This window comes from Triturus cristatus, chromosome 4_2 (genome assembly GCF_964204655.1).
Source record: "Triturus cristatus chromosome 4_2, aTriCri1.1, whole genome shotgun sequence".
Lineage (NCBI taxonomy): Eukaryota > Metazoa > Chordata > Amphibia > Caudata > Salamandridae > Triturus > Triturus cristatus.
This window is the reverse complement of record NC_140586.1, coordinates 134903115-134975203: the sequence shown is the minus strand read 5'-3', so window position 1 is coordinate 134975203 and position 72089 is coordinate 134903115.

Below are 72089 nucleotides of genomic sequence, written 5' to 3'. Positions count from 1 at the left end.
ACCGGGAGGAGGGCCACGCGGCCCCCCTCCCAAAATAAAAAAATAAACAAAAACAAAGGCCGGCCCCGGGGGATGGGTCCCCAGGGCCATAGGTGGCCTGAGGAGGGGGGCAATGCAGCCCCCCTCCAAAAGATAAAAAATAAATTAACGGCCTTGCCCCGGGGGATGGGCTCCATGGGGCCGATTAAGGCCTCGGGAGGGGGGCCACGCGGCCCCCTTCTAAATTATTATTTTTTTTTAAATTAGGGGGCAGGCCCTGGGAGATGGGGTCTCCAGGGCCAATAAATTAGAAAAAGAAGGGGGGCCACACAGCCCCCCTTCTTAAAAAAAAAAGAAAAACGGGATCGCGGAGGCTACGCCCCCTTCTTGCTGCACTCTGCAAACTGGGGAACGAATTCCCCTTGACTACTGGGGGTCCCTGGGGGCCAAGTAGCCCACCAGGAACCTCCAGTATGCACCAGGGGACTGCGTTGCAGAGAGGTGTTCTGAGGCCACGCCCCTTTTTACACCTCTCTGCAACGCAGCTCTGTGGCGCTTAATGGAGGAAGCTGGTGGGCTAGTTGCATGCCAGGGACCCTCCGGATTCAAGGGGAGTTAATCCCCCAACTTAAAACGCGCCACGGGGTGCGTTTGCACAGTGGTGAAGGGAGGGGGCGGGGCGTGAGGAGACGTGTGCAAACACGCCCTGTGGCGTGTTTTAAGTTGAGAAATTAATTCCACTTTAATCCTGAGGGTCCCTGGGGGCCAACTAGCCCATCAGCTATCTCCAGTAAGCGCCACGGAGCTGCGTTGCTGAATGTTGTAAAAAGGGGCACGGCCTCTGAACACCTCTCTGCAACGCAGCTCCCTGGTGCATACTGGAGGTACCTGGTGGGCTAGTTGGTCCCCAGGGACCCTCAGGATTGAAGAGGAATTAATTCCCTAACTTAAAAAGCGCCACAGGGCGTGTTTGCTCACATGTCACCTCAGGCCCCGCCCACTTCCTTCACCATTGTGCAAACGCACCCCCTGGCGAGTTGTAAGTTGGGGAATTAATTCCACTTCAATACTGAGGGTCCCAGAGGGCCAACTAGCCCACCAGGTATCTCCAGTATGCGCCAGGGAGCTGCATTGCAGACAGGTGTTCAGAGACCACGCCCCTTTTTACACCTCTCTGCAACGCAGCACTGTGGCGTTACTGGAGGTACCTAGTGGGCTAGTTTGACGCTAGGGACCCTTAGGATTCAAGGGGACTTAATTTCCCAACTTAGAATGGACACAGGGTGCGTTTACTCAGTGGTGAAGGGAGGGAACGGGGCCTGAGATGACGTGTGCAAACATGCTCTGTGGCGCGTTTTAAGATGGGGAAATAATTCCCCTTAAATCCTGAGGGACCCTGGGGGCCAACTAGTCAACCAGGTGCTTCCAGTAAGCGCCACTGCGCTGTGTTTCAGAGAGGTGGCCCAGGCCGTGTACCTTTTTACACCTCTCTGCAACGCAGGTCTGTTCCCCAGTCAGTATACATACACTTCCAGCAAACACCCTGTCACTCCCCTTGCAGTCCTGTAGTGACCCATTCAGCACCATGTACTAATCCATTCGCTGCACCAATACCCAACCACTTATAAATTCACCCAGGCACTCTCCTTGCAGTACTCTAATCATTCAGTCAGTACCCAAGTACTCATGCACTGAGCCAGGCCTTAGCACATGGACTGCTTCAAACGCCTATCCACTATGGATGCAGTCCTCTAACCACCTACACACTTGTCTTTCACACCTTCAATTCCCCAGTCAGTATACATACACTTCCAGCAAACACCCTGTCACTCCCCTTGCACTCCTCTATTGACCCATTCAGCACCATGTACTAATCCATTCACCGCGCGAAAACCCAATCACTTATAAATTCACCCAGGCACTCTCCTTGCAATACTCTAATCATTCAGTCAGTACCCAAGTACTCATCCAGTGACCCAGGCCTTAGCACATGGACTGCTTCAAACCCCTATCCACTATGCATGCAGTCCTCTAACCACCTACACACTTGTCTTTCACCCCTTCAATTCCCCAGTCAGTATCTATACACTCCAGCAAACACCCTGTCACTCTCCTTGCACTCCTCCAGTGACCCATTCAGCACCATGTACTAATCCATTCACTAAGCCAAAACCCAACCACTTATAAATTCACCCAGGCACTCTCCTTGCAGTCCTCTAATCATTCAGTCAGTACCCAAGTACTCATGCACTGAGCCAGGCCTTAGCACATGGACTGCTTCAAACGCCTATCCACTATGCATGCAGTCCTCTAACCACCTACACACTTGTCTTTCACACCTTCAATTCCCCAGTCAGTATACATACACTTCCAGCAAACACACTGTCACTCCCCTTGCAGTCCTGTAATGACCCATTAAGCACCATGTACTAATCCATTCACTGCGCCAAAACCCAAACACTTATAAATTCACCCAGGCACTCTCCTTGCAGTACTCTAATCATTCAGTCACTACTCAAGTACTCATGCACTGAGCCAGGCCTTAGAACATGGACTGCTTCAAACGCCTATCCACTATGCATGCAGTCCTCTAACCACCTACACACTTGTCTTTCACACCTTCAATTCCCCAGTCAGTATCCATACACTTCCAGCAAACACCCTGTCACTCCCCTTGCACACCTCTAGTGACCCATTCAGCACCATCTACTAATCCATTCACTAAGCTAAAACCCAACCACTCATAAATTCACCCAGGCACTCTCCTTGCAGTACTCTAATCATTCAGTCAGTACCCAAGAACTCATGCACTGAGCCAGGCCTTAGCACATGGACTGCTTCAAACGCCTATCCACTATGCATGCAGTCCTGTAACCACCTACACACTTGTCTTTCAAACCTTCAATTACCCAGTCAGTATCCATACACTTCCAGCAAACACCCTGTCACTCCCCTTGCACACCTCTAGTGGCCCATTCAGCACCATCTACTAATCCATTCAGTAAGCCAAAACTCAAACACTTTGAAATTCACCCAGGTACTCTCCTTGCAGTACTCTAATCATTCAGTCACTACTCAAGTACTCATGCACTGAGCCAGGCCTTAGCACATGGACTGCTTCAAATGCCTATCCACTATGCATGCAGTCCTCTTACCACCTACACACTTGTCTTTCACACCTTCAATTCCCCAGCCAGTATACATACACTTCCAGCAAACACCCTGTCACTCCCCTTGCACTCCTCTATTGACCCATTCAGCACCATGTGCTAATCCATTCACTGTGTGAAAACCCAATCACTTATAAATTCACCCAGGCACTCTCCTTGCAATACTCTAATCATTCAGTCAGTACCCAAGTACTCATCCAGTGACCCAGGCCTTAGCACATGGACTGCTTCAAACCCCTATCCACTATGTATGCAGTCCTCTAACCACCTACACACTTGTTTTCACCCCTTCAATTCCCCAGTCAGTATCTATACACTCCAGCAAACACCCTGTCACTCTCATTGCACTCCTCCAGTGACCCATTCAGCACCATGTACTAATCCATTCACTGCTCCAAAACCCAACCACTTATAAATTCACCCAGGCACTCTCCTTACAGTACTCTAATCTTTCAGTCAGTACCCAAGTACTCATGCATTGAGCCAGGCCTTAGCACATGGACTGCTTCAAATGCCTATCCACTATGCATGTAATCCTCTAACCACCTACACACTTGTCTTTCACACCTTCAATTCCCCAGTCAGTATCCATACACTTCCAGCAAACACCCTGTCACTCTCCTTGCACTCCTCTAGTGACCCATTCAACACCATGTACTAATTCATTCACTGTGCCAAAACTCAAACACTTATAAATTCACCCAGGGACTCTCCTTGCAGTACTCTAATCATTCAGTCAGTACCCAAGTTCTCATGCACTGAGCCAGGCCTTAGCACATGGACTGCTTCAAACGCCTATCCACTATGCATTCAGTCCTGTAACCACCTACACACTTGTCTTTCACACCTTCAATTCCCTAGTCAGTATCTACACACTCCAGCAAACACCCTGTCACTCCACTTGCACTCCTCCAGTCACCCATTCAGCACCATGTACTAATCCGTTCACCGCGCCAAAACCCTACCACTTATAAATTCACCCAGGCACTCTCCTTGCAGTACTTTAATCATTCAGTCAGTACCAAGTACTCATGCACTGAGCCAGGCCTTAGCACATGGACTGCTTCAAACGCCTATCCACTATGCATGCAGTCCGCTAACCACCTACACACTTGTCTTTCACACCTTCAATTCCCCAGTCAGTATACATACACTTCCAGCAAACACCCTGTCACTCCATTTGCACTCCTCTAGTGACCCATTCAGCACCATCTACTAATCTATTCACTGCGCCAAAACCCAACCACTTATAAATTCACCCAGGCACTCTCCTTGCAGTACTCTAATCATTCAGTTAGTACCCAAGTCCTCATGCAGTGAGCCAGGCCTTAGCACATGGACTTCTTCAAACGCCTATCCACTATGCATGCAATCCTCTAATCACCTACACACTTGTCTTTCACACCTCCAATTCCCCATTCAGTATCCATACACTTCCAGCAAACACCCTGTCACTCCCCTTGCACACCTCTAGTGACCCATTCAGCACCATGTACTAACCCATTCCCTGCGCCAAAACCCAACCACTTATAAATTCACCAAGACACTCTCATTGCAGTACTCTAATCATTCAGTCAGTACCCCAACGCATAGTGTTTCCTAGTGTATGTAGGTGTTTTAACTGTATTCTAAGTGTCTTTTAGCATAGCACTGGCTCTAGGACTGGTTAGTCAGAGTCAGTTACCACCAGTACCCTTTTCTTCGTCTTTGTGGACTTCCTTTACTTCTTTCTGCATTTCTTTTTCTTCTTTCGGTGTCTTTTTTCTTCTTTCTTCACATGTCCTACCCCTGTAGGCATAGTTAGAAACTAGCATTTAAAACACCTTAGAAATTAACTGGAAAAAAACATAGGTTTCAGGCACGTTATAGTTACAAATTAGCATTTAAAAAACCTTTGAAATTCACTGAAAAAACCATAGGTTTCAGGCACGTTATAGTTAGGAATTCGCATTTAAAAAACCTTAGAAATTCACTGAAAAATACCATAGGTTTCAGGGCTGTTATAGTTAGCTGGACATTTCACTCGTACAAAACCAATGAAATTCCTCCGTTATAGTTAGTTCTGCTAACTATAACTCGCGCCTCCGCAATCCACTGCTGATGATGTCACATATTACATCATTCATGACATGGTCAGTGACATCACTGATGACATCTCAAATGACATCACTGATTACATCATCCACGTGACAATCAGATACACCTCATCATACACTAGTATAACCTTTCATCGCTCACTGTAAAATACAGAGTACCATATTTGAATCCATTGACACACCAATACAAGTTTCTAAAAACCCACTCAGTGATTCCTAGATCTACACACACATCTAATCACTTACCTATAGATTCACTCATACATGATGTCAATCATCAATAGAACACTATCAAATATACTTATACTCCTATATCGACATTACACACCAGCACACATCCTATTCACTTATGCAGTCATCCTACTCACTTATCCAAACAATGGATCATACTTACATTTAGTCAGCTACACACTTATACAAACACCACCTCATTTATTCATATAGATAGTAACTCATACTTAGTGTGTTATAAAATCACTATTACAAGTATACAGTTATCCATACAGTCACTCATACAATCACTGAGTCTTATGTATACTTATTTATATACAACAACTGTCACATACACTGCCTTTTATTTTTCGAGTTTGTTGGACATGTACCATTGAGAGATATATTTGCTCATCACCACACCCATAAAGATATTCACTCACCCAAACAACTGTTATAACATGCAGTCTTAACCTCACATACCTACTGAATTAACTATTCACACATCTTTGGGCAGTCACCCCCCCACCGAACCACACACACGTTCACTCTCCCATACAAATACTCAGTTAACTAATCAATAACTAATATAGACCTTCACGCAGCTAGTACCCAACTGGTGCAGCAGTTTACACAACAGCTGACAAAGTGAGACAGATATTCACACAGTTTGATCACTAGCCAATATATTTAGTGAGACACTATAAATTAGTCAAGTAAACAGTCAATCACACTGCTACGAAATCCTCCATCCAGATATTTATATATCCACTCATTCGTCAATGCAGATAATCCATATTTAAATAACGAACCAAACCACATTCACTGGATGATGTCATCAGTGATGTCATCAGTGATGTCATCAGTGATGTCACTGACCATGTCATGAATGATGTAATATGTGACATCATCAGCAGTGGATTGCGGGCACGCGAGATGTAGTTAGTACAACTAACTATATCGGAGGAATTTCAATGGTTTTGTTCGAGTGAAATGTCCAGCTAACTATAACACCCCTAAAACCTATTGTTTTTTCAGTGAATTTCTGAGGTTTTTTAAATGCGAATTCCTAACTATATCAGGCCTGAAACCTATGTTTTTTTCTGTGAATATATATATATATATATATTCAATGAAAAAACCATAGGTTTCACACACGTTATAGTTAGGAATTAGCATTTAAAAAACCTTGCAAATTCACTGAAAAAACCATAGGTTTCACACACGTTATAGTTAGGAATTAGCATTTAAAAAACCTTGCAAATTCACTGAAAAAACCATAGGTTTCACACATGTTATAGTTAGCTGGACATTTCACTCGTAAAAAACCAATGAAATTCCCCCGTTATAGTTAGTTCAGCTAACTATAACTTGCGCGCCCGCAATCCACTGCTGATGACGTCGCATATTACATCACTCATGACATGGTCAGTGACATCACTCATGACATCACTGATGACATCTCAAATGACATCACTGATGACATCACTGATGATGTCATCCAGTGAATGTGTGTTTCTGACCAATTTTAATATGTTTAATATATATAGGGAAAGGCCTGTTGAAGAATGAGTGGGTGTATAAGTGTGTGAATGGATGATTTTCTAGGTGCGTAACTGACTCTTTAAGTGAGTCATTAAATGTATCTTATTGCAGACTAGTGACTAAACTGTGTGAATGTCTGTATGTGTCTGTTGGTGGTGTATAAGTGGCTGCATGGTTTTGTGAATAGCTATATGAGTGACTATATGGGCTATTGATTGGTTGTCTAAGTATCTGTATGGGTGCCTAAGTGTTTGTGTGGGTAGGGTGTGTGTGACCCTATGCATAAATGTGTGAGTGGGTGATTCTATGGGTGCATGGCTTTAAGAGTGCATCTGTGATGGACTGTATGGTTGAGTGAGTGTATGTATGGGTGTGTTAGGGATTGAATGTATATCTCAGTAGTACATTTGTGACTAACTACATATGTAAAAGGCAGTATATGTGTGTGTAACAGTATATAAATGAGTAGATATGAGAGTGTGTGATTGTGAAAGTGACTGTATGGATGAGTGTGTGCTTGTATGAATGATTCTATAAGAGGGTAAGAATGTGGTCCTTTTTTTATGACTAAGTGAACTTGAGTGTGTATAACCACATAGGTGAGTAAATGGGATTGTGATTATTTGCATGATTGAGTAGGTCTGAGAGTACCTCTATGCATGATTGGTAGTGTGTGAGTGTCTATATAGGTGTATAAATGAATATGATAGTCTTGTATTGAGTGACTGTAAGTATGAGTGACTGTACAGGTGAATGAGTGGAGGTGTATGTAGACCTAAGAGTTAATAAGTGGGTATGTAGCTATTGGTATTGCAGTATGTATGGTTTTGAGAATGGAACTCTTAAATTTTGAGTCGGTGTATCAAAGGTTATATTAGGGTGTGAGAAGTTGTGCTAATTTTTCACATGGATGACATCATCAGTGATGTCATCAGTGATGTTATTTGAGATGTCATCATTGATGTTATGAGTGATGTCACTGACCATGTCATGAGTGATGTAATATGTGACGTCATCAGCAGTGGATTGCAGGCGCGCAAGTTATAGTTAGCTGAACTAACTATAACGGGGGAATTTCATTGGTTTTTTACGAGTGAAATGTCCAGCTAACTATAACATGTGTGAAACCTATGGTTTTTTCAGTGAATTTGCAAGGTTTTTTAAATGCTAATTCCTAACTATAACGTGTGTGAAACCTATGGTTTTTTCAGTGAATTTGCAAGGTTTTTTACATGCTAATTCCTAACTATAACGTGTGTGAAACCTATGGTTTTTTCATTTAATTTCAAAGGTTTTTTAAATGCTAATTTTTTATTTTTTTATTATATTTTTTATATATTTCTTTTTCAAAAATTTCCCTATGTATACATTTATAAATTATCTGTTTCCTTTAATTTTGTGTGGGTCATTTTTTTTTTACTTTGAATTTGGATAAAGTTGAACAGCATAGTTAATATCTTCTATTAAGTTATGTCCACTTTATTTTAAATTTTTTTCTATAAATTCTTAGGGTGCGTGCTCAGAGCGCGCACCTAGTACGTTTGCGTACGTTCTTCATGTATGCAGGCGTACGTTATCTACGTACGCATACATACGTTTTAGTGCGCACTCGCAGCGCGCACCTAGTACGCATGCGTACGTTTTTTGCGTACGTATGCGTATGTTATATACGTACGAATACGTACGTTTTAGTACGCGCTCGCAGCGCGCACCCAGTACGCATGCGTACGTACGCATGCGTGCGTCGTACGTGCTCCACGCGCTACACTCGCGTATACGCGTAGAGTACGCGCGCTGACGTTCGCGCATATGCACGTGCTGCGTATGCGCGTTACGTACGCGCATAATACTTATGCGCATGCACGCATACGCGCATGCGTAATTGCACCGTGTGCGCTCGGAGCTTGCTCCGTGCATGCACCTCGGGTTATGTGAATAATAAAACAACACTGTTAATTGGTTTTCATTACTTTCAGTTTCAGATTGTTTCAACACCACACCCAATCCCCTCATGGCAAGTCATGTGATCAAGAAACATCACTTTTCATTGGTTCAAAGTACTTTCAATTCCAGATTCTTCCAAAACCACACCCACTCCCCTCATTATTAGTTCTGATTCCCTTGGAGAAGGAGCTACTCTGTTTTTGTGAGACAATGGCAGAGCACCAGCCACCTTCTGAGAGTGAGCAGGACACTCTTGAGAGACAGAGGCAGAGGAAGCAGAAAGACTCCTTTATATGGCAGTTTTTCACTTTTCCTGAGGGACAAAAGAAGGTGAATGCACCAAAGGTCACCTGCACACTGTGTCAGCGCACCTTGTCACGTGGGAATGCTAATAAGAAGTACTCTTTTAGTATTCACACTATGATGAGGCACGTTGAGGCAATGCATCCTGTGACTTTTCGTCAAGCTTCTGGAGCAAACCCTCCACCTGCTCAGCCGACGACATCTGCAGCAGCTCAGCCGAGCACATCTTCGGCAGCTCAGGCGAGCACTTCTTCTGCAATGGTGCCTTCACCTTCTAACACACCTCTGGATATTCGTCCTTGTTTTGGGAGGATGAGTACATGGTGCATGGATTGTGCTACTCTTATTACTATGGGTGAGAGCAGTATTGATCTCATTCAGAGGAAATTTGAGGAGCACCCTTGCACTAGGCCATAGTTTTGTTTTTGTTTTTTTTCGTTTTTCTCTTCCTCTGTCCCTACATTAACTCAAGGGCTCTTTTTAGAGCCACCTAAAATCAAAACACAAAAACTTGTTTTTTGAATCTATTTGCCTTTTTTTTGTTCGGGTGCACGCACCCTGCGCGCACCCAATGACATTTAAAAAAAAAAATCATTTTTCTCACCTTTATTAAACCTTCAGGGACTCCCTGACAAAGAGAGGGGAGTGGCAAAGTAATTAAAAAAGAGATGGTGTACATTTCACACATGAAGGGAAGAGAGTCTTCCTATTAAACTTTAAACTCTGCATCAGTACTTACCTATAGGTACCCTAAACCTATCAAAAAAGATAATAGCTCATTTTAGTGCTGCATTTGAATTGGCTGTATTTACAAGGAGAGGAAAAGACACACAGAGTGGCTTATCCTCTCCTTGTAAATATGGAAAAGCACCCTGCGCCACTAGTACGTCAAGAAAAGTGACGTAGTGGTGGTGCAGGTGGCTTGTAAATGTGCCCCAGAGATGTTAAGGAAATTAAGGGTAAAACAGACAAACCGAGAGTGACAGATACAGAGACAGAGAGCAAACAACTGAGAAGGAGTAAGGCAGTTAAAAAGACTAAGACATATGGATACAGAGAAAGAAACATGGATGAAAAATTAGTGATGGAGGTAGTAAAGGTAGGGAGTAGTAGAGAAGGAGTGAGGGAGTTACAAAAGAGTAGTAAAGCAGGAAGAGAGAGTGAGAAGAGAAATGAGAAAAGCAGAGTAAGGAGAGGTGAAGAAAAGGAAGCATGAAACGAAAGCAGTGACACATACAGATATGTTAAACTTACCTGACCATCAAAGTATATTATTTAGAAATAAATGTTTTTATTTAATTGCAAGGAAACTGAATAACATCTTCGAAATTTTCTTTCTAGTTCTGAAAAAAAGAAAAAAAGTATTAATATTCAACAATACACTTTATTAAACAGTACATGTTTTTTATATTTAGCAAAGCAATTTTTTGCCCTTTTTTTTGCTGTTTTCAGAATGTTTGGATTTTCACTGAAAATAGTGAAATCAATTGTATTCATCATTTAACAGCGGGCAAAAAAAAAAACCAATCTGAAAGATTGTTTAAAAAAGCCCCAAACGTATCCTCACTAAAACATACCTTCATAGAAATGTCAAAAACACCTTTTAAGAACAATAACAATTTTCAAGAATTAACGTCTGTAAACCTTGTTGCAAAAGAACATTTTCCAAAATAATATCTGTCAAAGAAGTCCACAATTGTTTGTTTTACCTTTCCTTGAGGCCAAATGGTAAGTTTAAAATCCCTTTTGAGTGAAATATCCAATTTTAATCCTTTTAAATTTTAATAATGCTTTCTTCCGATGCTGATGTTAGTATTTTAAATTTTGGTTCCAGAAAAATTAAGTAACAATTGGGTAAATCATAAGGCAAACGTTGCTTGAAAATCAATTGAGAATCATTACACAGTGTCCATCCTTTTTCACATTTAAGATAAGCTGTGTAATGACCAGAAGTTATAGAAGGACCATCATGAAAAATTATTGCAACTGCTACAAAAGTTTTTCCAGATATAGATAATTGGTTGCCAACAAACTTCTTTAGTAAAGTTTCCAATTTTGTTCCATCAGCTCTACAACGTTGTACCATTAAAATTACATACTGTCCATATTTCTTTAAAAATAACGTTGACAACATTTCAGATTTACATTTAGAACATTCCATGTTGTGATTAGCATCTTTAACTAATTTACTAAAAGTCACTGTTTTACTTTCTGGTAATGGTAAATATATGAACCTTTCAGAATCTACATTACTACTGCTTGTGTTCATACAGTTATCACAACAATGTTCCCATGTATAAGAGACACCAAATACATTTTCTACTTCTACTCCTTCATCTTCCAGTACCATCAGGATATACATCAAGAATTCCTGTGCATCTTGCTGGACATTTTGTGTAAACTGTGTACATCCAGAACATACATCTAAAAGATTTCTAACATCAGAAGCACTTTCTGTTTTAGTTTTATCATTACTCAGCTTCTCATAAAGGAGACTCAGCAAAGAACAGAATCTTTTTTCATGATTTAGTATTATCTGCTCTTGCAAAGTCTCAAGATAAAATACAACATTCAGCACTACATTTGCGTAGCAGTTGACACCAGAGCTATTTTCAAAATGACAACCAACAACCTCTTCCACACTGTCCTTTTTCTTTTTGCTTGCAGTCACATCACTATCTTTTTGTTTTCTCTTCTGTACATCCTCATTACAGATATTCTCAAATCTCCTTTTCCGACAAACAACACGTTTTTCAAACACAGGATACTGACCTAAATGAGGAGCATAGCTTTTTCTTAATCTATTATACTCCTTTACACAGTTTGCATCAGCACTTACTTTTGAGTCATCAAAGTCTATCATGAATAAACCAGATAATTTTTTCACGCGTGACAAAGCAACATATGCCATACCTTCTTTGAACACAGTAGACCCAATTTTTACAAAAGCACTATCAACAGTTAATCCTTGAGACATGTGAATAGTTACAGCATATGCTAGAGAAATCGGAAGCTGCTTCCTACGTACATATAAGTCTTTCACTAGCAAAAAACGAACTGAACAACGACTAATGACTTTAACCTCTTCAATCTGATCAAATTTTATTTTTAAGAATTCAGTTCCATCTTTTTTCTGGTACTTTACAAAACCCACAACTTTACCCATAGCTCCATTCACTAAACCTTTTTCTACATCCAAATTGCGTCTTAAAATTACTCTACAGTTCATACACACATAAAGATTCTTTTCCAAACCAGCTGTTTTTGAAATGTTTTTCTCCAGATAATCCCATTTAGTAGCCAATTTGCCTGTCAATATAATAGTTATTCGTTCATGTTGAATTTAATCCACAGCTTCCAGTTTTATGATCTCTTCATTTTCCAATTTCAAAAGTTCTTGATTGAATACAGAGCATTCATGTAGTGTTGGCATTAAGCAGATTACAGTATTTTTTTCAGCAATTTTCTTGTATATTTTCTCTGGAACTATTTCTTCTGTTGTAAACAAATTACTCAGCAATCGACTCTGTAATGCTTTTCTGCCATGTTCTGTGAGTAGTCCAATTCTTATATCTTTCAGAATACTTGCATAGTCCTCATCATTGGCTTGCCTCATATTGGTAATGAGTTCCTTATACTCAAAATATGTCCAAATAATTACATTGCCTATACTTCCTAACGACTTTTTCGTGTCTTCATGTGTAAGAGTATGAAATACCGGTTGTCCTTTAACTGGAGTAAGTTGCAAAAGATCCCCAAAAACTATGGCGTGTTTTCCTCCAAATAACACGTCATACTCTGTCTTCAGAATTTGCTGCATTCTTAAATGCACAAAGGCAAGCATTAAGTTTGATACCATGCTTACCTCATCAATAATGAGTACTTTCAATTTCTTCAATACTCTTGAAACTTCCAAGCATGCTTCTCCTGCTAGTTTGTGGTACTGTATTTTGTTCTCATGCTCTACTGGTAACATTAGCAAACGATGTAAGGTAACTCCTTTTATGTTATATGCTGCTAACCCAGTTGGAGCAGTAATAACACAAGACAAAATGGAATCCATTTTCTTCTGTAGGTAGCTAATTACATTAATTAAGAAACTTTTTCCAGTTCCAGCTTGTCCACTTACATACATTCTCATTGGTTCGAAAGATGTGCATGAGCACTCTTTATTTTCATGTAGTAATCCGTGATCAATTTTTTTCCTGACTTCTTCATAAATTTGTTTTTGTTCTTCATTCAGTTGCTGCTCCAAATATGTTAAGTCTACTAAATCTTCCTGAGCTTGATTCATAGCTGTTTCCACTTCATTCATGGCTATTGCTGCTTCATTTTCTACGATTGGTTGTCCTAGAGGATCTTGACTGAATGTCCCAGAACTTTGACTGTCTTGAGAACTGTCTCTAGCTACTTCAGCTGCAATTGTTGCTTCTTGTTCAATTTCTTCATTTAACATTTGAACATAAGTTGTGAAAGTACTGCATTCTATGCTGTCTTTGCTAGCATTGAAGGAATCTTCATAACTGTGGAATTCTCCAAGTAGTTCGTCCTCTGAACGCCATGCTTTAAACAGCTGCAAAAGTGCCAAGTAGTACAATTCCTTTTTGTCAGGAGTGTCGCAACTCAGCTTCCGGTGATTTATCAAACTTCCTTTTGTTTGCTTCACCAAACATCCCTCCTCACCACTGACTTTATATTTTCCATTGTTGATATCTTCTGTGGCATTCCGTTTAAAAATGAAGTTCTGCAGCACTTCATAAAGACACATGTCCTCAAGGTGATGACTTCTTTGTGGGTAATATGTGTCCAACATATTTGTTCTTAAAATGTCTGTACTTTCTGGTTCGAACTCTGCTAAATATTAAATTTCTCGAATAGATTTCAGTGCCCGATTTCGCATTCCTGCAAGGCCTAAACTTACCCAAATTATTCTTCTGGATTTCGAGTACAGACTTGCAGATGATAACCTATCTGAGCATTCGTAGGATCAAATTTCTCGATGCGATAACATCTTTAAACTGAAACTGTATAGCTTCTTACTGACAGTCTTCTTGTGAGAAATCTCTTCCCACATTTCCTTCAATTCCGTTTTCTCAGATTTAGTGATGTAAGATGTGACATACCGAGCAACAGCAATAGAATTGTCAGCCACATGCTGTATATCCATGTTAGCATTCCACATGGATAAAATGACTGGGTTGTAGTCATTTATATATTTTGACTCTTCTTTTCTTTTTAGGTTGTAGGTATTCTTAGGCGATTTTCTTGTAATAGTATGTCGCACAGCTGACATAAAACTGTTTACTCTTCCTTTTGAAAGAACAGGTCGTGGAAATCCAAATCGACATTTTGTGTAGAATTTATCTTTACTCTTGTACTTTCGTCGACAGTATTTTCCACACCGATGACTTTGGAAACATAAAACTTTCTCTTTTAAGTTTTTCTCTTCTGTGCTTTTAGGTATAGCACATGTTGCATATCCTTCAATGAAAGATAAAACTGCTTCATCAGCATCTGTTCCAAATTTTGGGGCATCCTTGATCCACAACAGCATATGAATGTGAGGAGCACCTCTTGCTTGGTACTCTTTTCTCCAAAAGAAATCCACAACTTCTCCAAGAGGTGGATTTTTTTATTGCAGATGAAGGACATCATAGCCTCAAATCTATGATTGAAATATCTGCAAACATTAACCGGATCTAATGAGCACAATTCTCCTGCTGTCTTGTATTGGATGTTTTCAATGTTTGAATTTGCCTCTCGCAGAAAATCCAGTAAATCATCCCAAGCGTACTCAGCACAGCTCAGGGTAAGGAACCATGTAGGAGTTCCTAAATTCCGTAACATACACTTCAATTCTCCATGACGTCGGTACCAATATTCATTAGTTCCACGCTGACAAGCCATCAAATTGATCAATTGAGATCCCAAATGATCATCTCGCTGTTGCACTTTGTTGAAAAAGTCCTTTGCTGACACATTAAGTAGATGTACTCCAGTTCTTAAAATGTGATTTACTGCATAAGATAGTGCAGACAAGTCACTTTCAAATAAAAGATGGAACAAATAAGGAATACTTTGACGAAATCTGGGATCTTCTGCATATAATCTTGTAGTCCGATACTCCGAAGCAGGAATCTGTACTGGACGTTCATCATATCGTCCACTTTCTCCTGTAGGAAACAGTTGGGGAAAACAACGAGCTTCCAAGCTCTCCTCCCATACACTCACAGGAGTTCCTTTTGCTTTCTTCATCTGAAACAGATCAATAGCATTTCCCATAACTTCTTTAGAATGAAGAGGATGTATGCTGAAATGTTCATAAATTTCTTCTTCTTTTGACTTATCCACTTTTTCAATTTGCCAAGTTGGTATTCCTGTGCCTTCTAGTATTTCTTCTTCATCTTCATCCATATAAATGGCTTCATACCATTTATTATTTTTTTTCAAATACAAATTTGCTCTTTGTACTTTTCGCACATCCACCAGCTCCTGCCAAATTTACTTATTCTTTGTAGGTACACCATTAACCAGAATAACTAATGGTTCAGTTTCCAAAGTATCTGCATCAATTGTTTCCATATTTTTTTTCAAATCCAATGGCAAATAGACAACTCTTCCTTTTAAACCTCTTTGTAAATCCGAAGGAGGTAATTTACCTGTTTTTGGCTCCATACGCACTATGGTCTGAAACGGATGGACACATTGAATGAGTATAGACTCATACGTATTTAAATCCGAAAGTTCTGGAGGAATTTCAACCAATTCTAATTTATTATGTACAGCTCTTGCTGGCATTCTATTTTCTTCTAACTTGTTATAATAGTATTTACAAATACGCTGATCTTCACCCAAATCAAAACAATTTTCCAGAAATATATATGTTGCAAAATCTTTCCACTTATAATTATCTTCATTTTCACTTTTTTTATACAGATCAACATTCCTTGTTTGAATTTTGTAATGGCTTCTCCGGCAACAAATACAAGTAATATTTGGTCTTTCATTAGAGATGATAGCAAATTTTGTCATTTCATCTTCAAAATTTTTACTAACAGTAAGTTCTACATTCTCTTCCACATTTTCATCAATAACTGTGTCATTTTCTGCACTTTCTTGTTCTGGACCAAAGTAACAAAACTGAATCTCATCAGTAACCTTCACTACATCTGATATAGATCCACGGAACAGAGCATTATTCAACTCATTCAACTTTAGTGCTGGACTTTTAGCAAAATACAATGTTCTCACAAACTTTCTCATTTCAGTATGATGAACAGCGAGCATCCTAAAATGGTGAAAAACACTTTGACACACTTTCCTAGATAGACAAGCCAGAGAATGTCCTTGCAAACCAGTATTCTCTCTCACTCTGCATGGATCTAGTCTTTGAAGCACCTTAATTTTCTGTTAAACACTCTTTTTACTATATTCTCTTAGAAAGTCACGTAATTTATCAATAGATTCCTGACGCACAATACAAATACTACTACAATTCCAAGTGTACACTGGGGCTTTAGGACGTCTCCCCATAACCTCATCAGCCATCACTTCTTCCTCATTTCTTGGAACCATTTTCTCCTTTTCCATTACACAACCATCCTTAACTTCATATGCTCTTCCATTGGTGTCAACTGCATGCAACAAACTATTACTTTGAAGATAACTCTCTTCATTAAAAAATGGTTCAGTACTTGAACTATGCTTCCATTCTCCTAAGAACACTTTACAAAGGTTATTTTTTTTTACTTTTCTTTTCCTTTTGCTTTGTGACTTCATTGCATTGACTAATTTATCTAATCTACGCATCCTGTTCAAAATTAAAATGAATAGGTTTTTTTTATTTCTAATGCCTTGGTAACAATACTTTCAATTAATTTCTTTTTCTTATAAAATTTGGTTTTTTTCTTATATTTTTTCACATCCTTTAGCAAATTTAACATCACTCTTCTCTGAAACATTTTTCGACGAATGTTTTAAAATCTATTTTCCGTGTTAAGTCACTCTTTCTTACTTCTGAGTCTACATTAGCATTTTGTTTTTGCTGTCAACTCTGTTGTTGTTTTGTACTTGAAACACTGTTTGAATTTATCTTTCGATCATTTTTTTTTTTTTGGAAGATATTTTTTAAAAATTCTTTAGTTTGCTTACCAGAAGACTTTTTCTATTTTCCAACACACGCTTCGCCTCCTATTTTTTTTTAACCAGTTGTCTTCAAATATAGTTGTTGTTTCTTTTCTTTTCTCTTTCTTGACTTTATAGGCATCTTTATATTTTTTCACTGTTGCTCAGCAATACCTGCAAAAAACTAAAAAAAAATACCTTTATGTAATTTTAATTCATTACAATTTTTTTTTTCAACTTTTCAAATCCTATCACATGAGCTGATCCTTTCCTACGAGTCCAAGTCTTACAAAACAAGAGAAACATGAATTAAATCTCTGACAACAATTCCTGTGTGCACACAGACTCGTGGCGTGATTCTAGGCAGAAAACGATATTTGATTGGCAATTTGAAAGCACATTTACTTCTGTTGAGGAGCAAATGATAATTACTGTGACAGCCTGACACATTTTTCTTATATTTTATAGAAGCAGAAAAGAGTACATGCCCTTACACCTATTTGAGACCATGACCATGTGTTACAGGGTGAGTGATTACACTAGAGCAAAGGAAAAGAGCCTTAGTGACATTCAATCTGTGTGCGTTACACACTGCTATCTGAAACACAACACAGAGCTGAGTATTATGCATGGGAGTGTAGGAGAAGCTGCTGCATGTGTGCAAAGAGTGTGTTTCTGGAGACTGTGTATTGTCAGTTGCAAAAGACATCTGCATGGAGACTTTTTCAACTGCATGAAGACTGCAGATATGTGTGTAAGACTACATGTTTGGTAAAGGTTAATTGAAGTTTTGAACATGTAGGAACTACCTCACCCATTACAAGATTGAAAGGAAAATCTACCCTGTTGATTTGAAATGTGTTACCATTTGCCTCTCATTTTTCTGATAGTGATTTCTGCTGAGTACTAACCAACACATTTGAACAAAACAAGCTGGCCCTTTCCTGAAAGTGCAAATTTTTCAGAACAACAGCAACACAAATAAAATCTCTGACAACAATTCCTCTGTCCACACAGACTCATGCTGTGATTCTAGGCAGAAAACGATATTTCCTTTGGCAATTTGAAAGCACATTTAGTACTGTGGATGGAGCAAGTGATAATTACTGAGACAGCCTCACACATTTCCCTTATATTTTAGAGAGGCAAAAAAGAGCACATGTCCTAATAGCTACTTGAGACCATCAGCATGTGTTACAGGGTGAGTGATTAGAGTAGAGCAAAGGAAATGAGCCTTGGTGACATTCAATCTGTTTGCGTTACACACTGCTATCTGAAATACAACACAGAGCTGAGTATTATGCATGGGAGTGTAGGAGAAGCTGCTGCATGTGTGCAAACAGTGTGTTTCTGGAGACTGTGTTTTGTCAGTTGCAAGAGAGATCTGCACAGAGACTTTTACAAGTGCATGAAGACTGCAGATATGTGTGTAAGACTACATGTTTGGTAAAGGTTAATTGGAGTTTTGTACATGTAGGAACTACCTCACCCATTACAAGATTGAAAGGAAAATCTACCCTGTTGATTTGAAATGTGTTACCATGTGTCTCTCATTTTTCTGATAGTGATTTCTGCTGAGTACTAACCAACACATTTGAACAAAACAAGCTGGCCCTTTCCTGAAAGTGCAAATTTTGCAGAACAACAGCAACACAAATAAAATCTCTGACAACAATTCCTCTGTCCACACAGACTCATGCTGTGATTCTAGGCAGAAAACGATATTTCCTTTGGCAATTTGAAAGCACATTTAGTACTGTGGATGGAGCAAGTGATAATTACTGAGACAGCCTCACACATTTCCCTTATATTTTAGAGAGGCAAAAAAGAGCACATGTCCTAATAGCTACTTGAGACCATCAGCATGTGTTACAGGGTGAGTGATTAGAGTAGAGCAAAGGAAATGAGCCTTGGTGACGTTGAATGTGTTTGCGTTATACACTGCTATCTGAAACACAACACAGAGCTGAGTATTATGCATGGGAGTGTAGGAGAAGCTGCTGCATGTGTGCAAACAGTGTGTTTCTGGAGACTGTGTATTGTCAGTTGCAAGAGAGATCTGCATGGAGACTTTTACAAGTGCATGAAGACTGCAGATATGTGTGTAAGAGTACATGTTTGGTTAAGGTTAATTGGAGTTTTGTACATGTAGGAACTACCTCACCCATTGCAGGAGTGGAAGGACAATCTACCCTGTTGATTTGAAATGTGTTACCATTTACCTCTCATTTTTCTGATAGTGATTTCTGCTGAATACTAATCAACACATTTGAACAAAACAAGCTGCCCTTTTCCTGCGAGTGCAAGTTTTACAGAACAACAGCAACACAAATAAAATCTCTGACAACAATTCCTGTGTGCACACTGTCTCATGGTGTGATTCTAGGCACAAAACAGTATTCCTGGGTGATACCAGGCCCTTTTCCTGCGATTGCAAGTTTTACAGAACAACAGCAACACAAATTAAATCTCTGACAACAATTCCTGTGTGCACACTGTCTCATGGTGTGATTCTAGGCACAAAACAGTATTCCTGGGTGATACCAGGCCCTTTCCTGAAAGTGCAAGTTTTACAGAACAACAGAAACACAAATTAAATCTCTGACAACAATTCCTGTGTGCATGTTGTCTCATGGTGTGATTCTAGACAGAAAACAGTATTCCTGGGTCATACCAGTACACCTTAACTTATGGTGAAGACATACTCCATAATATCTTTCAAGTTCAAGGCACTTAAATATCTTCCTTAACATGAAATGTAAAACACAACTTTTAAATTGGTAGGAAAAAGTACCATGCTATTTTCAAATGTATTTGCATTTGCCTCTCATTTTTCAGATAGTGATTTCTGCTGAGTGCTAAACAACACACTTGAAAAAAAGAAACTGCCCTTTCTTACAAGTGCAAGTTTTACAAAACAACAGCAACACAAATTAAATCTCTGACAACAATTCCTGTGTGCACACAGACTCATGGTGTGATTCTAGGCACAAAACGATATTTTCTTTGGCAATTTGAAAGCACATTTAGTACTGTGGTGGAGTAAGTGATAATTACTGTGACAGCCTGACACTTTTTTCTTATATTTTAGACAAGCAGAAAAGAGCACATGTCCTAACAGCTCCTTGACTCCATGACCATGTATTACAAAAAACAAGCTGCCCCTTTCCTGCGAGTGCAAGGGTAATAGAGCAAGACCAACACGAATTAAATCTCTGATAACAATTCCTGTGTGCACACTGTGTCATGGTGTGATTCTAGGCAGAAAACAGTATTCCTGGGTGATACCAGTACACCTTAACTTATAGTGAAGACATACTCCATAATATCTAACATGTTCAAGGCACTTAAATATCTTCCTTAACATAAAATGTAAAACACCACTTTTAAAGTGGTAGGAAAATGTACCATGCTATTTTGAAATGTGTTTGCATTTGCCTCTTTTTTGTGAGTAACTAATATCTGCTGAATGCTAACCATCACACTTTAAGCAAACAAACTGCCCCTTTTCTGCGAGTGCAAGGCTAACAGAACAAGAGCAACACAAATTAAATCTCTGATAACAAATCCTGTGTGCACACAGACTCATGATGTGATTCTAGGCACAAAACAGTATTCCTCAGTGATACCAGTACACCTTAACTTACAGTGAAGACATACTCCATAATATCTTACAAGTACAAGACAGTTAAATTTCTCCTAAATCACAAAATGTAAAACACAACTTTAAAACAAGAATGACAATTCTATTATTTATATCAAAATACACCACATACTTCCCCTCTCAAACTCATAACTCACCTTTAAAATTAATTAGTTGAGAATGAAATGTGGCACTCAAACAGCAGATTATCAGAGCCAGAATATCAGAGCTGTACACCTCTCTCCTCTCTCCACAACCAGTAAATGGCAATTTTCCCTCTCTTTTTTCCACACATATACATGTTAATGTAAAATCACAGTCCTTCCCACATTTTTTCAAATGGAATCACACATTTCTATTGGTTGCAACTTTCAATCCCTTTCCAAATCATCCCTTCCCCCAACATGACTTCTGCCTGCTACCATAGCAACAGCTCATGGTGTGAGCAGAGAGGTCAGAAGTTCAGCACACAATGTTTCAAATCCAAAGAGCAAGAGTGCTTGACTTTTCAAACCTAAGAGCAAATCCAAAGTAATGTTCAGTGGGAACACATTTTTCTGTACCAATCCAAAACATGCTTTTAAAAATGTAAACATACAGCCTAGTTTTAACTGTAAAATGGTTTGAATCAGCCAATGAGTTATTTTTATTAAAAAAAGTATGTATGCCTCCATTTTTCAACTGTCTTTCTTTTCATATTGTCATTCTACTGAAAGACACCTCCTGAGTGCATCCTGTTCTCCTTGGAAGATGTTTACAGTGTGGATTGTAGGTCATAGCTATGTCTTCTGGAGTGAAAAGTATGCAGAAAAAAGAGGTATTTTCAAAGACCTTGCTTTGCCAAATGTAGACATTAAATGGATTGGTCAGAGAGGGTTAAAGTGGCACCAATTAATGCCTTTGGTGAAAACCTTTCTACATCTCCCACAGCCTAACCTTATTATTGTGCACTGTGGTGGTAATGACCTAGGCACTTTAACTGGGGTAGGTCTGGAAATGCTTATTAAGGATACCTTTCTGCAATTGATGTCACTTTTTCCACAAACTGCCTTTGTATATTCGAATATATGCCAAAGGCAAAAGTGGAACTGGTCCAACCAATTTTGTCTGCAAATTGACAAAGCAAGAAAGCACATCAATAAGTCTGTTTCTGCTTTCCTCAGAGACTATGGTATGGGTTCTATATACCACAACAACTTCCGTTACAACATGCAAGACATTTATAGAGGAGATGGTGTACATTTCAATGATGAAGGGAACAGAGTCTTCCTCTTGAACTTTAGACTCTGCATCGGTACTTACTTGTAGGTACTGAAAAACACTCAATAAACACAAGGGCTCTTTTTAGAGCCACCTAATATCTAAACACTTAAACTTGATTTTTATTTCTATTTTTTTGAATGTTTTTTTTCGGGTGCGCGCAGAGTGCGCGCACCTCGCGATGTTTTTAAAAAAAATTAAAATCTTTTTTTTGGCCCTTCGTGGTCCTACTGTGACCCCCTGACAATGGCTAGGGGGTCAAGAACTCCCTACTCTGCCCCCTATTCACGTTCTCCACCTTTCCTTTTCAGTGCGACAGACAAAATGGCGGCCGCCACTTCCTGATTTCGACCGATTCGAATGTTTACTGACATCTAACAACCAATCAGAATTACACTCGCGCACGGCAGGGTGCGCGCACAGGGCTTGCACAGTGCGCGCACCCTGCGCGCGTATACATATTGATATGCTTTTAAATGCTATTTTCTCAGGAAATACTGAACAGATTTACACCAGACCTGCAAAAGGCACTTCCTTGACCTTATGGCTACCGCTCTGCCAAATTTCAAGTAATTCTGTTCAGCCGTTCGGGCTGTAGCTGTGTCTAAAGGTCCTATGGAAAAATGCATGGGGAAAACGCGTTTTGGGACCCCCCTTTTTTCTCTGCCCCCGCTTGACGAATCCCCCCGAGACTTTCAGGGTAGGAGCTGAGCGGAGCGCCCCATTAGTTTTGAAAATTTCGCGAGGATTCGTCAACCGGCGCCAAAGTTATTCAAAATAGAATTTTGAGATTTCCTATGGAAACTCGGTCCTAACTATAACTATCTACTGGCGACCGCCAGTAGATAATATATATATATATATATATATATATATATATATATATATATATATATATATATATATATATATATATATATATATATATATCACTGAAAAAACCATAGGTTTCAGGGGTGTTATAGTTAGCTGGTCTTTTCACTTGTACAAAACCATTGAAATTCCCCCGTTATAGTTAGTTCAGCTAACTATAACACGCGCGCCCGCAGTGCACTGCTGATGACGTCACATATTACATCACTCATGACATGGTCAGTGACATCACTCATGACATCACTCATGACATCTCAAATGACATCACTGATGACATCACTGATGACATCATCCAGTGAATGTGTGTTTTTCTGAAAATTAAATATGTTTTATATATGTATATCTCAAGGTCGATGGAAGAATAAATGGGTATATAAGTGTCTAAATGGATGATTTGTTTTTGAAAAATTGATTGTGTAACTGACTGATTAAGTGTATCATAGTGAATACATGGCTTAGTGAGTAATGTTTAAATATGTAAATATCTGTATCAGTCTCTCACTTTGTGTATAAGTGGCTGCATGGGTTGGTGAGTAGCTACATGGGTGTCTATATAGGTTATTAGTTGGTTTTTTGAGTATCAGTCTGAGTGTCTGCATGGTTTGGTGGGGGTATTACATAGTGCATAAGTGCATGAATGAGTGACTCACTGTTTGTATGTGTTGAAGACAGCATGTGTGCAGGACTGTATGGGTGGATGAGTGTGTGTATGGGTGTGTTAGTGAGTGAATGACTGTCTCAATAGTGTCTTTATGAGTAACTACATATGTTTTAAACTAGTATATGTGACTATTGGTGTATATAAGTGAGTATATGTGAGAGTGAGAGATTGAAAGAGTTCCTGTATGAATAAGTGTGTGTTTCTATAAGTGATTGTTTAAAAGACTAAGTATGTGTAAGTTTCCGTAGAAGTAAGTGTGGTGGTGTGTGTATAACTGTATATGCAAGTAAATGTATGTTTGATTCTTTATTAGCATGAGTGACTATGTGTGTGAGTAACTCTATGGATGAGTGGCATTGTGTAACAGGATGTATAGGTGTATGAGTACATATGATGAGTGAGTACATGTATGAGTGACTGTATAGGACTGTTGGTGAATGAGTGGATGTGTATGTGGATCTTAGAATTACTGAAGAGGTTGTTGTAACTGGTATTGGTATGTCCATTGTTTTGAAAATTTGAGTCTCTATTTTTGAATGTGTGTATCAAAGGTTATATTAGGGTGAGAGGAGGTCTGCCACTCTATCACACGGATGATGTCATCAGTGATGTCATCAGTGATGTCATTTGAGATGCCATCAGTGATGTCATGAGTGATGTCACTGACCATGTCATGAGTGATGTAATATGTGACATCATCAGCAGTGCATTGCGGGCGCGCGAGTTATAGTTAGCTGAACTAACTATAACGGGGGAATTTCAATGGTTTTGTACAAGTGAAAAGTCCAGCTAACTATAACACCCCTGAAACCTATGGTTTTTTCAGTGAATTTCTGAGGTTTTTTAAATGCTAATTCCTAACTATAACGTGCCTGAAACCTATGGTTTTTTCTGTGAATTTCAAAGGTTTTTTAAATGCTAATTTGTAACTATGCCTACAGAGATAGGACATGTGAAGAAAGAAGAAAAAATGCATAGAAAGAAAAAAAAGAAGTGCAGAAAGAAGCAACAGAAGTCCTCAAAGACGAAGAAAAGTGCAGGAAGATGGATAATGTGCAGAAAGAACAAAAAGAAGAGCAGAAAGAAGCCTTGTTGCAAAATCATCCTGTACCCTCAACTTTTTCAGATGGATACTGGTGGTAACTGAGTCTGACTAACCAGTCCTAGAGCCAGTGCTATGTTAAAAGACACTTAGAATACAGTGAAAACACCTACATACACTAGGGAACATTATGCGTTGGGGTCCCCCTGTGATTAGCATGACCTCCTCTGTAAGCCCCTAGTATATAATAGGGCAGGGGGATTAAAACTACCTCTTAAAACAGGCCACAGGGTGTTTTTGCACACGTTAACTCAGGCCCCGTCCCCTCCCTTCACCACTGTGTAAACACGCCCTGTGTCCGTTTTTAGTTGGGAGATTAAGTTCATTTGAATCCTGAGGGTCCCTAGGGTCCAACTAGCCCACTAGGTACCTCCAGTAAGTGCCACAGAGCTGCGTTGCAGAGATGTGTAAAAAGTGGCACGGCCTGGACCACCTCTCTGCAATGCAGCTCAGTGGCGCTTACTGAAAGCACTTGGTGGGCTCCCCAGGGGCCCTCAGTATTGAAGGGAAATTATATCCCCAATTTAAAACGTGCCATAGTGCGTGTTTGCACACGTCACCTCAGGCCCCGTCACCTCCCTTCACCACTGTGTAAATGCGCCCTGTGGCTGTTCTAAGTTGAGAGATTAAGTCCCCTTGAATCCTAAGGGTCCCTAGGGTCAAACTAGACCACTAGGTACCTCCAGTAAGCGCCACAGAGCTGCGTTGCAGAGAGGTGTAAAAAGGGGCTTGGCCTCAGAACACCTGTCTGCAGCGCAGCTCCCTGGCGCATACTGGAGATGCCAGTCTTTTATTTATTTTAATTTTTTAAGAAGGGGGGCTGTGTGGTTCCCCTTCGTATTCTAATTTATTGGCCCTGATGACCCCATCCCCCAGGGCCTGTCTCCTAATTATATTTTTTTGACCCCAATCCCCAGGGCCGGCCACTGTTTTTTATTATTTTAAAAAAAAATATATTTATAGACACACCTAGGACATGCTGGACAAACCGTACGTACCTATCACCATGACGATTTGCGTGATATTCATTAAAAGGCGACTATGCATACAATGAATCCACGTGGAATGTATTTACACCACTAGTGAAGCTCTGACATGTCTGATGCTCTAATCCCGGTAGACACCCTTGTCGTTTATTTATACAAACATGGGCAGCTATTGACGGGCACATTTAATACACATGCACACCAAGCCATTCAAAGGGGATTCGACAAAAATTTGACTAAAACTATGCAAGAAACCCCCCTCACGGTTAATAAAACACACATCCACTGCCGGATGTGTAATACTTTTTATTTTACTCTCTGGAAAGGGGACGAACATCACTTGAGAGTCACAGCGCGCTCCTGGCAGAGCCCAATGCTGTGTTACACCCACCATTGCCTGCTGAGTGCCACACACCTCTGTGTTGTATTCCACTAGCTAGTGCATATGCTATGACACTCTCTAGCCCATGTGCACTGTAACACCACCCCGTGAATATGTCATGCCACACTTGTCTTCGCACGGGTTATATTGCCCCATCTAACGTGCCTTCCTCGATGCCTATGTTATAACGCACAGTGCTATGCCATACATATTACAATCTGGGATCCATATCTTTGTCACAGTGCATATGCAACGTTACACTCCCCAGAACATATTTTATATTACAACTTTAGAGACTAGTTAGGTTACACAACACTGCCCTGTGCATATTACACTCCAAGGCGCATTTCGCATAGCACGCGCTAGTGCCTGTGCTATCGCGCGCTCTCCAATGAATCTGTAATTGCGCACAATGTATTGCATATTATATTTCATGCCCGGTTCATCTTATATCACACTTTTTGGTGCATAGTTTATACCATACACTATATCTAGTTTTCATTTTCAATCGTGCTCTCAGGACTATGTTCTATATAACACTGTGTTTACCTACCCTTTTCACAGGCATTACATTTTGCGATAGGGGGTGGAGGGTCAGGGGGTGTTTCTGCCAAGTGAGCCCGGAGTCACAGTCACAAACGTCCTCTTCTTCCTGAATAAAAGTGAGATTATGCTGCATACTTGTTCATATTTTAAGTAGTTCGAACAGACACACGTTTTAAAAACAATAATGTTCCTAATACCCACCTTCTCTAAACAGTTAGCTTGCTGCCCCATCCCCCTCCTCCCTATCCTCTGTTGTGTGAATCCATGGACTAGCCTCCTCCCTCCTGCCATGCATGGTCTGATGTGCTGCCACTGCCCTCAATTTAGTATGATGTACCAGTCCACTCCTCCTGCCCTCCATTGCCCAATTCTATGCCCCATCATTGACCTCCTGCTTAAACTCTGTGCTTAGCTTGCTGCCCCTATTCTCCTTCCCCCTGCCCTCCGATGTCTTTGTGCATGCCCCTGCTCCATCCTTTTTGCCCACCATGTTCCATGGACCTGCCACTCCTATCTACTCTGAGTGTTCTGTTGAGCTGCCACTCCCCTCCCACCTGCCTAGCATTGTCAGATGACTGTAACCTGTCCCTGCCACCTCCACCCTGCCTGTCCACATGCCATGCCCCTATCCTCTTCCTCCTGTCCTACATGGTCCATTGTACTGCCACACCCTTCTGCCCTCCCTGGTCTGTTGTGCTGCAACTGCTCCTCCTGCCTGCCCCGTGTGGTCTGTTGTGAGGCCCCTTCTCCTGACCTTTCTTGTCTGTGCACAGGTACTGACCCTTCCTTCTATCCTCCATCGTCCTTTGTGCATGCCCCTGCACCCTCCTTATTGCCCATCATAGCCATTGTGCTGCCACTAACCCTCCCACTTGCCATGCATGGTCTTCTGTGCTGCCATGGCCCCTTACACCTTCCCTGTGCGGTCAGTTAGCTGCCCCATACCCCCTCCCACCTTCCCTCCATGGTCTGTGTGTATGCCATCACAGTCTCAGTGTTGCTCTTCATGGTGTGTCTTGCTTCTAGTGCCCATCCTGCCTGACCTCCATGGCTATCTTGCTGCTCCTGCCCTGCCCCCTTGCCCCCAGCCCTCGGTTTCCATGTGCAGACCCCTATTCCCTCCCTCCTGGCTTGTCTGTTCCATTGTAATGCCCCTGATCCGTCCCTCCTGCCCTTTATGGTCTGTTATGCTGCAGCTTTCTCTCCTGTCTGTCCATTATGGTCAGCTAGCTACCATTGCCTCTTGCCCCTCTGTTCTCTGTTGTCCATGTGCATGGTCCTGTCCCCTCCCTCTTGCTTTCTATGGATTGTTGTGCTGCACTCCCGTCCCGCATGCCCTGTGTGGTGTATTGTGCTGCTGCAAACCCTGATGCCTGCCCTGCAGTGTCAGTTTGGTGCACCTCTCCATGTCCCTCCTGTCCTCTGTTATCCAAGTCTATGTCCCTACCCTATTTCCTTCCATGATCCAATGTACCATACTTGCGAACATTTTGAACTTGGTAAGAGGAAGATTTTGAAAAAAACTGGGGTATTGATTTTCCCCTTTGAGTTACATTGAAAAAGAGGAGATTGTAGACAGGAGACAGATCAAATAAAGCCCATTTGAATTTAAAAACATTGGACGTTTCCTGGCTGAATCGGGTCTGTTGGCATGTATGGTTGTACTACCATTGCCTCTTCCTTCTGCCCACAATGGTCTATTACATTGCCACAGCCTCTCTTGCAAGTCCTGTATTGTTGGTTTGTTGCCCCTGCCCCCCTTTCCACTGCCCTTCATAGTCTGTTGTGCTGCCACGGCCCTTCCTGCCTGCTCAGTGTGGTTAAATTGTTTGTTGCCTTTGCACCCTCCTACCTGCCTTCAATTTTCAGAGTCCGTGCCCCTGGCCTCTGCCTCTCAACAGTATCCTAATGAACAACTAGATTGCTAACATTCTATATTTATTACAAAAGTGTGGAACGCCTGACGTCATCTTGATGTAATCAAAACTGTAATACCTAGAGCATTTCCTTTAGAAATTACATATATGAGAGGGTCTTATTGACATCAAAATTATGGTTAGTGCTCTAAAAGACTAAAATAAGGACATATTTTCTGAGTTTTCAAATAGCGACAAAGCACTTTTAAATTATTTGTTATCTTTATGTTTTTTTATCCAGTTGACCACTTGATTAAATGTTGCACTTAGGGGAGAGGATGTGGTGTTACTTCCAGAACTGCAGACTTTGCAACTGGGGAACCAGGTTGGAGTTTCTGCTTCAGCTCGACATTCTGTGATTCTGGTCAAATCACTTAGTCTCCCCATGTCTACAACCAAAATGAATTTGTTCTTGTGTGATGTAACCAATGCTCATGTAAAGCACTCCAATACCTGACAAGTCTGCACTATATAACACTGCAAAAACACAAAATAATAAGTGTTTTGCACACTTCTGTCATTGGGCTATATTTGGGCAACATCTGGGTGATTTTGGGCTACATTTGGGCTCTTTTGTCTCCGGTGGCCATCTTGGGAGATTTATTTGTTATGAAGTTTCCTAATTTCCTCATGTACTGCAGTCTCCTGAGTAGGAAATGCTTTCAGTTTTTTACTTTGATTCCATCATGAAGGTATTCAGATATGTCACACATTTGCCATAAATTCTGAATGTTAGCACTCTAGTTGCTCATTAGATCACTGTAGTAAAACTACTGTTCACCATGGAAGTCTGCTCCTGGTATTAAAAGTGCATGTTTCAGTCTGCATGTCAGAATTTTTTAATGAAATAGAAGAGGATTTGAGAAGTCACTCAAAATGTGCCCTCATTTTCTTTCTTCAGCATTAATCATAATTTCTATGGCAAAATGAACCCCCTCGTTGTGTTCCTTTTTAAATTAAATGTTTTAAGTGTTACCAGTTTACTCCAATCAAGATGGCTTCAGGTGTGCCATATGTTTATCATGAGTAGGACTGTTAGCGCTCTAGTTGTTCTTTGGAACACTCTGGGAAGCTGCAGTAGAACACAAAGGAATCAACTGACAGTCTCTGCCCTTGTTGGATGTACATGTTTTACTGAGAATGTCAGACTTCATTCTCACATAACTGAGAAAGATAATGTGAATTTACAGAAAATAAGCTCTCAGTTTAGCTTATAGATCACCTTCCAAACCTCTGTGGGAAAAGCATGAGAAAATATTTTCTCTCAAACATGATATCCCAGCAGAAGGCTTTTTCACATGGTGAAATCACCTTAGAACATACCACAATTCCTAAAATGAGTATGGTACCATCAACAAATGATTTACAATGTAACTAAAGTCTTAAAACCTTCTATTAACTGCAATGCTTTTTAATGAGGTGCTATCATGTATATTGGTCCCAAGATGGCTGCCACAACTTCTTGGATGAAGTGCTGACAGCCAATCAGATCTTAGGATGAGATGTGTGGTTAGGCTCCGCCCACATATGTATATGATTTTACTTTTGATTTTCTCAGGAACTACTGAACAGATTGACACCAGACCTGCAAAAGGCACTTCCCTGACCTGAGGACTACCTCTCTGCCAAATTTCAAGTAATTCTGTTCAGCCGTTCGGGCTGTACCTTGGACTAAAGGTTCCTATGGAAAATTGCATGGGGAAAACGCGTTTTGGGACCCCCCTTTTTTCTCAGCCCCCGCTTGACGAATCCCCCCGAGACTTTCAGGGTAGGAGCGGAGCGGAGCGCCCCACCTATTTTGAAAATTTCGCGAGGATTCGTCAACCGGCGCCAAAGTTATTCCAAATAGAATGTTGCATATATATATATAAGCAGGTCGCTGACTAGCAATACACCCTCTCGTTCTGGAGCACCGTGAAGAGACCAGCACGTTGTGGATTTCTTGCATGGACTGCATCAACACGGCGCCCCCCCAGCTGCCCAGATAGCCACATGGTTTGACAAGCGGCAAGGGGAGAGAGTAGGCGAAACGTTTCGCCTGATAAGGGGCTAGCAATAGACTTTGTCCCATACCGCTGGGCATCTAAAGCTAACGTGTGGAACACAACCAACTTCGTTGGGGCATCACTTGGTGTTAGGAGAAACGCTGTTACTACACAGACACTCCATGTGAACTACACTAACCAGCATGCATCTGCTCAGCAAGGTGTGAGCTCAAGGGGCTAGCACACCTTCCATTGGAGGAGGAGTGATGACATCACAGAGGGAGCGGTCTATTTCACAGCTGCATCTTGTTGGACCCCCTTACAGAGCACAGAAGTTCGTGAAACCGGCACTGAAGAGAGCCATTGGAGGCTTGAAACGCGTCTGCCTGAGCGTTTCAGGAACTTTGAGCACTACGCGCCTTTGAAAATAAAGCCTTTGTCAATTTTACCCCGGAGCTGTATTGCGCTTTTTCTTCATGGGAGGAAGCTTTGGTTTGGATGTTAAGTCAGCAAGCAGGTCGCTGACTAGCAATACACCCTCTCGTTCTGGAGCACCGTGAAGAGACCAGCACGTTGTGGATTTCTTGCATGGACTGCATCAACACGGCGCCCCCCCAGCTGCCCAGATAGCCACATGGTTTGACAAGCGGCAAGGGGAGAGAGTAGGCGAAACGATTCGCCTGATAAGGGGCTGGCAATAGACTTTGTCCCATACCGCTGGGCATCTAAAGCTAACGTGTGGAACACAACCAACTTCGTTGGGGCATCACTTGGTGTTAGGAGAAACGCTGTTACTACACAGACACTCCATGTGAACTACACTAACCAGCATGCATCTGCTCAGCAAGGTGTGAGCTCAAGGGGCTAGCACACCTTCCATTGGAGGAGGAGTGATGACATCACAGAGGGAGCGGTCTATTTCACAGCTGCATCTTGTTGGACCCCCTTACAGAGCACAGAAGTTCGTGAAACCGGCACTGAAGAGAGCCATTGGAGGCTTGAAACGCGTCTGCCTGAGCGTTTCAGGAACTTTGAGCACTACGCGCCTTTGAAAATAAAGCCTTTGTCAATTTTACCCCGGAGCTGTATTGCGCTTTTTCTTCATGGGAGGAAGCTTTGGTTTGGATGTTAAGTCAGCAAGCAGGTCGCTGACTAGCAATACACCCTCTCGTTCTGGAGCACCGTGAAGAGACCAGCACGTTGTGGATTTCTTGCATGGACTGCATCAACACGGCGCCCCCCCAGCTGCCCAGATAGCCACATGGTTTGACAAGCGGCAAGGGGAGAGAGTAGGCGAAACGATTCGCCTGATAAGGGGCTGGCAATAGACTTTGTCCCATACCGCTGGGCATCTAAAGCTAACGTGTGGAACACAACCAACTTCGTTGGGGCATCACTTGGTGTTAGGAGAAACGCTGTTACTACACAGACACTCCATGTGAACTACACTAACCAGCATGCATCTGCTCAGCAAGGTGTGAGCTCAAGGGGCTAGCACACCTTCCATTGGAGGAGGAGTGATGACATCACAGAGGGAGCGGTCTATTTCACAGCTGCATCTTGTTGGACCCCCTTACAGAGCACAGAAGTTCGTGAAACCGGCACTGAAGAGAGCCATTGGAGGCTTGAAACGCGTCTGCCTGAGCGTTTCAGGAACTTTGAGCACTACGCGCCTTTGAAAATAAAGCCTTTGTCAATTTTACCCCGGAGCTGTATTGCGCTTTTTCTTCATGGGAGGAAGCTTTGGTTTGGATGTTAAGTCAGCAAGCAGGTCGCTGACTAGCAATACACCCTCTCGTTCTGGAGCACCGTGAAGAGACCAGCACGTTGTGGATTTCTTGCATGGACTGCATCAACACGGCGCCCCCCCAGCTGCCCAGATAGCCACATGGTTTGACAAGCGGCAAGGGGAGAGAGTAGGCGAAACGATTCGCCTGATAAGGGGCTGGCAATAGACTTTGTCCCATACCGCTGGGCATCTAAAGCTAACGTGTGGAACACAACCAACTTCGTTGGGGCATCACTTGGTGTTAGGAGAAACGCTGTTACTACACAGACACTCCATGTGAACTACACTAACCAGCATGCATCTGCTCAGCAAGGTGTGAGCTCAAGGGGCTAGCACACCTTCCATTGGAGGAGGAGTGATGACATCACAGAGGGAGCGGTCTATTTCACAGCTGCATCTTGTTGGACCCCCTTACAGAGCACAGAAGTTCGTGAAACCGGCACTGAAGAGAGCCATTGGAGGCTTGAAACGCGTCTGCCTGAGCGTTTCAGGAACTTTGAGCACTACGCGCCTTTGAAAATAAAGCCTTTGTCAATTTTACCCCGGAGCTGTATTGCGCTTTTTCTTCATGGGAGGAAGCTTTGGTTTGGATATATATATATATATATTATCTACTGGCGGTTGCCAGTAGATAGTTATAGTTAGGACCGAGTTTCCATAGGAAATCTGAAAATTCTATTTTGAATAACTTTGGCGCCGGTTGACGAATCCTCGCGAATTTTTCAAAACTAATGGGGCGCTCCGCTCAGCTCCTACCCTGAAAGTCTTGGGGTGATTCGTCAAGCGGGGGCTTGTGGAAATGTGGATTTTCCTGATCAGTTATGTCCCCTATCTTGGACCCCAACGGTTCTATATGCATGTTACAAGTACATGTATGTTCCCTCCAGTTCCAGTTTCCAAGACGCAAACATATGTGCGTCTACCGTCAACATGTTCTCTGTCAGATCCGCCATCAATGGGCTGGATATTCGATTCCTAAGTATGAAAGGCCACCGACTTTATATGGCTAAGTTACTCCATTTCTACAGTTCAGGCAAGTAGGCCCGATTCTGTCCTCAAAGCCTTTCCCTGCTCTCTGTCTCTGACAGCTTCAGCTTGAGCTCGCATCTGTATCCATGAACTTTGTCCTACTCCCTGTGCGGCTAACGGTGCCTGCCTCGGCCAGTTTTGCCTGCCTGCCAAGAAGCTGTATTTCACCTTCGAATTATCTACTTTGCTCTTCAGCCGATGCATTCCTGTCTAGTGATTTAGGTAAACATTTCCTTTAGCTCACAAGCAAAGGACTCGGCCTTTCCGTCCTCCTGCAAGTAATTCATAGCCCTGTTGCCATGGAAAGTTTTCTGCCCCTCGCATCTCATATAGGCACTTAGACGCTTGTACACGCACACACAGTCAGTATAGAATAGATTCTGTCCGAGAGTCCTTCCTTGTGGATAACATAGTTCTCTAAACATAGGATGTTAGATATGATTTGGGATTAGGTTGACTTGACCCCCCAGACTTCTCGTCTCCACATGTAGAGCTAAATGTCAAGTCCCCTTCACCCCTAGTTGCACGTCAATCACACGTCATGCTGCTGCGCGCGCATCTATGTTAAGTATTATCTTATAGATCCACCTATGTATGATAATCAGAGCCAATCATGTTTCTTTTTGCTCCTTATTACGCCTAGTTTCGATTACGTATTACTATGTCATTTCTCTTATCAATTGTTACGCCTTTTGCATTCGTTTCATTGTAATGTATGACCTATAAAAGTTACTTCTTGTCAATAAAGTATTGTACTTCACTTCCTGAACCCTCGTGGTGACGGAACCTGAAGGCCGCCACTCGAGTCGGCCATTTTGGAATAAAGCCCATTCAGAAAACCTCTTATACCACGGATTCTGCCTCTTGTTATTCTGAGCTATTTTACTTTATTTTAGATTCCGTATGAAATTCAGTCTAGGTAAAAAGAATATTTACCACATAATGGCGCCCGAACAGGGACACTTTCTCATCTCACGCGCCGGCGGTGCAGTGCAGGCCCGGTCTCCTGCCACAGCTGGACGGACCATAAACGCGTACCAGCAGGATTTCCTGTAGCTCCCTCCGGTCAAGCGGGGGCGACTGAGGCTGCGATCAACCCAGACGAGGCGGTGAGAAGTGCGAAGTATCCCGACCAGAGCCTAGCTGAGAGAGCAAGATCCGAGGTATACAGAGGCCCACCAGGTTTTCGAAGTCCCGATGTCCAGAGGGTCCGCTGTCCGCAGTCATCGAGTCCCGTCCATTCTCTGAGGCCTTCCGTTTCAAGGAGCTACTCGGTGAGTACCATCGCCGGGGAGGCGTGTTGACGCGCACATAGGTTGTGCCGGTCAAGACGGATTTGGGTACACAAATCCGGTCTGCACTGTTTAGCAGTGTATATGTACTGTTTAGCAGTATATCAAGTATTCCGAAGTATTCAGTTATTGTCAAGAATTCAGCTTGGTGATTAGTTATGCAGACTGTCATCATTGTCGGTCATTTTTTTTTAAAATGTTTAATGTTTAAATGTTTAAAGTGTTCAAATGTCTTGCATATTGTGGTATGAATGATTGTTCATTGTTCACTGTTCATTATTGTGTTTTTTCGTATTAAGTGAGTTCAAGAGTAAGTATCAGATCAGTTGTCAATATGCCGCTCTTCTCGAAGTTAAGACAGATTACTACCAGAAAAGGGGTGCTTGAAGAAGCAGTTCCTATTCCTCCTAGGGACACTCCAGGGCATTTTATGTATCACAAGCATGGCTTAGATGCCATATTATTTCTTGATTTATGGGTAGATTATACCAAGGGATTGCCGGAAAGTCAAAGGTGGCCCGCAGCGGGAACCTGGGATGCAGAGTGCATCATGAAAGTGGAGGAAGAGTTATGGAAAAGAAAAGTCAGACAGTCACAGAAAGACGCTGTTGAGTTATGGCGTAAAGAATCTCATAGACGTACAGAAAAAGCACGTAGACAAGAAGAGAGGAGTAAAGAAAGTTCAAAGGAAGTTCAAGAAAATCTATTAATTGAGGAAGGTATCCGAGTGAAATCAGAACAAGTAGATAGACAAAGAAATGCTCTTATGAATGGTATGTATCCCCTCCTAGCCGAAGGACTACCTAAGGCTGTTCCAGAGATGCCAAAAGACTTGCCACCCCCATTATTTCCAATTAAGGTACATCCAAAAGGGCATCCCAGAACCGCAGAAGATGTTTTTCTTTCCTCATATCTAGATGACGCAGCTCCCGAGTATGCTAACCCCGCACCACATAGACCGTCTGGCGGAGGGGTTCAACGTCAGGATCAGGTATCTGTCCCCGTGCAACAGCAAGTCCCGACACAAGCTTCGGCAAGCACATCTGTTTCCGCATCTGTCCCCGCAATCGATTCTACAGTGGTATCGACACCTATAGTTGCTGTGTCACGTTCGACGAATCCATTCACACCCGACGCCCCAGATGGGGCCACGGGAGGTGCTAGCAACACCTTTACACCACCTAGAATAAATAAACTTGTTTTTCAAGAGAGCAAGATGAAGTGTCCGAATCAGGGAATTCCGCAAGACAGTCAGAGACCATAGCCTACGTAGGCAGAGGAAGATCCTGTGATAATACTAGATGCTTTTCTGATCCCATACACTCTGTATGTCCAAATAATAGCAGAACGTATCCGACGCCTGTAATAAATCTGAAGTCTCCTGAACATTTGTTTCAAGCCGCAGATAAAATACTACGAGAACGAAGGGGTTACCACCTCCTCGATTCCATGGATGAGCAAGAATTAGCCAGATCAGCCGTTCACTGGATTGACAGTCCTGAAAAATACGGTGATGAGACCGTAGCACACACGTTTTTTAACCTCAGTGCAGATGAACAACGTTTAGCTGGAATCTATATGATTCAGCAACTCCTTATATTATATAAGAGCCAACATGCTGACCCTGGTCCTTTACCTGATATATTAACGGAACTACTCACGAACAGATGGAGAGGTTCTAGTAACAAGTTAATTAAAGAAATATTAGTGTCACGTAAACAGTATGTCCTTTTTGTAAGTCCGGATTCTTTCTCGCTGCCCCGCAGAGAAAGAACGCCGTATTATATGGATAGACAAAATCCCTTACGAGAAGTGCACCCAATAAAAGGCGAAGACAATCAGTTTCACCGTGTATTTGTATACACACCCATATCAAAAATTGAATTGTTAGAAATGAAGAAAGTAGTACCCAGTCATGACAAAGACCCAGCGGGTTTCCACCGAGAAATTAAGGACATGTTACTGATGGGAGAGTATACCTATCCTGATATTATGACGATATTAAAGGTGCTCTTACCTGCTGGCATTTATGAAAAACTGAAAGAAAAAGAGTGGGAAGTGGGAGACCAAAAGATAGATTGGACAGCATTAGAAACGGAAGAAAAGGCCCGAACTGCAGGTTCAGGGCTCGGGGATAAAGTTAAAGCATTACCAGGTTTACTAGTACAAGTACTGCCACGTTTATTAACTACGAAAAAGGAAGATTGGGGTGCAATCACGGCCTGTAAACAAAAGCATGATGAAGACACAAGTGATTATTATGCCCGATTTGAAAAATGTTTTGGAATAAATAGTGGTATAAAAACAAGTAGTGAGTCGTATCCACATTTATTTGTGACAAAATTAGTAGAAAATGCATTACCTCCAGTAAAGAATAGAATATTGAAATTCGAGAGTACCTGGCAAAGTAACACTCCGTCACAAATGCTACAAATGTTACAGTATCATCACAATAGAATTAGAGATGAACAAGAACACGAACAAAGACGTATGAAAGATACAAAAATGAAAATGCTAGTGTCTCAGACAGTACCAGCTGAAGGACATAAAAAGGGTATGACACAGTCCGATTCAGCAGGACCGGTAAAAGGGACATGCAATTATTGCAAAAAGCCAGGTCATTACGTACACGATTGTCCAGTTTTAAAACATAATATCGCCATAGGTAAAACACAAGAAAGATCACGGCCACTCAGACAAGATCAGAATGAACAAGGAGCTATGCCGCATTCCCAGGCCATGCCAGCCGCACAACAGCCAATACAGTTTGTGCCAGCTGCACCACCGTTGCCTGCTACTGCCACACAAACCACAACACGACAAATGTATCAGACTGCACAATATGAATATCCTGAGTATCAGCGTTACGCATGAACCAGCCTAGAGAGGGAAGTTGACTTACCCCTTATCGAGATTCCTGTAGATCAAGAAGGACCTTATGTACATAGTGAATTATTAGGTCAAGATAGAAAATTCTTACTCGATACAGGGGCAAGTCGAACAACTATAAAACGTAGTGAAGTTCCAGGGGCACCCCTCTCAGGCTCTCAAAATGTTTCCCTTGGTTTTTCAGGAAAACCTATTGTTAATGAAGTATCACAGCCTCTTCCACTTACGATAGGACCTTTGACACGAACTACAGATTTATTGCTTACTAAATCATGCCCAGAAAATCTGTTAGGAATTAAAACTCTGAAAGCCCTAGGAGCCATAATATGTTGTTCTCCGGAAGGAGTAAGGTTGTTTTTACGTGATTTTAAAGGTCACTATGTGTCTAGAGACATGGATCCCCGACTACAGACTTTACCAGCACATCTATGGGCACAAGGCCCTACTGATGTTGGTTGTATGAACATTACACCATACCGAGTCACACTCAAGGCAGGAGTGGTATTACCACGAATGCGACAATACAAGTTACCGCAAGATGCTGTAGTGGCTTTGCTGAAAATCATTGATGAGCTAATTGCCCAAGGAGTAGTTGTAGAAACAGACTCCAATGTATGTAATTCACCGATAATTCCGATTCTTAAACGAACTGATCCTACTGCTCCGCCAGTATACCGATTGGTTATTGATTTGCGTGAACTAAACAAGTGCATTGTGCCACAATTTCCTGTGGTCCCCGATATATCATCATTATTGACAGCAATTGATTCCGAAGCAACATTCTTTACTGTAATTGATCTCAAGAATGCCTTTTTCAGCGTCCCAATAGATCCGGAAAGCCAATATTTGTTCGGATTCAGTTTAAATGGGCGCAGCTTTAAATTCTCACGCGCTCCCCAAGGATTCACAGAAAGCCCCAGCATCTACAGCCAAGCACTGAAACGAGAACTTGACAGTATCCACATGCCAGTCAATACTGCACTGCTTCAATATGTCGATGATCTGCTGATCACCGCGAGAAGCGAACCCGAATGTGAAAAGGCTTCTCTGACAGTTTTACATTTTCTAGCCGACAAGGGGCACAAGGTGTCTCCTTCTAAGCTGCAATTCTGTGTCCAGCGAGTTATTTATCTTGGTCACTCGCTGTCCAAGGAGGGAAGGCAGCTTACACCAGATCGCATCCAGTTAATTGCTAACATGTCAATACCCCAGACACAAAAGGAGGTGCGGGCTTTCATAGGCCTCACTTCATATTGTAGGCAGTGGATCCCTCAGTACGCATTTCTAGCAAAACCACTCATTCAGTTAACCACACAGGAGGCAGCCACATCGACTGTTCTCCCTTGGACTCAGGAACATACACAAGCTTTTGAAAGCCTAAAGGAAGCTTTATGTCAAGCACCTGTTTTAGCAACACCATGTTATAGCAAACATTTTACACTCTTTGTTACAGAACGCGAAGGTACTGCCTTGTCAGTACTCACTCAGGAACAAGCAGGATCACGCAAGCCATGTGCTTATTTTTCCAGTACATTAGATCCCGTAGCTCAGGCTTTGCCCGCATGCCTGAAATCAGTGGCAGCAACAGCTTTAGCAATCAGACAAAGCGATGCCATAGTGTTAGGACATCCATTGACAGTACAAGTACCACATGCAGTAGAAGTTCTTGTGAACCGAACACAAACACAACACTTGACCATAGCAAGACTTACCGGTTATGAACTGACATTGTTTCAGCCACACATAGAGATCCGACGGTGTAATACATTGAATCCTGCTACACTATTACCTGTAATTGGAACAGACCCACTAGCTCATGATTGTGTTGAAATTATTGAAATAAAGACGAAACCTAGACAAGACTTGACAGACGTTCCATTGTTAGATCCAGACCTGACGTTGTATGTAGACGGATCGTGCATGAGAACAAGTACAGGAGATTTAGTGGCCGCGTATGCAGTCACAACAGACACTGAAGTTATTGAGACAAACTGTATAGATACTTTGTCAGCCCAAGCAGCAGAACTTATTGCTCTAACACAAGCCTGTATTCAAGCCACAAATAAGAAAGTTAATGTATACACTGACTCACGTTATGCATTCGGAGTTGTACACGACTTCGGCGTGCTGTGGCGAGAGAGAGGTTATTTAACCTCCCATGGTGCCCACATTCAGCACGGACCCCTCATTCATGCCTTGTTAGACGCAATACATCTACCCACTGCTATATCGATTATGAAATGTAAAGCTGACAGAACAGCTAAACAGACTGCTCAGAATCGCACATTAGACATGACAAAGCCAATAGTTCAGACACCAACACAGTGTATGACAATTAAGGATCCCGCACTTGACGTAATTGACATACAGACACATGCTACTGCAGAAGAATTAAAGAAATGGACTGAACTAGGAGGGATCCAGACAGATCAGGGATGGATGACGAAGGAGAAATCTGTATGGTTTCTTCCTGACTCTATGGTCCAAGCCATTATAGCTACAATTCACAGCCCGGCGCATTTAGGAGAGAAAGCTATGCTAGATAGCATTCAACACATTTGGTTCAATAAACATTTACGAGCAGCAGCTAAACAAAAAGTCCGTACCTGTATGATATGTTGTCAGTTCAACCCAGGAAAAAGTGTTCCCGTAGAACAGGGTGGATTCCAGACTCCTGATCATCCTTTTGAAGTGCTCCAAATGGATTATATCCAGATGGAACGATGTCGAGGATTCAAATATGTTCTTGTAGTTGTCTGCGCTCTCTCCCGATGGACTGAGGCGTACCCAGTATCAGATTACACGGCCCCGACTACTGCCAAACAGTTAGTTCGAGAATTCTTCCCACGGTACGGTTTACCACGTGTTGTATATTCAGATAACGGCCAGCCTTTCTCATCCGAATTAATGAAACATGTCTCACTTTTGTTGGGATATCAGTGGAAATTCCACTGTGTCCGACACCCCGAGGCAGCAGGTCTCGTGGAACGACATAATCAAATTTTGAAAATCAGATTGTCTAAAATATGTAAGGAGAAAGGTGTTGACTGGATAGTAGCCTTACCAGTTGCACTATTTTACATAAGAATGGTAGCACACTCTCGAACAGGGCTATCCCCGTATGAGGTGATCTTCGGAAGACCACCAAATATGTGGGGGACGCCTATACCACGTAAAATAACTGATGTTAATTGTAATATGCTGACAGATTACTTGGCTTCCTTGATGTCTGCACTACAATCTTGTCGTTCACAGGTAGCTGCAGCTTTTCCTGACAACACTGAGGTGAAACCCCATGACGTTGCTCCGGGTGATCTGGTGTTTGTGAGGAATTTCGATCGAAAGACCCAGTTGGAGCCCAGGTGGAAAGCACCGAAGCTAGTCCTGCTGACCACAAGAACAGCCGTGAAAGTTGAGGGCCGCAAGGGCTGGATACATTCCAGCCACATTAAGAAATTTCATGGACTATCCTCGGATATAGACACTGTGCCCTGCACTCCCTCACAGACTGATTCAAAACTTCCCTTTGTTGAACAGAATGACTCTCAGAACTATAAATTAAAGCTTAGGCCCAAACAGTCGAGCAATTTGATTGTTTAAGTCCTCTCCAAGGTGAAGCGGTTGAATTGTCTCTGACATGTATCCCTTGGACCTGAGTAGAGAAAATACCCGAGAAATGTCGAAACGACAGGCGTATTGTAAATCACTGCGTAGCTACTGTATGAGGACATTATTAATTCTGTTTTTATTGAGTCTTTTAATAATTATTACGAGTGTGATTTTGCACATATATCATCCTATTTCTAGACATGTTTATAATGTTGCTGCTGAACATTCTTTTAGTGACCTACCGCCACATGAATTATCTTATAGACTTGCGCTGCGCAATAACACTTTCATTAGTATGTTACATCATTCCCATCAGACTAGTAATGCCACCAATTGTTGGGTGTGTGGCCGACTCCCTCCCTATCAGAATAACAAAGGAGTTCTGCCTTTCTTTCCACATCCGTTCACACATAATGGCTCCTGTGGAGCATGGTTTAGTTTACTAAATTCCATAGACCCAGACACAGCAGTGTATCAACAACATTGGATATGGGGAAATCTGAATCTAGTTTTATTCAAAGTCTGTCACCCTAATAAGGAGGGTCACCCCAGTAGAACAGGAACTGATCTAGAAAATGAAGTGTATAAATTAGGTAATTTTACGCCTAATCTTATGATTCTGAATGTCAAATCCGAAGTTGAACTAATTCTGCCCACTATGTCAGTATTTCCAGTTAAGGGTGAATTATGTGTGAGAAAAGTTGGTTCCATACATATGGGCCATAGCAAATGCGTTACTACAGTAGAATATAGTGATCAAGGTAAATCTTCGTTTAGAGCTTCTCGCCATTCTTACTTTATATGTGGTCAGACGGCATATATGCGTCTGCCTCTAGATTGGGATGGTACCTGTTACATAGCATTCCTTTTGCCACCTGTTTTCCTAGCTCCCCCTGATTATTATCGAAATGTTCATTTAGTACACAATAGAGAGCGAAGAGATCTCCCAGTTATCGATTATACTGAGACGGCATGGGACAAGTATGTAGATTTCAATAAAGGTATCTTTCCCTATATAGGTACAATATCAAATAGTAAGCTGATATGTAGACTAACCAAGACTCTTGAAGCTGTAGTAAACGAGACTATAGCCGCCCTAGGCAATCTGACAGAGGAACAATCAGTGATGAGAATTGTTGTTCTCCAGAATCGTCTTGTCCTTGACGTCATCCTGGCCGATAGGGGCGGAGCTTGCAGGGTCATCGGATCCAGCTGCTGCATATTCATACCAGAAAATTCGCCATCTGTATATAAAGCTATAACACGCCTTCATAAGATTGTGAGCCAGATACACGAGAATCCAGGCACTTGGACGTGGTCCGGGTGGTTTTGGAGTGTGATATCAGCCTGGGGATGGAGAGTTCTATCCTTCCTAGGTATTGGCCTTCTTATGCTCTTCAGTTGTTGTTTATGCCTGCAATGTGGACCAGCGATTTGTGGTCTGTGTGCCACATCATGCATTCCATATCAAGGTTCTCGTTCAAAATGCCGGAAGAAGAAGGAAGAAGAAATGATGCTCCATGAGCAAATCGATGGAATGATGAAGATTGATATCTCTTGAAGGGCAAGTAGGGGACAAGGAGGGAATGTGGAAATGTGGATTTTCCTGATCAGTTATGTCCCCTATCTTGGACCCCAACGGTTCTATATGCATGTTACAAGTACATGTATGTTCCCTCCAGTTCCAGTTTCCAAGACGCAAACATATGTGCGTCTACCGTCAACATGTTCTCTGTCAGATCCGCCATCAATGGGCTGGATATTCGATTCCTAAGTATGAAAGGCCACCGACTTTATATGGCTAAGTTACTCCATTTCTACAGTTCAGGCAAGTAGGCCCGATTCTGTCCTCAAAGCCTTTCCCTGCTCTCTGTCTCTGACAGCTTCAGCTTGAGCTCGCATCTGTATCCATGAACTTTGTCCTACTCCCTGTGCGGCTAACGGTGCCTGCCTCGGCCAGTTTTGCCTGCCTGCCAAGAAGCTGTATTTCACCTTCGAATTATCTACTTTGCTCTTCAGCCGATGCATTCCTGTCTAGTGATTTAGGTAAACATTTCCTTTAGCTCACAAGCAAAGGACTCGGCCTTTCCGTCCTCCTGCAAGTAATTCATAGCCCTGTTGCCATGGAAAGTTTTCTGCCCCTCGCATCTCATATAGGCACTTAGACGCTTGTACACGCACACACAGTCAGTATAGAATAGATTCTGTCCGAGAGTCCTTCCTTGTGGATAACATAGTTCTCTAAACATAGGATGTTAGATATGATTTTGGATTAGGTTGACTTGACCCCCCAGACTTCTCGTCTCCACATGTAGAGCTAAATGTCAAGTCCCCTTCACCCCCTAGTTGCACGTCAATCACACGTCATGCTGCTGCGCGCGCATCTATGTTAAGTATTATCTTATAGATCCACCTATGTATGATAATCAGAGCCAATCATGTTTCTTTTTGCTCCTTATTACGCCTAGTTTCGATTACGTATTACTATGTCATTTCTCTTATCAATTGTTACGCCTTTTGCATTCGTTTCATTGTAATGTATGACCTATAAAAGTTACTTCTTGTCAATAAAGTATTGTACTTCACTTCCTGAACCCTCGTGGTGACGGAACCTGAAGGCCGCCACTCGAGTCGGCCATTTTGGAATAAAGCCCATTCAGAAAACCTCTTATACCACGGATTCTGCCTCTTGTTATTCTGAGCTATTTTACTTTATTTTAGATTCCGTATGAAATTCAGTCTAGGTAAAAAGAATATTTACCACAGGCTGAGAAAAAAGGCGGGTCCCAAAACACATTTTCCCCATGCATTTTCCCATAGGACCTTTAGTCGAAGGTACAGCCCGAACGGCTGAACAGAAGTACTTGAAATTTGGCAAAGAGGTAGTCCTCAGGTCAGGAATGTGCCTTTTGCATATATGGTGTCAATCTGTTCAGTAGTTCCTGTGAAAATTGCAGTTAAAAGTACATAAATATCTAAATGCGCTCACCGTGCGCGCACCGTGCGCGCACCATAACGTGCGCAAGCGTAATTGTGATTGGTGGTTACATGTCAGTCAACATTCGAATCGGTCGAAATCAGGAAGTGTCGTCCGCCATTTTGTGTGTGACAGTGAAAAAGAAAGATGGAGAACGTGAAAAGGGGGCAGGGTACAGAGTTCCTGACCCCTTAGCTTTTGTCAGGGGGTCCCTGAAGGACCCCGAAGGGTGAAAAAAACATTGTATTTTTTTTCAAAAAAATCGCAAGGTGCGCGCACCGTGCGTGCACCGTCGCGAGGTGCATGCACGGTGCGCGCACGGCGGAAAAAAAATCATTAAAAAAATAGAATTAAAAATCAAATTTAAGTGTTTAGATTTTATCTGGCTCTAAAAAGAGCTGTTGTGTTAATTGAGGAACAGAGGAATAAAAAAATGAAAAAGATTATGGGGTGCCGCATGTGTGCTGCTGTATCTTGCTCTCTATTAGGGGAATGCTGGTGTCACCATAAGAGAGAAGAGCATTGCACGCATTGCACCGTATATGCACCCTCTTGAACAGAGGGTGCATATCCAGAGGAACAGAAGAAGGTGAAGCTGCCGCCGCAGATGAAGTGCTCGGCTGAGCTGCCGATGATGTGCTCGGCTGAGCTGCTGCGGATGTGCTCGGCTGAGCTGCTGGAGGGTTGTCTCTAGCAGCTCGAGCATAAGCCACAGGATGTACTCCTTTAACGTGCCTGATCATAGTGAAGATACTAAAAGAGTATTTCTTTTTAGGATCTCCTCTTGATAAGACAACACCACAAATAGTGCAGGTGACTTTCGGAGCATTCACCTTCTTCTGCCCCTCTGGAAATGTAAAAAATTGCCATATAAAATAGTCTTTCTGTTTCCTCTGTCTCTGTGTCACAAGGGTCTCCTGCTCACTCCCAGAAGATGACTGCTGCTCTGCCATTCTCAAGTACTGGAGTACTGGAAAAGCTGCTCAGCTCCTTCTCCCAGGGAATCAGAAGAAATAATGAGGGGAGTGGGTGTGGTGTTGGAAGTTTCTGGAACTAAACTACTTTAAACCAATGAAAAGTGTTGTTTCTTAATCACATGACCTGAAACTACTATAAACCAATGAAAAGTGTTGTTTCTTAATCACATGACTTGCCGTGCGTGCACGGTGCGCGCACAGTGCGCGCACGGTACAGAGCACGCGCGCATGCGCGTACGGTGCACGCGCGTATGCACGTATGGAGCACGCGCGCATGCACGTATGGAGCATGCGCATAAGGTGCACGCGCGTATGCGCGTACGGAGCACGTGCGCATGTGCGTACGGAGCACACGTGCACGGAGCACGCACGACGTATGCATGCGCACGTGGAGCACGTACGCATGCGCACACGGAGCACGTACGCATGCGCTCACGGTGCGCGCACGGTGCGCGCACGGTTAAAAACTCTTAAAAAAAAATTAAAGTGTTTATAAGTTTATCGAAGATATTAACTATGCTGTTCAACTTTATCCAAATTAAAAAAAAAAAAGAGCTGAGCCATTCCATATTACAGGATACAGTCAATCTATAACTATATACATAGGTAGCTTATTGTAAAATAAATATTTAAAAAATATAATAATACATTCATAAATTAGCATTTCAAAAACCTTGCAAATTCACTTAAAAAACCATAGGTTTCACACACGTTATAGTTAGGAATTGCATTTCAAAAAACTTGCAAATTCACTGAAAAAACCATAGGTTTCACACACGTTATAGTTAGGAATTAGCATTTAAAAAACCTTGCAATTCACTGAAATAACCATAGGTTTCACACACGTTATAGTTAGGAATTAGCATTTAAAAAACCTTGCAAATTCACTGAAAAAACCATAGGTTTCACACATGTTATAGTTAGCTGGACATTTCACTCGTACAAAACCATTGAAATTCCCCCGTTATAGTTAGTTCAGCTAACTATAACTCGCGCGCCCGCAATCCACTGCTGATGTGTCTTGGTCTTGGTCAATTACTCTTGCTGTGGAGAATTACCGAAGGAGAGCCCAAAATACTGCATTATATAGTGCAGAGTTATGGAGTCATGGTGACTTGCACAAGCTAGTGGTGAGTGAAAATACATATGCTACTTCCCTGATACCTGTCCTAACTAGCACTCTGTTGACTCCACATTTCTTTGACTTAGGGCTGAAGAGAATTGGTGATGTGGCCACAATTAAACCACTGATCTACTGGCTACGCATTTGGTCCACTCCGGAGATAGGTCATTACCGTGTATCTTTGAAAGAAGTCTTAAATCTGATTGGTGCCAAATGGATCCCTTGGCTTCACCATGTAGAATTCTGGTGTAGTTCACTGCGGTTGACTCGTTTGTGGGAATGTCCGGAGTGTATTAGTAAGAATGATTCTGTCACTGTGAAAACTAAGCACTGAGCATTCGTGGAAGAACGGTATGTGTCTAATAAATTAACGGGGTGTCTGACCACTGAGTTGCTAAATATCACACCCTTTCCTGAGTTTGAGCTTCTTTATGACCAGATCCCACCACCTATGGCGAAAAGTCTATTTGTGAGATTCAGATTTGGCTGTTTACCCTTAAGGTCATTCAATGTATGGGAAACAAACACAGATACGAATGCATGCCCAGTTTGTGTTTATGCACTGGAGACAGTAGAACACATCATTTTTTTCTATAATGAATATTATACTCATTACAAAAAGTGGATTTACCCCATTTGCTTTAGATTAGGAATCAGACAATATAGGGTGGCTCTAAGGATATTAAAATCTGACACTACACTACTCATTGTATCTGCTGTAAGCAGATTTCTGTTGAATGTATGGTTCAGGTGCCAGAAGTTCTTTGTCCCAGGCTGTTCTTGAGGTTCCAGCCTTAACTGAATTGTAAGAGTAGCCAGGATTTAAATGATTATCAACCTAGGAACTCCCATAGAGGAATGATGATGCTCTGAGCACTTTATGATTAGGAGTTGCAGTTGTTTGAAGATAAATTGATTAATATTATATTAATACCTGATAGCATGGATTGACGATTATTGAGGTACTTAGTAATCATAGACCTGATAATGTAAATTGACATGTTTTTATCTATGGATGTGTTATATTGTTCATATGATTGCATACAATCATAATATTGGCGATATCACTGACTAGCAGATCTAAGCTGTATATTGACCAGAAAAATCAAATAATTTTGTACTAGTCTATTTCTGATGTATCCTGATTGTGTAGGTTTCAAATATGAAAATGAAAGCCACCTTGTGCATGCTTGTCGATAAGCGGATACTGCTTAAGGCAAATTAATTTTACTACTGTATATATTGATGGCGTTCTAATGTGAATATCAATTTTTTGCATATGTTTTACTGTATTAACTACTGTGCACTTTATAATGGTTGTATGACCGAATAAGGTTAAATTGAACATTAAGTGTGTATCTGTATGGGTGAGTAAGTGGCTGTGTGATTGACTGTATGAGTGAGTGAGTAGGTGTGTGAGGAGTTCTATGAGTGTGTGACAGTGTGTGAGTGGCTGCATGAGTGGATATGTCAGTGTCTGTATTAGTGAGTAAGTGCGTGTATGAGTATCTGTATGAGTGAGTGAGTGGATGTGTGTGTAGACCTATGAATCATTAAGTGAGTGTGTAAGTACCAGTGTGTCAATGGTTTTGACAATGATAGTGTTGAAGTTGGAGTGGGTGTATTAATGGTTATATTGGGGTGTGAGTGGGTGCGTCAGGGGTTCTGGGGATGATGTCATCAACAATGTCATCAGTGATGTCATGATGGCACCCGCAATCCTCTGCTCATGACGTCACAAATTACATCACTCATGACATGGTCAGTGGCATCACTCTTGACAGAACTGATGACATCATCCTTGTGATAGAGTGGCGGTCGCACGAGTTGTAGTTATCTGAACTAACTATAACGGGGAATTTCATTGGTTTTTTACGAGTGAAATATCCACCTAACTATAACGTGTGAAACCTATGGTTTTTTAAGTGAATTTGCAAGGTTTTTTAAATGCTAATTCCTAACTATAACGTGTGTAAAACCTATGGTTTTTTCAGTGAATTTGTAAGTTTTTTAAAATGCTAAGTTATGTATGTATTATTATTTGTTTTACATATTTATTTTACAATAAAGTACATATTACATTTTTTAATTTTTTTTTTATGGTTTATCGCACCCCTGCAATTTAAAAAAAAAAATGTAAATGTTTTTGTCTGCCTTCGGGGTCCTTCAGGGACCCCTTGACAAAGGCTAGGGGGTCAGGAACTCTCTACCCTGCCCCCTTTTCATGTTCGCCACCTTCCTTTTCCACTCTCGCACTGAAAACAAACAAAATGGCAGCCAACACTTCCTGATTTCGACCGATTCGAACGTTGACTGACATGTAGCAACCAATCAGAATTACGCCCGCGCACGTTAAGGTGCATGCACGGTGCGCGCACGGTACGCGGCTATAGATATGTATGTGCTTTTAACTGCAATTTTCTCAGGAACTACTGAACAGATTGACTCCATATATGCAAAAGGCACATCCCTGACCTGAGGACTACCTCTCTGCCAAATTTCAAGTAATTCTGTTCAGCCGTTCGGGCTGTAACTTCGACTAAAGGTCCTATGGGAAAATGCATGGGGAAAACGTGTTTTGGGACCCCCCTTTTTACTCGGCCCCTGCTTGACGAATCCCCCCGAGACTTTCAGGGTAGGAGCTGAGCGGAGCGCCCCATTAGTTTTGAAAATTTCGTGAAGATTTGTCTACCGGCGCCAACGTTATTCAAAATAGAATTTTGAGATTTCCTATGGAAACACGGTCCTAACTGTAACTATCTACTGGCGACCGCCAGTAGATAATATGTGTATATATATATATATATATATATATATATATATATATATATATATATATATATATATATATAATATATATATATATATATATATATATATATATATATATATATATATCTCGCAGCAACTCGTGATGCAATCCCGCTTATGCACGGAAATCACCAGTACAGACCAACTTGTGCAGCATTATTTTTTATTTCTCAATCTCCTCCTGTGTCAGGACGCGTTTCGGCCGTTCAAGCGGCCTTGATCACCTGATCGCACGTCACAGAGTAACCCATTTTTAAAGTGCAAGTGCAACCTTCAACAATAAACATAGATGACATACTATAGTCTCATTACTACAAATCACGGCAAATTTAGCCATCATTATTCACAAAACATGTTTTAAAAATCACAATCATGTTCAGAAAGTCCCCCATTGTTAAAATAATTTAACACATACGATAAAAGCCTAAATGCCTCATATATTTTACATATAAATATGTGTATCTCAATAATGTGCTTGTTTGGGGAAATATATGATGAGAGTATCATCGATTTGTTAAAATTACTCATAAATTGATTTGTTGCACAATGAACATAAAATATAAATTATAAAGTGCTCACCGAAATAAAGTGCTATAGTATTATCATTTCAAAGTATACACAATACTTAAAAACTAGATATACTATGATACAAATAAAACCATTAAATATACAGTATTTGCAACAAGACTCAGGGACATGAATAAGAAAAGAACACTCAATTGAGGATAACCAGATATAAAATATATTTCATCTTTTGAGGAGCTATGGTGTACCAATCAATCCTGAAGATTAAAATTATTAATTCGATAAAAGTAGCCCGGCGACACGTTTAAAACAACCAATATATAAAAAAACCCATAGATAAAACTACCCATGAAATTCCTTTAAAATTGATTGCAAAAAAACACAACAGCGTCCCCATAGACACAGCCAAATGATGTACAGATATCCCTCCAGTATGGGGCACCCTCTGTTTCTTGATAGTTTTCATAGTAGGGTATGCAAATCTTCCGTTGTATTTAAACCACCTGGCCATTTACTATTGAATTCCAATATATAATTGGTCTCTAGCCTACGGAGGGTAGCCTCCCTATCCCCTCCTCTCTTTGTTGTAGGAATGGACTCAATAGCAAAATAGTGGAGAAATCGAGGGTCACTATTATGCATGGTTTCAAAGTGTCTGGCGACAGGTTAATTCTGGTCTTTGTTGGTTATTGCCCTCAGGTGCTGGAGGATTCGCTTGTGAACTGCCAACTTTGTGCTGCCAACATATTTAAGGTGGCAATCACATTCTAGGACATACACACAAAATTCAGTTTTGCATGTTAGATGTTGTTTTATTTCTCTATCAGTATTGGAGAAAAATGTCCTATAGTTTCTGGTATTGATACCAAATTGGCAAGCTCTGCAGCTTGTACATTTGTAAAATCCTTTCCTTGCTGTAAGCCAGCCCTCCTTTTTACAGAGCTCCTGGCTGTTTTTGGACAGGACATTCCCCATGCTTGTGGACTTTCTGAAGGCTATGGCTGGATTGTATGGCATCAGTTCACCTATCACAGGGTCATCTCTAACAAAATGCCAGTTACGTCTAACAATATCTCTCAATTGCTTCTCCTGTTTTGAGTAGGTAAAAATTAGGCGGACTGGCTCCACTTAAACTGTGGCCGTTTTATTCTTGTATTGGAGAAGTTTTTCCCTGTGCTGGAGTTGTGTTTTAGTTATGGCTGCTTTTACCACTCTGGGGCTGTATCCTCTATCTAAAAACCGAACCTGACTTTCCATTTGTTTTATCTTCATGTCAGCTGGATCACTGCATATGCGCTTAATTCTAAGCATCTCCCCATATGGAATACTGTTTATAAGATGTTTGTGGTGTGCGCTTGTGGCATGTAGCAGTGTATTTCCAGCGGTGGGTTTTCTAAAAAGGGTAGTTGTTAACACATTATTACACACTAAAATTTCAACATCTAAAAATGTCACCGAGCTTTTACTAATATTAGATGTAAAATTTAAGTTGAATTCATTGTGATTGATATTTTCTACAAAATGTAAAACACCCTCCTCAGAACCTCGCCAGACAATAAATAAATCATCAATAAAACGCCACCAGGAGACTATGTTGTTTTTGCAGACCTGCTCATGATCACGTTGGAGGACCAGCTCCTCCCACCAGCCCATAAATAAACAGGCATAGCTGGGGGAAAAGCTGGCCCCCATAGCCACACCTTGTGTTTGTTGATAAAATTGATAATTGAACAAAAAATAATTGTTTTCTAAACAGAAAGATAACATACTAAGTAACATTCGTGTGTGTTCAGTGTGTTCCATTGATCTTCTGTTTAAAAAGTACTCCACTGCTCTTAGGCCATCCATATGCTTAATGCATGTATATAAGGAAGTCACATCCAGTGTCATTAACAGTAGTTCAGAACTCCATACTAGATCCTTAATTTTGTTCAAAAAATCACTGGTGTCTTGTACGTAAGAATCTAGTTTTTTCATGTGGGTCTGAAGAAAGTAATCTATGTATTGTGAAAGATTTTCCAAAGGTCCATTGCAAGCTGAAATAATAGGCCTCCCCGGAGGGGCTGTTAAACTTTTATGAACTTTGGGTATGAAATAAATATATGGTACAAGTGGATGTTCCTTTTTGATGAACCTGTACTCATCCCAACTTAACAGTCCTAAGCCCTTCCAAGCCAACAGATTCTGAAATAATTTATCTTGCATTGCTTTAAATTTCACAAGATTGCTCTTCCTGTAACACTGGATATCATTCAACTGTCTATGTGCTTCCTTTAAATAATTCGTTACTGGCCAAAGAACAATGTTTCCGCCTTTATCCGAGTTCCTTATTATCAAGTCCCCTTTCTGTAGCTTCTCCATCAGTTGTTGGTATTTTCTTTCGGTGTTAGAATATTTTTTCTTTTGTCTGTTGACTGCAAGGGTCAATCTTTTAATTTGCCCAACCACATGCTCATTGAATGCATCCAAACCATCACTGGAAGATAAAGGGATGAACTTGGATTTAGGTTTGAAATGTGTTTCCACTCTTTTCTGGCCAATAAAATCTGATGCTTCCTGTGTGTTGCTACTTTCTCCTGAAGCCAGTTGACACATGTCCTGTAACAAACCTAAATCTGAGATTTTCAATCCAGGGGGGTCTGTTCCATTCGTTGCTTGCAATACTTGATCCGTATTGGCTCTTTGTAGGTGATATTTCTTGAGCTTGAGCTTACGAATGAATTGATATACATCGGCTCTTGTTTTGGTATATTGAAAGTTCGATTCAGGACAAAAACTTAGCCCTAGACATAGCAATTGCTTCTCTGCTACCGACAGTTCCATTGTACTCAGATTGATAATTGATTTGATTTTATCTTCTTCCGATGCCCTGTCGGTGCATGATGCTTGTCTGTCTTTCAACTTTAATACCTCCGACCTCTGCCTCTGCCCCGCTTCCTTTGCTCTACATTGTTTGCGGGCCTTGTGTCTCCCCCTTCTCCTCTGACTGCTTGTTTGGCATGTACTTCTTGCGGTCGAGGCCTCAGAGTGTCCCTCCTGCTTTGTTTCAGGACGTCCAACTCTTCCCCCAACGTCAGTTTAACTCCAGTTGATCTGTTGGCGCATTCATTGTCCGATTCACTTTCTGGTGCTGAACTGGAAACTGAAGACATCTCATTTGGTTGTTGTTGTTGTTGTCGATTAGGCACCTCTTTAGTAGCTTGAGCGCGTTTTTTTGCTGTTGCTGCTCTAAGTGAATCGTATCGGCACGCAAAAGTAAAAATTTGACCATGTAAATAGTCATCTCGGTCCCTTTTAAATGTATACGTTTTACGTATTTTGATTTTGTCCTCTTCTTTAGTTAATCTTGCAGTCATATCCTTCCTCAGTTTAGTAATCTGGTCCTGGTGGGACTCGTCGCTCTGCTGTTGGATCTTGGTTTCCAGGGCATCAATTTTGATTTGTAGGTCTGCCCCGTCTATCTCCGCATACTTGACCAAGATCTGTATGAGACGTTTAGATGACTCGAGATTACATTGCCCCCATTCCGCCATCATCAAGGGGTTTGGCGTCTCATAGCTGGGGGCCAGCATGATGCGGAGCCCACTAGGTACTCGCCCCACATCCAGATATCTTTTGAGTGAGCGCGCTTCCCACCATTTGGCCTGTTCTTGCTTTTTGTATTTCTCCAAAAGCCTGAAGGATTCCTTTAAGCCTGTAGTTTCTGTCCCTGCATTTGTGCAATTATCACTTTTTTCTGTTACAGCCTCATTCTCTAAGGCGTCCGAAAAAATGTCATCCGCGGCAAGCTCACGGGCTCTTCGTGCGTCATTAGACATAGTGCAAGGAGTTTTATTAGAAAAGATGCTTAGCTATAGATAAAGGTTGCCACTGTACGTTGTAGTTGGTTTACAGCACCTGTATGACCAGCCGGTCCTTGCAATGCAGTCAACCACTTTCCTCCGGCCTCCTTTATCAGCTTTTTCCACCCGACCCACTTAGCCTGTGTTATGCGTGCGCGCTGTTACCTTAACAGGAGAGCTTCAAGTGATGCCTCCGACTTCCGTCTACTCAGCCGAGTGACAATGATGTCAGAAGTAAAAACGTCTTGGCTCTCCCCGCTCTCTCCGCGCTGCTTCCTTTGAAACTTTGGCAATATCCCAAAGGCACGTGGGGGGCTTTACTGTATCCGCACTCGGAACTTTGCTGAGTGCCCCCGGGGTCCACGCCAGATCCACACCACGAGCCCGCAATGTAGATCGTCGGAAAACGCCGTAGGACAATTAGACTGCCACTGGTAAAGCCTTCTTGCTTCGGGGGGGGTCTGTAAACCGGCGGCAATCCAAGCTGGTAACACTTCGCAGCAACTCGTGATGCATTCCCGCTTATGCACGGAAATCACCAGTACAGACCAACTTGTGCAGCATTATTTTTTATTTCTCAATCTCCTCCTGTGTCAGGACGCGTTTCGGCCGTCCAAGCGGCCTTGATCACCTGATCGCACGTCACAGAGTAACCCATTTTTAAAGTGCAAGTGCAACCTTCAACAATAAACATAGATGACATACTATAGTCTCATTACTACAAATCACGGCAAATTTAGCCATCATTATTCACAAAACATGTTTTAAAAATCACAATCATGTTCAGAAAGTCCCCCATTGTTAAAATAATTTAACACATACGATAAGATATATATTACCTACTGGCGGTCGCCAGTAGGTAGATATAGTTAGGACCTATTTTCAATAGGAAATCCGCAACATTCTATTTGGAATAACGTTGGTGCCGATTGACGAATCTGGTCGAAATTTTCAAAACTTTTGGCTAGCTCCGGTCCGCTCCTATCCTTAAAATATCATGGTGATTCGTACAGCGGGGGCCGAGAAAAAAGGGGGGTCCCAAAACACGTTTTCCCCATGCATTTTCCCATAGGACCTTTTGACGCAGCTACAGCCCGAACTGCTGAACGGAATTACACCAAATTTGGCAAAGAGGTAGTCCTCAGTTCAGACTTATGCCTTTTGCTTAAATGTTGTAAATCCGTTCAGTAGTTCCTGAGAAAATTAGAGGTAAAAGTACATATATATCTATGGCCTCGGAGGATCCGCACACCCTCCCCGCACCCTCCCGAGTACGAGCTGTATGCTAATTGGCTGCCAACACTCTGAATCAGGAAGTGTTTGCAGCCATCTTGTGCCTCGGTAGAACCACCTAGATCCCCTAGGGGCCAACTAGCCCACCAGGTACCTCCAGTAAGCGCCACGGAGCTGCGTTGCAGAGTGTTATAAAAAGGGGCATGGCCTCTGAACACCTCTCTGCAACGCAGCTCCCTGGCGCATTCTGGAGGTACCTGGTGAGCTAGTTGGCCGCCAGGGGACCTCAGGATTCAAGGGGACTTAATCCCCCAACTTACAACATGCCACAGGGCGCGTTTGCACAGTGGTGAAGGTAGGGGGCGGGGCCTGAGGTGATATGTGTGCAAACACGCCCTGTGGAGCGTTTTAAGTTGGGGAATTGATTCCTCTTCAATCCAGAGGTCCCCTAGGGGCCAACTAGCCCACCAGGTATCTCCAGTAAGTGCCACGGAGCTGCGTTGCAGAGTGTTGTAAAAAGGGGCGTGGCCTCTGAACAGCTCTCTGCAACGCAGCTCCCTGGCGCATACTGGAGGTACCTGGTGGGCTAGTTGGCCCCCAGGGGACCACAGGATTGAAGAGGAATTAATTCCCCAACTTAAAACGCGCCACAGGGCGTGTTTGCACACCTCACCTCAGGCCCCGCCCCCTTCCTTCACCATTGTACAAATATTCCTCTAAAATCAGCCAAACTACGAATTCCGATTTACTCACCTGTTATCAGGAGAGAACCCAGGGCTGCATCTTTTAGCCCAGCACTGACCCTGAAAAGTAATCCTAAGTGTACTTACCAGTAACTTGTATTTCCTTCCATACAAATCCATTGTGTGCTTTTAAGCAGAAAAGTTTCTAAGTGTCTACTTTCACAAACTAAAAATATTCCTAAAAAATCGTCTGTATGACTTAAACACATTCTTTCAACTGTTTACAGGAGATTCACCTGTGCTGGATCCAGGATCCACCACTGAGTAAGAAAAAGTAACGATAACACTACTTACCTGCTAAGTGAATTTTCTGCCGTAGGATAACATTGGTGATTGTATGTGAAACATTTTCTAATTGCCAACTGTTAAAATACAATAATAATCCTTAAAAATCACTACAGTAACCAAAACACTTTTACTCAACTGTTTACAGGAGATGTCCAAGGACTGAATCTAGGATCCAGTCCTGTGGTTAGAAAAGTAATCCATAAAGTGACTAATTGCATTTGACTAGAAATTCACATTGAGCTCAATGTTGCTTTGTGTTTTAAATTGTGTTGCCCATTGCAACAACTGTAACTACTGTACTTGAAAGTCTATTGCCTATTTGCAAAGTATTTAAACTAAAGTAATTCATTCTGAGAAAGTATATTTTGTATTGTAATGTATAATGTAATTAAAAAAAATAACATATCTAAAAATAAACAGCTTAAAAAATGTAGTAAATCAGTATAAAAAAATCAGTATAACAATTAATACATTAAAAATTGTCATTTACAAAACCTTTGAAATTCACTAAAAAAATGAAAAAAACCATAGGTTTCAGGCCTGATATAGTTAGGAATTAGCATTTAAAAAACCTTTGAAATTCACTGAAAAAACCATAGGTTTCAGGCCTGATATAGTTAGGAATTGGCATTTAAAAAACCTTGGAAATTCACTGAAAAAACAATAGGTTTTAGGGGTGTTTTAGTTAGCTGGACATTTCACTCAAACAAAAACATTGAAATTCCTCCGATATAGTTAGTTGTACTTACTCGTCTCGCGCACCCGCAATCCACTGCTGATGATGTCACATATTACATCATTCATGACATGGTCAGTGACATCACTGATGACATCTCAAATGACATCACTGATGACATCATCCACGTGACAATCAGATACACCTCATCATACACTAGTATAACCTTTCATAACTCACTGTAAAATACAGAGTGCCAGATTTAAAACCATTGACACACCAATACAAGTTTCTAAACACCCACTCAGTGATTCTTAGATCTATACACACATCTAATCACCTACCTATAGATTCACTCATACATGCTGTCAATGATCAATAGAACACTATGAAATATACTTATACACCTATATCGACATTACACACCAGCACACATCCTAATCACTTATGAAGTCATCCTACTCACTTATGCAAAAAATGGATCATACTTACTTTTACTTAGCTATACACTTACAAAAACACCACTTCATCTATTCATATAGATAATAGCTCATACTTAGTGTGTTATAAAATCACTATTACAACTATACAGTTATCCATACAGTCACTCATACAATCACTGAGTCTTATGTATACTTATTTATATACAACAGCTGACACATACACTGGCTTTTATTTTTCTAGTTTGTTGGACATGTACCATTGAGACATATATTTGCTCATCTCCACACCCATAAAGATATTCACTCACCCAAACAACTGTTATAACATGTAGTTTTAACTTCATATACCTACTGAATCAACTATTCACACATCTTTGGGCAGTCACACACCCCCCACCGAACCACACACACATTCACTCTCCCATACAAATACACAGTTAACTAATCAATAAATAATATAGACTTTCACGTAGCTAGTAACCAACTGGTGCAGCAGTTTACACAACAACTGACAAAGTGATACAGATATTCACACAGTTTAGTCACTATCCAATATATTTAGTAAGACACTATAAATTAGTCAAGTAAACAGTCAATCACACTGCAACTAAATCCTCCATCCAGATATTTATATTTATATATCCACTCATTCTTCAATGCAAATTGCTATATATATAATACATATTTAAATAACGAACCAAACCACATTCACTGGATGATGTCATCAGTGATGTCATTTGAGATGCTCGTACTCGGGAGGGTGCGGGGAGGGTGTGCGGATCCTCCGAGGCCATAGATATAAATGTACTTTTACCTCTAATTTTCTCAGGAATTACTGAACGGATTTACACCATTTAAGCAAAAGCCATGAGTCTGAACTGAGGACTACCTCTTTGCCAAATTTGGTGTAATTCCGTTCGGCTGATTTTAGAGGAATATTTGTACAATGGTGAAGGAAAGGGGCGGGGCCTGAGGTGACGTGTGCAAACACGCTCTGTTGTGCGTTTTAAGTTGGGGAATTAATTTCTCTTCAATCCTGCGGTCCCCGGGGGCCAATTAGCCCACCAGGTACTTCCAGTATGCGCCAGGGAGCTGCATTGCAGAGATGTGTTCAGAGGCCACGCCCCTTTATACAATACTCTGCAACGCAGCTCCGCAGCTTCTACATTTTGAAGAAGCCCCGGGCTGGGGGGGCCTGAGAGCCTCCCCACCCAGTTTTAATAAGCCCTGGGGGTGGTGGTCCCTGGGGCTGGGGGGGCCTGAGAGCCCCCCCACCCAATATTAATAAGCCCCGGGGGCGGCGGTCCCCGGGACTGGGGGGGCCTGAGAGCCCCCCACGCAATAATAATAAGCCCAGGGGGGTGGCGGTCCCCGGGGCAGTGTTGGGGGGATTGGGAACCCCCACACTATTTTTTGAAAAATGCCCCCGAGATTTGCCCCCCCCCAGGGAGCCAATTACCAAAGAAGCGCTTAATTTGTTTTTTTTTCAGCCCAAATTTGCGCTGGTTACGCGAATCTCGCCAATTTGTTTTTTAAAAAAATGCTTTTTTGGCCCTGGTTCCTGACCCCCTGACAAAGGCTAGGGGGTCAGGAACTCTCTACCCTGCCCCCTTTTCACGTTCGCCACCTTCCTTTTCCACTCTCGCACTGAAAACAAACAAAATGGCAGCCGACACTTCCTGATTTCGACCGATTCGAACGTTGACTGACATGTAGCAACCAATCAGAATTACGCTCGCGCACGTTAAGGTGCGTGCACGGTGCGCGGCCATAGATATGTATGTGCTTTTAACTGCATTTTTCTCAGGAACTACTGAACAGATTGACTCCATATATGAAAAAGGCACATCCCTGACCTGAGGACTACCTCTCTGCCAAATTTCAAGTAATTCTGTTCAGCCGTTCGGGCTGTACCTTCGACTAAAGGTCCTATGGGAAAATGCATGGGGAAAACGCGTTTTGGGACCCCCCTTTTTACTCGGCCCCGCTTGACGAATCCCCCCGAGACTTTCAGGGTAGGAGCTGAGCAGAGCGCCCCATTAGTTTTGAAAATTTCGTGCAGATTCGTCTACCGACGCCAAAGTTATTCAAAATAGAATTTTGAGATTCCCAATGGAAACACGGTCCTAACTGTAACTATCTACTGGCGACCGCCAGTAGATAATATGTGTGTATATATATATATATATATATATATATATATATATATATATATATATATATATATATTCACTGAAAAAACCATAGGTTTCACACATGTTATAGTTAGCTGGACATTTCTCTCATACAAAACCAATGAAATTCCCCCGTTATAGTTAGTTCAGCTAACTATAACTCGCGCCCCCGCAATGCACTGCTGATGACGTCACATATTACATCACTCATGACATGGTCAGTGACATCACTCATGACATCACTGATGACATCTCAAATGACATCACTGATGACATCACTGATGACATCAACGTTGTGAATGTCTGTTTTTCTGAAAATTAAATATGTTTTATATATGTATATCTCAAGGTCGATGGAAGAATAAATGGGTATATAAGTGTCTAAATGGATGATTTGTTTTTGAAAAATTGATTGTGTAACTGACTGATTAAGTGTATCATAGTGAATACATGGCTTAGTGAGTAATGTTTAAATATGTAAATATCTGTATCAGTCTCTCACTTTGTGTATACGTGGCTGCATGGGTTGGTGAGTTGTTACATGGGTGTCTATATAGGTTATTAGTTGGTTTTTTGAGTATCAGTCTGAGTGTCTGCATGGTTCGGTGGGGGGTATTACGTAGTGCATAGTTGCATGAATGAGTGACTCACTGTTTGTATGTGTTGAAGACAGCATGTCTGCAGGACTGTATGGGTGGATGAGTGTGTGTATGGGTGTGTTAGTGAGTGAATGACTGTCTCAATAGTGTCTCTATGAGTAACTACATATGTTTTAAACTAGTATATGTGACTATTGGTGTATATAACTGAGTATATGTGAGAGTGAGAGATTGAAAGAGTTCCTGTATGAATAAGTATGTGTTTCTATAAGTGTTTGTTTAAAAGACTAAGTATGTGTAAGTTCCCGTAGAAGTAAGTGTAGTGGTGTGTGTATAACTGTATATGCAAGTAAATGTATGTTTGATTCTTTATTTTCATGAGTGACTATGTGTGTCAGTAACTATGGATGAGTGGCGTTGTGTAACAGCATGTATAGGTGTATGAGTACATATGATGAGTGAGTACATGTATGAGTGACTGTACAGGACTGTTGGGGAATGAGTGGATGTGTATGTGGATCTTAGAATTACTGAAGAGGTTGTTGTAATTGGTATTGGTATGTCCATTGTTTTGAAAATTTTAGTCTCTATTTTTGAATGTGTGTATCAAAGGTTATATTAGGGTGAGAGGAGGTCTGCCACTCTATCACAAGGTTGATGTCATCAGTGATGTCATCAGTGATGTCATTTGAGATGTCATCAGTGATGTCATGAGTGATGTCACTGACCATGTCATGAGTGATGTAATATGTGACGTCATCAGCAGTGCATTGCGGGGGCGCGAGTTATAGTTAGCTGAACTAACTATAACGGGGGAATTTCATTGGTTTTGTATGAGAGAAATGTCCAGCTAACTATAACATGTGTGAAACCTATGGTTTTTTCAGTGAATTTGCAAGGTTTTTTAAATGCTAATTCCTAACTATACCATGTGTGAAACCTTTGGTTTTTTCAGTGAATTTGTACGGTTTTTTAAATGCTAATTTTTGAATTATTTAATTAAATTTTTTTTTTATATTAAAAATAAAATTCCTATGTATTCATTTATATATTATCTGTATCTTTTTATTTGTTTTTGCTTTTTTTTTTAAATTTAAATTAGGATAAAGTTGAACAGTTTTTTTAATTTTTGCAAATAATTTTTCTCCACTTTTTTTTTTTATATAAATTCTTGGACTGCGCGCTCTGAGCGCGCTCCTAGTACAATTTCGTAAGTTTTTTATGAATACCGTCGTACGTTATTTATGTACGCATATATACGTCATAGTGCGCGCTGGGAGCGCGCACCCAGTACGTATGCGTACGTACGTACGCATGCGTGCGTCCTACGCGCAACATGCGGTTTACTTCCGCATACGCTTAAATTACGCGCAACAACGTTCGCGTATACGCGTGTTCAACGTATGCGCGCTACGTACGCGATATGACATATGCACATGCTCTCCTACGCGTTCGCGCATGCGTAATCACGAGGTGCACGCTCGGAGCTTGCACAGTGCGCGCACCTCGGGTTATATGCTTAATAAAATAACACTTCTTATTGGTTATCATTACTTTCAGTTTCTGATTGTTTCAACACCACACCCAATCCCCTCATGGCAAGTCATGTGATCAAGAATCATCACTTTTGATTGGTTTGAAGTACTTTCAGTTCCAGATTCTTCCCAAACCACACCTATTCCCCTCATTATTAGTTCTGATTCCTTTGGAGAAGGAGCTATTCTGTTGTTGAGATACAATGGCTGAACAGCAACCATCTTCAGACAGTGACCAGGACACTCTTGAGAGGCAGAGGAGCAGGAAGCAGAAAGACAGCTTTATATGGCAGTTTTTCACTTTTCCAGAGGGACAAAGAAAGGTAAATGCACCTAAAGTTACATGTGTACTTTGTCAAAAAGTCTTGTCACGTGGGAATCCTAACAAGAAGTATTCTTTTAGCATTCACACTATGTTGAGGCATGTTGACAAAATGCATCCAGTGACTTTTCGTCGAGCTTCTGGAGCAAACCCTCCACCTGCTCAACCGACGACATCTGCAGCAGCTCAGCTGAGCACATCTTCGGCAGCTCAGCCGAGCACTTCTTCTGCAGTGGTGCCTTTGCCTTCTTCCACACCTCGTTTTGGACCACCTTGTTTTGCGAGGTTGTCCACACGCTGCACTGATTGCGGTAAACTTATTTCTGTGTGTGAGACCAGTCTTGATCTCATTCAGAGAAAATTTGATGCGCATGAGTGCAGTAGGCCATAGATGTTTTTTCTTTTTTTTCGTTTTTCTCTTCCTGTTTCCCTCCATTAATTCAAGGGCTCTTTTAAGAGCCACTTAAAAAAAAAATTTGGGGGGGATTTTATTTTTTTTTTTTTGGGTGCGCGCACCCTGCGCGCACCCAAGGTTTTTTTTTTTTTTTGAAATTTTATGTACAAAAAGAGGTGAAGAAATGGAAGCATGAAAAGGGAGGATTGAGAAATACTAATATTTTTCACTTATTTTTTAAAAAAAATAAATTTTTTTGAAAACATTTTTTTTAAAGTATTTTGCAAGGGAACAGAATTTTTTTTTTTTCTTTCCAGTTCTGCAAAAAAAGAAAAAAAGTATTAATATTCAATCATACATTACAAAAAGCATTACATGTTTTTACATATTTTACAAAGCAATTTTTTGCCCTTTTTTTGCTGTTTTCAGAATTTTTTATTTTTCACTTAAAATAGTGAAAACAATTGTATTCATCATTTAACAGCGGGCAAAAAAAAAACAGTCTGAAAGATTGTTTAAAAAAAGCCCTAAAACTTTCCTCACTAAAATATACCTTGTTAGAAATATTACATATATATTACAAGTACTTTTCTAGATGAATAAAAATTTTCTAGATAAACCGTCTTTAAACCTTGTCGCAAAAGCACACATGCAAAAATAATTTCTGTCAAAGGAGTCCACAATTGTTTTTATTACTTTTCCTTTAGGCCAAATAGTAATTTCAAAATCCTTTTTAAGTGATATCTTCAATTATAATCCTTTAAAATTACAAAAAATGCTTTGTTCAGATACAATTTTTAGTTTTCAAAATTTAGGTTTCAGAAAAATTAAATAAGAATTGGGTAAATCATAAGGCAAACGTTGCTTGAAAATCAATTGGGAATCATTACACAGTGTCCAGCCTTTTTCACATTTAAGATAAACTGTGTAATGTCCAGAAGTTACAGTAGGTCCTTCATGAAAAATTATTGCAACTGTAACAAATGTTTTTCCAGAAATTGATAATTGTTGTCCTGTAAACTTCTTTATTAAAGTTTCCAATTTTGAACCATCAGCTCTACAACGTTGCATCATTAAAATTACATACTGACTATATTTCTGTAAAAATAATGTGGAAAACATGTCAGATTTGCATTCAGAACATTCCATGTTATGATTGGCATCTTTAACTAATTTACTAAAAGTCACTGATTTACTCTCTGGTAATGGTAAAAATATGAACCTTTCTGAATCAACATTACTACTACATGTGTTCATACAGTTTTCACAGCAATGTTCCCATTTGTAAGAGACACCAAATAAGTTTTCTACTTCTACTCCTTCATCTTCAAGTACACTCAAAATATATATTAAGAATTCCTGTGCATCTTGCTGGACATTTTCTTTAAACTGTGTAGAACCACAACATACATCTAAAAGATTTCTAACATCAGTAGCACTTTCTATTTCAGTTTTATCATTACTCAGCTTCTCATAAAGGAGACTCAGCAGAGAACACAATCTTTTTCCATGATTTACTATTATCTGTTCTAGCAACTTTTCAAGATAAAATACAACATTCAGCACTACATTTGCATAGCAGTTGACACCAGAGCTATTTTCAAAATGGCAACCAACAACGTCTTCAACACTGTCCTTTTTCTTTTTCCTTGCTATCACATCACTGTCCTTTTTTTTTTGTTCTGTTCATCCACATTACAGATATTTTCAAATCTCCTTTTCCGAGAAACAACATGTTTTTCAATCACAGGATACTGACCTAAATGAGGAGCATAGGTTCTTCTTAATCTATTATACTCCTTTACACAGTTTGTATCAGCACTAACTTTTGAGTCATCAAAGTCTATCATAAATAAACCAGATAATGTTTTTACTCGTGACAGAGCAACATATACCATACCTTCTTTGAACACAGTAGAACCAATGTTTACAAAAGCACTATCTACAGTCAATCCTTGAGACTTGTGAATAGTTACAGCATATGCTAGAGAAAATGGAAACTGCTTTCTACGCACATATAAGTCTTTTACAAGCATGAAACGAACTGAACAACGACAAATGTCTTTAACTTCTTCTATCTGATCAAATTTTATTTTTAAACATTCAATTCCATCTTTTTTCTGGTAATTAATAAAACCCACAACTCTTCCCATAGCTCCATTCACTAAACCTTTTTCTACATCCAAATTTCTCCTTAAAATCACTCTACAATTCATGCAAACATATAGATTTTTTTCTAATCCAGCTGTTTTGGAAATGTTCTTCTCTAGTGAATCCAATTTATTTTTCAGTTTGCCTGTTAATGTAAAAGTAATTCTTTCATGCTGAATTTTGTCCTCTGCTTCCATTTTCTTAATCTCTTCCTTTTCCAATTTCAAAAGTTCCTCATTGAATATTGAGCACTCACGTAGTGTTGGCATTAAGCAGATTACAGTATTTTTTTCTGCAATGTTCTGGTATATTTTCTCTGCAACTATTTCTTCATTTGGAAATAAATTATGTAGCAACCGACTCTGTAATGCTTTTTTGCCAACTTCTGTGAGAAGTCCAATTCTGATATCTTTCAGAATACTTGCATAATCTTCGTCGTTTGCTTGTCTCATATTGGTAGTGAGTTCTTTGTACTCAAAGAACGACCAAATATTCGCATTACCAATGCTTCCTAATGACTTCTTCGTGTCTTCATGTGTCACAGTATTAAACACTGGTTGTCCTTTAACTGGAGTGAGCTGCAGAAGATCCCCAAAAACTATGACGTGTTTACCTCCAAATAACACGTCATAGTCTCTCTTAAGAATTTGTTGCATTCTTAAATGCACAAAGGCAAGCATTAAATTTGAAACCATGCTCACCTCATCAATAATGAGAACTTGCATCTTCTTCAACACTCTTGAAACTTCGAAGCATGCTTCTCCAGTTAGCTTGTGGTATTCTATTTTGTTCTCATGCTCCACTGGTAACATTAGCAAGCGATGTAAGGTAATTCCTTTTATGTTATAGGCTGCTAACCCAGTTGGAGCAGTTACCACACAAGACAAATTTGAAGCTGTTTTTTGCTTTAGGTAGCTTCTGATGACTTTTATTAAGAAACTTTTACCAGTTCCAGCTTGTCCACTCACATACATCCTGATTGGTTCAAATGATGTGCATGAGCACTCTTTCTTTTCATGTAGTAATCCATGATCAATTTTTTTGGTGACTTCTTCATAAATTTCTTTTTGTTCTTCATTCAGTTGTTGTTCCAGATTTAGTAAGTCGATTGAATCTTCCTGTGCTTGATTCATAGCCGTTTCTACTTCAGTCATGGCTACTGCAGCTTCATTTTCTATGATTGGTTGTCCTAGGGCATCTTGACTAAGTGTTCCTGAACTTTGGCTGTCTTGAGAACTGTCTCTAGCTACTTCAGCTGCAATTTTTGCTTCCTGTTCATTTTCTTCATTTAACATTTGGACATAAGTTGTGAAAGTACTGCATTCTATGCTGTCTTTGCTAGCATTAAAAGAATCTTCATAGCTTTGAAATTCTCTCAGTAGTTCGTCCTCTGAACGCCATGGTTTAAAGAGCTGTAAAAGAGCCAAGTAGTAAAATTCCTTTTTGTCAGTAGTGTCCCAACTCAGCTTCCTGTGATTTATCAAACTTCCTTTTGTTTGCTTCACCAAACATCCATCCTCACCAATGACTTTATATTTTCCATTGTTGATGTCTTCTGTGGCTTTCCGTGAATAAATGTAGCTCTGCAGCACTTCATAGAGACACATGTTCTCAAGATGATGACTTCTTTTTGGGTAATATGTGTCCAACATGTTTGTTTTCAAAATATCTGTACTTTCTGGGTCGTTCTCGGCCAAATATTCAATTTCTCCAACAGATTTCAGTACCCGATTTCTCATTCCTGCAAGGCCTAAGCTTACCCAAATTATTCTTCTGGATTTTGAGTAAAGACTTGCAGATGATAACCTATCTGAGCATTCGTAGGATCCAATTTCTCGATGCGATAACATCTTTAAACTGAAACTGTACAGCTTCTTACTGACACTCTTCTCGTGAGAAATCTCTTCCCACATTTCCTTCAATTCTGTTTTCTTAGATTTAGTGATGTAAGATGTGACATACCGAGCAACAGCAATAGAATTGTCTGCCACATACTGAATATCCATGTTAGCATTCCACATGGATAAAATGACTGGGATGAAGTCATTTATAAATTTTGACTCTTCTTTTCTTCTTAGGTTGTATGTATTTTTGGGAGATTTTCTGGTTATAGTATGTCGCACAGCTGACATAAAACTGTTGACTCTTCCTTTTGAAAGAACAGGTCTAGGAAATCAAAATCGACACTTTGTGTAGAATTTATCTTTGGTCTTGTACTTCCGTCGACAGTATTTTCCACACCGATGACTTTGGAAACGTAAAACTTGTTCTTTTAACTTTTTCTCTTCTGTGCTTTTAGGTATAGCACATGTTGCATATTCTTCAATGAAAGATAACACTGCTTCATCAGCATCTGTTCCAAACTTTGGGGCATCCTTGATCCACAACAGCATATGAATATGAGGAGCACCTCTTGCCTGGTACTCTTTTCTCCAAAAGAAATCCACTACTTCTCCAAGAGGTGGATTTTTTTTATTGCAGATGAAGGACATCATAGCCTCAAATCTATGATTGAAATATCTGCAAACATTAACCGGATCCAATGAGCACAGCTCTCCAGCTGTCTTGTATTCAATGTTTTTAATGTTTGAATTTGCCTCTCGTAGAAAATCCAGTAAATCATCCCAAGCGTACTCGGCACAGTTTAGGGTTAGAAACCATGTAGGAGTTCCTAAATTCCGTAACATGCATTTTAATTCACCATGGCGTCGGTACCAATATTCATTTGTCCCACGCTGACAAGCCATCAGATTGATCAGTTGTGTTTCCAAATGATCATCTCGGTGCTGCACTTTCTCCATAAAATCCTTAGCAGACATATTTTGTAGATGTACTCCACTTTTTAAAATGTGATTTACTGCATAAGATAATGCAGACAAGTCGCTTTCAAATAAAAGATGAAACAAATAAGGAATACTTTGACGAAATCTTGAATCTTCAGCATATAGTCTTGTAGTCCGATACTCAGAAGCTGGAATCTGTTCTGGGCGTTCATCGTATCGTCCACCTTTTCCTGTAGGAAACAGCTGAGGAAAACATCGAGCTTCCAAGCACTTCTCCCATACACTCAAAGGAGTTCCTTTTGCTTTCTTCATCTGAAACAGATCAATAGTGTCTCCCATAACTTCTTTTGAATGAAGAGGATGTATGCTAAAATGTTCATAAATTTCTTCTTCCTTTGACTTGTCCACTTTTTCAATTTGACCAGTTGGTGTTCCTGTGTCTTCTTGTAAATCTTCTTCTTCTTCATCTATATAACTTGATTCATACCATTTATTATTCCTTTTCAAATATAAATTTGCTCTTTGTACTTTCCGTACATCTACCAGCTCCTGCCAAATCTTCTTATTCTTTGTAGGTACACCATTAACCAGAATTACTAATGGTTCACTTTCCAAAGTATCTGCATCAATAGTTTCCATATTTTTTTTCAAATCCAAGGGCAAATACACCACTCTTCCTTTTAAACCTCTCAGTAAATCAGAAGGAGGTAATTTACCAGTTTTGGGCTCCATACGTACTATGGTCTGGAACGGATGAACACATTGAATGAGTATAGACTCATATGTATTTAATTCAGAAAGTTCGGCAGGAATAGCATCCAATTCTAAATTATTATGTACAGCTCTGGTCGGCATTCTATTTTCTTCTAACTTGTTATAACAGTATTTACAAATACGCTGATCTTCACCCAATTCAAAACAATTTTCAAGAAATATATATGTTGCAAAATCCTTCCACTTATAATTATCTTCATTTTAACTTTTTTTATACAGATCAACATTCCTTGTTTGAATTTTATAATGACTTCTGCGGCAACAAATACAAGTAATATTTGGTCTTTCATTAGAGGTGATAGTAAATTTTGTCATTTCATCCTCAAAATTTTTAGTAATAATGAGTTCTACATTCTGTTCCTCATTTTCCTCATTTACTGTGTCCTTTTCTGCACTTTCTTGTTCTGGACCAAAGTAACAAAACTGAATCTCATCAGCAACCTTCACTACATCTGATACAGATCCACGGAACAGAGCATTATTCAACTCATTCAACTTTACTGCTGGACTTTTAGCAAAATACAATGTTCTCACAAACTTTCTCATTTCAGTATGATGAACAGCCAGCATCCTAAAATGATGAAAAACACTTTTACACACTTTTCTAGATAGACAAGCCAGAGAATGTCCCTGCAAACCAGTATTTTCTCTCACTCTGCATGGATCTAGTGTTTGAAGCACCTTCATCTTCTGTTTTACACTCTTTACTATATTCTCTTAGAAAGTCACGTAATTTATCAATAGATTCCTGAAGCACAGTACAAATACTACTACAGTTCCAAGTGTATACTGGGGCTTTTGGACGTCTCCCCATAGCCTCAGCAGCCATTACTTCTTCCTCATTTCTTGGGACCATTTTCTCTTTTTCCATCACACAACCATCCTTAACTTCATATGCTCTACCATTGGTGTCAACTGCATGCAACAAACTATTACTTTGAAGATAACTCTCTTCATTAAAAAATGGTTCAGTACTTGAACTGTGTTTCCATTCTCCCAAGAACACTTTACAAAAGTTACTTTTTTTCACTTCTCTTTTCCTTTTGCTTTGTGACTTCATTGCATTCACTAATTTATCTAATCCACGCATCCTATTCAAAATTATAATAAAAAGTTTTCTTTTTATTTCCAAAGCCTTACTTACAATATTTTGTTTTTTTCTTATATTTTTTCACATCTTTCAGCAAATTTAACATCACTCTTCTCTGAAACATTTTTCGACAAATGTTTTTAAAATCTAATTTTCGTGTTAAATCACTTTGACATACTTCTGTTTGTACATTAGCTTTTTTTTTGCTGTTGACTGTGTTGTTGCTTTGTACATAAAACACTGTTTGTTTTACAGTTATTTTTGCCATTTTTTTGTTTTTTGAAAATCTTTTTTAAGAAATCTCTGCTCTGCTTACCAGTAGACTTTTTCTTTTTGCCATCACCAGCTTCTCCTCCTATTTTTTTTCCCAGTTTTGTCCAGATATACTTGTTGTTGCTTTTCTTTCCTCTTTCTTGTCCTTAAAGGCATTTTTTTTTTCACTGTTGCTCAGCAATACCTGCAAGGAACTTAAAAAAAAATCCTTTTTGTAATTATAATTCATTAAAATATTTTTTTTTACTTTTCATTCATTTCAAATGTTTTTCCATTTGTCTCTCATTTGTGATTTACTAATTTTTGCACAGTGCTAACCACCACAGTTGAAAAAAAACAAGCTGCCCCTTTCCTGCAAGTGCATGTTTTACAGAACAACTGCAACACAAATTATATCTGTGGCCACAATTCCTGTGCGCACACAGCCTCATGGTGTGCTTCTAAGCAGAAAACAGAATTTGATTTGCAAATTCAAAGCACATTTACTACTCTGGTAGATCAAGTGATAATTGCTGTTACAGCCTTACACATTTTCCTTGTAGATCACAGAGGCAGAAAAGAGCACATTTCCTAACAGCTACTTCATACCATAAGCATCTGCAACCTGGGTGAGTGTTTAGAGTAGAGCAAAGAAAATGAGGCCTTGGTGACGTTGAATGTGTTTGCATTACACACAGTCCTGAGTAGTACGCATGGGAGTGTTGGAGAAGCTGCTGCGTGTGTGCCAAGAGTGTGTTTCTGCAGACTATGTATTGTCAGCTGCAAGAGAGATGAGCAAGGAGATTTCCAGAACTGCATGAAGACTGCAGGGATGTATGTAACAGTGCATGTGTGCTAAGGGATAATTTGTGTAAACACAACAGGCTGCCCCTTTCCTGGGACTGCAATTCTCACTGAACAACATCTTCACAAATTAAATCTCTGCCCACAATTCCTGTGCGCACACAGACTCATGCCATCATTTTAGGCACATAACACAGGCTGCCCCTTTCCTGGGACTGCAATTCTTACTGAACAACAACTTCATAAATTAAATCTCTGCCCACAATTCCTGTGTGCACACAGAGTCATATCATCATTTTAGGCACATAACACAGGCTGCCCCTTTTCCTAGGACTGCATTTCTTTCAGAACAACAACTTCATAAATTAAATCTCTGCCCACAATTCCTGTATACACACAGACTCATGCTATGTTTTTTGGAACAAAACAGTGTTCCTGAATAGTACCAAATTACTGTTACAGCCTGACACATTTCCCTTATCATTTACAGAAGCAGAAAACAGCACATGTCCTAACAGCTCCTTAAGACCATGACCATGTGTAACAGGGTGAGTGATTAGACTAGATCAATTTAAATGAGGCCCTGGTGACGTTGAATGTGTTTGCATTACACAGTGCTATCTGAAACAGCACACAGAGCTGAGTACTACACATGAGAGTGTTGGAGAAGCTGCTGCGTGTGTGCCAAGAGTGTGTTTCTAGACACTGTGTATTGTCTGGTGCAAGACAGATGAGCAAAGAGACTTCCAAAACTGCATGAAGACTGCAGGGATGTATGTAACAATGCATGTGTGCTAAGGGATAATTTCTGTAAACACAACAGGCTGCCCCTTTCCTGGGACTGCAATTCTTACTGAACAACATCTTTACAAATTAAATCTCTGCCCACAATTCCTGTGCGCACACAGACTCATGCCATCATTTTAGGCACATAACACAGGCTGCCCCTTTCCTGGGACTGCATTTCTTACTGAACAACAACTTCGCAAATTAAATCTCTGCCCACAATTCCTGTGCGCTCACAGAGTCATGCCATCATTTTAGGCACATAACACAGGCTGCCCCTTTCCTGGGACTGCATTTCTTTCAGAACAACAACTCCACAAATTAAATCTCTGCCCACAATTCCTGTATACACACAGACTCATGCTATGTTTTTTGGAACAAAACAGTGTTCCTGAATAGTACCAAATTACTGTTACAGCCTGATACATTTCCCTTATCATTTACAGAAGCAGAAAACAGCACATGTCCTAACAGCTCCTTAAGACCATGACCATGTGTTACAGGGTGAGTGATTAGACTAGATCAATTTAAATGAGGCCTTGGTGACGTTGAATGTGTTTGCATTACACAGTGCTATCTGAAACAGCACACAGAGCTGAGTACTACATATGAGAGTGTTGGAGAAGCTGCTGCGTGTGTGCCAAGAGTGTGTTTCTAGACACTGTGTATTGTCTGGTGCAAGACAGATGAGCAAAGAGACTTCCAAAACTGCATGAAGACTGCAGGGATGTATGTAACAATGCATGTGTGCTAAGGGATAATTTGTGTAAACACAACAGGCTGCCCCTTTTCTGGGACTGCAATTCTTACTGAACAACATCTTCACAAATTAAATCTCTGCCCACAATTCCTGTGCGCACACAGACTCATGCCATCATTTTAGACACATAACACAGGCTGCCCCTTTCCTGGGACTGCATTTCTTACTGAACAACAACTTCACAAATTAAATCTCTGCCCACAATTCCTGTGCGCACACAGAGTCATGCCATCATTTTAGGCACATAACACAGGCTGCCCCTTTCCTAGGACTGCATTTCTTTCAGAACAACAACTTCATAAATTAAATCTCTGCCCACAATTCCTGTATACACACAGACTCATGCTATGTTTTTTGGAACAAAACAGTGTTCCTGAATAGTACCAAATTACTGTTACAGCCTGACACATTTCCCTTATCATTTACAGAAGCAGAATACAGCACATGTCCTAACAGCTCCTTAAGACCATGACCATGTGTTACAGGGTGAGAGATTAGACTAGATCATTTTTAATGAGGCCTTGGTGACGTTGAATGTGTTTGCATTATACAGTGCTATCTGAAACAGCACACAGAGCTGAGTACTACACATGAGAGTGTTGGAGAAGCTGCTGCGTGTATGCCAAGAGTGTGTTTCTGAAGACTGTGTATTGTCTGGTGCAAGACAGATGAGCAAAGAGACTTCCAGAACTGC